The sequence below is a fragment of the Bidens hawaiensis genome, unplaced genomic scaffold (genome assembly GCF_021521415.1).
Source record: "Bidens hawaiensis isolate Kalapana, Puna unplaced genomic scaffold, B.hawaiensis_p1.1 tig00001412_1, whole genome shotgun sequence".
Classification (NCBI taxonomy): domain Eukaryota; kingdom Viridiplantae; phylum Streptophyta; class Magnoliopsida; order Asterales; family Asteraceae; genus Bidens; species Bidens hawaiensis.
The window spans coordinates 3,366,921-3,439,009 of NW_027491079.1; the positions used below are offsets into that span (position 1 = coordinate 3,366,921).

Here is a 72,089-nt window from a genome sequence, read left to right on the forward strand (position 1 = left end):
CTAATAAACGCTAGAAACGAAAATTAGAAAAACAAATACATGAATGGGTTGACGCTGAATGAATGAATTCAGGAGGAAAAGGCGAAGGCTAAAGATTTGCATCCTAAACTCCTAGCCGGAATGTTCTTCTTCTTTGCTCTTGGAGCCACCGGTGGTGTGACCTCTCTGCTTACTTCCGACAGGCCCATCCTAGTAAGGTAACCGTTATAGTGCCTGCATATAATGTTGTCGGTTTAAGATTCATTGCTGATGTTATATGTGTCCTTTGAAAACTTATGCAATACTTGTTCATACATTTGTTTCTTGTAGTCCTCATGCTGTGACGGGCTTGATCGGTCTAACACTTTTAGCCATACAAACTGCGTTACCAACATTATTCGAGGTAAGCCCGACTCCCATCCATATTTTCATCTATTTATTTACATCTTTTACAATATATTTGTTGGATCTGATAGAAATAATGTTAGCATCTCAACTTACAGTTACTAAAACTAGTTTTCTTTTTTTTTTTAATATTGGCATGACATAATTTTGATAATGACTTGTAGGGAAATCCGGGGCTAAGGAATGTTCATGGGATCTTAGGTAGCGGGATTATGACATTGTTTCTCGTGCACGCGGCCCTTGGTCTTCAGCTCGGTTTGAACTACTAATTGGATGATGTCAATTTTATCATTTCTTTTATTCATAAACAATAACCCATTTTTAAATTCACAGGTAAAGCCGTAAGTGTTTCTGATTTGTTTTTCTTAAGTTAGAATTGAAACTCTTAATAGATGTCACTCTATACAAATTTATAAACTTTTTAATATAATAATTTATCTATTATTAGGCCTTTATATGTGAAAGTCATTAAGTTAATTTATACAAGTTACAAATGTACAAGTTTATTTAACTTATATAATATCAATTTTCCTAAATGTTAATAATTTGTAAACAAATTACAAATGAAACCACTATATTTCCTATGATTGTATAATATTTAAATACATTTAATTATTTCAAATATGTAGTATTAAACGTTATTATATTTAATTATACAATATTAAAAAGTAAATAGCTTATTATAATACATAATTAATTTAATAATCATAATGTGGAAATGGAATAGGAAATAAGTGTTTTTATGAAGGATAGATGCAAGAAAGAATGGCTTTGTAGATGTTTATGAGAATCTACAGGATTACATCGTATTAAGCTCCATGTCTTCTTGTCATTCTCAAGCCCAAAAACAAACAAACAAGGCCAATGCGTTTGTAATACGACCAATAGGACTCAAAACTACGCGCAATGAACCAACCAGATTAACCTTGTGGATAATTTAATAATACTAGATTCATATAGTTGAAATAACTATGAACTTCGAGTTTTAAGTGGCATTCTTGAATTACTTTTGATAATTTTGTCTTTGGTCAATTTACCAAAAGCTATAGTCATCGTGATCCCCCAATGCAAATGCGAAAAATGTTTGAAGTGTTAATACAACCTGAAGAAACATTAAGTGACCTCGGCAGATTACGGATAATCTTAGGGTCAAGTAGATGTTTCCCACGAGGGTTAGGTCCGGCAAAGATGGTTATTCTTCTGATGACCTGCAAAACAGACACCGTGAGCTCGTCACTGAGAAGGGGGGGGGTACCTCCTTGTGACCACCCTCCGGCGTGAGAATCAGACTAGATTGCTCTGAATATAAATGTATATTAAGAGAAATAGCTAGAGCAGATAAGATATGTGATGGTATAAGATAGTATATGATAAGATAATGATACCGTTGCAAGATGTTGGAGTATTTATAGCCGAAGGTAGGTTTCCAAGCAGGTACAGCCAGCTGTATAATATTCCTTTTCTACCAACTGTAGGCTACGCACGTGTCATGCTGGTGGTTGGTGGGTAGGCAGCGGCTAATAGTGACATAGCCGGCTGTGTACTATTCCTTTTCCACCAACTGCAGGCTATGTACGTGCCACGATGAGGGTTGGTGAGTAGGCAGCGGCTGATAGTGACATTAAGTACTAGAGCGTGCTGCTCGTCGTACTGTTGTCAGTGAGCTGTCACCCTGTGATTGGTTCATGGGCTGCTTTGGTCAGATCTTGTCTATTTTGTCCATACCTTGGCAGGTATAGTACAAAAGATCCTCCAGAAGCGTACGGACTGGCTCATTTGGGCGGGAGTATTCCCGCCTTGCTCATTCCTTCTTCAGGTGACATTACTGAATTATTGAGAGTTAGTGCCTTGTGCGTGTAGCCTTGCTATTAGTGCGGGTAGCCTTCCCTGATGGCTTGTATCCGCAGCTGCGGGAACAGGCGGGGTACTTCACCATTGGGAGGCTTTTCCTGCGGAAACAGCTTGCGTACTGCGCGTAAGGTCTTCATCTCTCTGAGCATGGTGGGTCCTGCGGAACCAGTTGGTCTTTGCGCAGACGTCCCTCTTCAAGGTGAGTCTTGCGGGTCCAACTGGGCTCTGCTGGGACCTACCTCTTCAAGTCCCCCCAGTCCAATGTTCTTCTCATGAATTGTTAATAAGTGAGGTGAACTTTTGGACTTAAGCAAAGGGTTTTGAAAAGGGTTTTTAGTTTTAAGGTTTTCCGTGGGGATTCTTCCCGCGGTTTTCCTAATGTCACGTGCAGAAATTCCCGACTTTTCTGCTTGATCTTTGGGTATGATGCGGGTAGGTGTGTAACCTCCTCGCAAGTCAGGAGCGTTGAGTTTCACTTGTGTAGATTCTCCACGAGGTTTTGGTAGTTTTAGACATAGTGATCAATTATGTTAAACAACCAATTCCATCTTGGAGCTTCAAACAATCTAGTTCTCAACGTTCCCGCTATGCGGGGATGTTATTTCCCTTTCCACAAGCAAGGCCCAGAAGATCCTTCTTGGTTTTAATTCCCTGCAAGTGCTAAGTATGTGAAGGGTTTCGCCTTGACACTGTACCCGCACTCGTCTTATAGTTACTTGACTTCCAAGGTATTCTTGGCTTCAATTCCCTGCAGGTGCTAAGTATGTGAAGGGTTTCGCCTTGACACTGTACCCGCACTTGTCTTACGGTTTCTTGGTTACCAAGGTAAGTGGGTATATTCCCTCTTATTTTTGAATCTTTGAATCTTTTTGAATCTTTTTGATTTGCTTTATAAACGTTATATGACTTGCTCATGCATATTATAGTTTAATTTGGCACTTGTTTTGCCTCATAAACAATATATGATTCGCTCATGCATACTTTAGTTTAACTTAGCAATTTTCCAAGTGTTTTGAATCAGTTAACCTTTCGACGCGCGGTTGTCAATAGGTTAATGTTCAGTTTCTTCTATCATGATTGTGCGGGTAGGACCGTCACTTTCATTTAGTGGGATGACCAAACTTCACCTATAACTGACCTGCGTGAAGGTTTTCCTCATGTTTTCCTTAGAAATTTTTGCCATTTCTTGTGTTTATGCGGGTTTTGCCGCCGTCCACACGCAACGACTTACTTCCCCACTTATTTATGCGGTGAATACTGGCATATCAGTGTTTTGAATAAGTTAACCTTTCGACGGGCGGTTGTCAATAGGTTAGTGTTCAGTTTCCTCTATCATGATTGTGCGGGTAGGACCATCACTTTCATTTAGTGGGATGACCAATCTTCACCTATAACTGACCTGCGTGAAGGTTTTCCTCATCTTTTCCTTAGAAATTTTTGCCGTTTTGTGTTTATGCGGGTTTTGCCGCCTTCCACACGCAACGACTTACTTCCCCACTTATTTATGCGGTGAATACCGGCATATCAGTGTTTTGAATAAGTATAAAGGTAAGGCTATCAACACAATGTGATAAAGGAGAATCATTTCCATTAGAAGTGGCTCTAGGCCTTTTCTTTATAAGTTTGAAATTTATCTACATGTAACATTTGCGTAATTGAGCTCCATTCCATGTTCTTGGGATGGGGGTGCCATCGAGCCTTTCGAGCCGGTATACGCCCTTTCCCAAAACTTCTTTGATAATGTATGGCCCTTCCCAGACCGGGGCCAGCTTTCCTGGGCGTTCTTGGTTCGAAGCCTCGTTGTTACGCAGTATGTAGTCTGCGACATTGAAGTTGCAGAGTTTACCCGCGTGTTGTAGTACTTTTGCATTTGTCGCTTGTAGTTCTCTTCACACGCTGCGGCTAAGTCTCTGCGTTCTTCGGTTAGCATAAGGTCTAACCGTCTTTCCGCATCATTGTCTTCTGGCTGAATCAAGACCCTTGGTGAGGGTAAACCAATTTTGACCGGGACCATGGCTTCAGTGCCATAAGTGAGGCTGAACGGGGTTTTTCCCGTACTGGCCTTTTTCAACGTTCTGTTTGCCCAAAGGACGTGTGGAACTTCGTCCACCCAGCAGGATCTGTGTTCCAATAGTCTTTTCTTTATGCCGTCGACGATGCTCTTATTTGCTCTTTCCACCTCACCATTACCCTGCGGGTGCGCCACTGAGGTAAAGGTGTGGGTGATTTGAAGTTCTTCCAGCCACTTTTGTAGCTTCTTGTCAGCAAAGTTGGTGTCGTTATCGCTCACCAAATTCTGGGGAAGTCCAAAACGACAAATAATAAATTCCCAAATAAATTTTTTGATATGTTTTGCGGTTGTTTGGGCTAAGGGTTTAGCTTCTATCCACTTGGTGAAGTAGTCGATGGCTACCACCAAAAACTGAACGTTCCCTGCTGCTGTGGGAAATGGGCCTGTCACATCGATGGCCCACTTCTGAAATGGCCATGAAGAGGTGACTGGAACAAGTTCATTCTTCGGGCGATGCGTGTTGGGTGCGTAGAGTTGGCAAGACCTACACTTTCTGATGTATGCCAGCGCATCTGTATGCATCCCCGGCCAAAAGTATCCCGCGTTATTTAGCTTAGCTACAACAGCGCGTGGACCTGCGTGTACTCCACAGATGCCCTCGTGCACTTCCCTTAGGAGGTAGCCAGCATCTTGGTTGTCCACGCATCTTAGGAGTGGGCCAAGAAAATTACGCCTGTAAAGGATGTCATCGATGAGTTGATAGTTCAGTGCTTTACAACGTATTTTTCTTGCCTGTGTTTTTGAATCTGGTAGTATACCCGCCGCAAGGTAATTTATTATTGGTGTCATCCACGTTTCTGTGCCGGTTTGGATGACACAGATTTCCTTGTGCGGGACTGATGGTGCTCCAAGGAGTTCAATGCGGATGTCCTTTCCCAAGTGGGTGAAGGCTAATGATGCAAGCTTGCTTAACGCATCCGCAGATTTGTTTTCGCTACGCTTGACGTGTATGACCTTACAATCGTTAAAGTCGCGCATAAGGGTTTTTGCTTGTGCGAGGTACAGGGCCATTGTGTCGTTCACGGCCGTGTACGTCCCGTTTATTTGGTTGGCTACTAACATGGAATCCACGTGGGCTTCCAAGTTTTTCACTCCCATCTTACGCGCAATTCTCAGCCCGGCCAAGAATGCTTCATACTCCGCTTCGTTATTTGTACTTGGAAAATCCAGTTGAATAGCGTAAGTGTATTCTTGGCCTGCTGGGTTGGTTAGTTTCAACCCTGCGCCTGGGCCCTCGTTGCTGGCTGCTCCATCAGTGTAGAGTCGCCAGACATCATCGATGTCCTGTGCTGGAGAGGGTTGAGCCTCCTCCTGGCACTCTTTCTCCCACGAAGCGGGGACTTCTGCAATAAAGTCGGCCAAGACCTGGCCTTTTATGGCTGGCATCGGCTTGTACTTTATCGCGTATTCTCCCAATTCTATTGCCCATTTGGCTAGACGTCCTGACAATTCGGGTTTGCCTAGAACGTTTGCGAGTTTGAAGTTGGTGAGAATGGTGATTGGGTGACCTTGGAAATATCGTCTTAGCCTGCGTGAAGCCTGTACAAGTGCTAAGACTAATTTTTCCAGGGTAGAGTACCGGGTTTCTACGTCTGTTAGGACACGACTAACATAGTAGATTGGCATCTGGATGCCTTTTCGCTCTACTAGCAGGACGGCCCCGGTTGCTCTATCTGTGGCGGAAAGATATAGGATTAATTCCTCCCCCGCTTCTGGTGCTGTGAGCGTTGGGAGTTCGATCAAGCGTGACCGAATTTCCTGAAAAGCTGCTTCCGCTTCTGGTGTCCAGCGGAAGTGCGTTTTCTTTAAACAGTTTCTCAATGTTGACACGAATGGGAACGACCTATCCGCATGGTTTGCCAAAAAGCGGTTAAGTGCGACTAGGCGTCCATTCAGTGTCTGAGCTTGCTTGATGGTAGTAGGTGATTCCATTTTGATAATGGCTTCGACCTTTTCAGGGTTCGCTCTGAAGCCATCTTTAGTAACAATGACTCCTAAGAACTTCCCTTCTTCCATCCCAAAGGAACACTTGCTCGGGTTGAGCTTCATGTTTATCTTTCTGAGCGTGTTAAAAGTTTCTTCGATGTCTTTCAACATCGTTTCTGGGTCAGGGCTTTTGATGACCAAATCATCCATGTAGACTTCCAAGTTCCTCCCAATTTGGGCATGAAACTCTTTGTCCATCAGGCGTTGGTACGTGGACCCGGCATTCTTAAGTCCGAATGACATCATTTGATAACAAAATGTGCCATCGGGCGTCCGAAATGCGGTTTTGTCCTGATCGTCAACGGCCATGTGGATTTGATGGTACCCCTTATACGCATCAAGGAAGCATTTAAGGCGAAACGGTGCTGACGAATCTAACTTAAGATCAATTTCGGGTAACGGGTAACAATCTTTGGGGCATGCTTTGTTTAAGTCTTTGAAATCTATGCACATGTGTGACAACTGCCCAATCCGACCCGACCAAGGTACCCGTTTTCGAATCCGATTCTTTTTATGATTTAAAATTTGATTATTAATCTTTGTAATTTAACATTAAATAAATCATATATATATATATGTATATTTTTATATTACTTACTAATAATAATAATTTCTTTTCCGCCGTCCCGCCTCTCTTTTTCCCTCTTGTCGCCGTCCCGCCCCTTTTCTCTCTTGTCGCCGTCCCGCCCCCTTTGCTTAACCCTTAAGTCTGGAACCCCTTTTTCTCTTAACTCTTTGCTTGTCCTTTGGTTCTTCCCGCCTAAGGATGTCTGCACAGCTCCACGCGCCAGACTCCTTACAAGGAAGCCTGCGCGAAGACCAACTGTTCCTGCGATACGCGAGGCGAACTGTTCCCGCAGCGCGCTAAGAATGGTAGTTCTTCCCGCGGCGCACTAAGGATTATAGTTCTTCCCGCGGCGCGCTAAGAATTGTAGTTCTTCCCGCGACGCGCTAAGGATTGTAGTTCTTCCCGCGGCGCGCTAAGGATTGTAGTTCTTCCCGCGACGCGCTAAGGATTGTAGTTCTTCCCGCGGCGCGCTAAGGATTGTTCTCTGTCTGCCTTCACCCTCGCGCGCGCTCGAGTCTTCTCGCGCTAGACCTTAAGTCTTTTTTTCAGTTTAAGTCAGCCTGTATGCTTTTGAAATATCTTATCTTTTGTATGAGCACTGTAGGTCAGTTCCGACATCTGTCCGAAAAGCCACTTTCGGCGCAGCATGCGCACCAATCCTATTGGTTAACAGAAAAAGTGACTGACATAATCTTTTGAAATCTTCTTTTGCATGTCTTGAATAGTGCTTTATCTGACACCTCCCATGCTTTGATCTGTAACCTGTCAGCTTTTCCCCATCCCCTGCAGCTGCCGGCATATCTTTTGATATCTTTTGCTTTTGTTTTCTTGTGCTTTTTAATATCTTTTGCTTGATTTGATAAGATCTTTTCCCCTTTTCAAGGGATTGTGTTCCCTTGGGTTTTCCTATAAATTAAGCTAATTTCTTGTTTATTAACACTACACACACTACACTTAAACACTTCCCAAATCTCTCTCCCTTTGCTCTCTGCCGTAGTTCCTCAGCAGCGCCTCCAACTCCTCTCTTTGCCTCCGTCTTCTCTTCTGTTCTGCCCAGAATCTCGGTAAATATAAATATATATATTTTGTTTTAATTTGTTTAACTAACAAAAATCGATACTTACTGCATATATTCAAGACATAAAAACCAATCGTTAAACCAATAACCTCTTATTTATAGGTTAACTTGTGCTTGTTTAAAAATTGGATTCTTGCATTATCTTTCAACGCACCGTTTACAAGTGAGTAATCTCGTACTTAATCCCCTTTTATTTTTAACGTTTTGGGATGTTCATGTGTTCGTACAACTTGAGTCTTAAACTTGTTTATGAAATTTATGTGCGCAAAACCCCATGTGTTATGGACGTTTACTTGGCTGTTTATTTGTATGTGTGAATCATTAACCGCCTTGTTCGGCCTATTCCGAAGTTTTCATGGATCCATTAGATGAACACGGGAGACCTATCGTTTACGGTTTTCTTGTTTTGTTTACACATGCACGTATGATTATTTGTTTTTGTGCTCGATTGGGAGCACGGATTGAACTATGAGCTATGATCTATTTAGGCTTGATCACAATCTGATTACACCCTACGTTAAACCCCAGTTAAGCACATGTTGCGCGCAGTGTTTGTTATTATCTATGTATATCTATTAAACTTGATTTCTCACCGACACGCAAGTGTTGACGTTTTATTTTAACACATGTTCAGGTTTGCTGTAGCTGCTTTTGGGATCTCAAGGACACGTAGGATGTTTTCTTTTTCTTTGGACCTAGATTAAAATGTAACAAGACAAATTATGTTATTTGAATATTTTGAGTTATGATATGATTTATGTTACTTTACGATTTGTGTTCTGCGCGTGCGCAATGAAAATGTATTTATTAAATATTGACACCCAAATAGTGTCACGAGTAATGAAACAATACGTGGCGCCCCGATGTATAATCCGCCATCGGTCGGGGTGTTACAGATTGGTATCAGAGCTCCGTGACTTTAGGATAGGTGGTTAGACGTAACGACCTAGAATACCTAAGAGTCCCTTCTCGCGCATGAGAAATATCTCATGTTTGCGCGCTAATTGTTAATTACTCGATATTTATAAAATATGCTTGCGCATACGCAGCACATGATTTCGTGTTTTATCCGCGATCTTTCGATTTTTATTGTTAAATTTCAATTTATTTCTTTACTTACATATTCGTTTGTTGTTGGGATTTAGCATTGAAAAATCCGAAAAGTCATGGTGATACATGAATAGTTGATTTTCAATCCCCATTAACTTTATGTTTTAAATTGAAGATTTGAAAAGTCATGGTGATACATGAATTGTCAATCTCCAATACCCATTAACTTTATGTTTTAAATTGAAGATTTGAAAAGTCATGGTGATACATGAATTGTCAATCTCCAATATTCATTTACTCGATATTTTAAATTGAGAATTCGGAAAGTCATGGTGATGCATGAATTGTCGATTTTCAATTTGAATTCATTACCTGTATTAAGTTGCATTTAAATTCATATTTTACTTCAAAATTTGATAGCATTTAACTCCGCGAAACAAGCTTTACGACGATATACTTTGCGCTAAAACGATTTCCCATACCAAGATATTAACAAAAACTAAAACTTTTATAGAATGCCTCCGCTATCAGCTCGTTATCAGAGGAGAGAGGCCGCGCGCAGACGTAGGCAGCAACGTTCCCAGGAAATGGCCGCCGCAATAGCCCAAGCCTTAAACCAAAATAATACCAACCCCTCCGGATACAATATTAAATCCTTTAATGCGGGTAACCCTCCGAAATTCACAGGGCTTGAAGGAGCCACCGTAATGCTCCAATGGCTCGAGAAAATTGAGAACACCTTCCTCCATACCCAATGCCCTCCAGACCGACGAACCTTATACGCCTCAAGTGTCCTAGAATCAAGGGCGCTTACTTGGTGGAACGGAGCAGCTCACGCGCGTGGCGCAGAGGCTGCTTCTAGCATGCTCTGGGAGGAATTCAAGGAACTTTTGACTAGAGAATTATGCCCTCCCAACGAAATAAAGCGCCTTGAGGAGGAATTTTGGAACTTGAAGCAGTACAGTGGCGAAGCGCGCGAGTACGCTACGCGCTTCCACGAACTAAGTTTGCTTGTCCCGCACCTAGTTATCCCTTCCCGCCGAGCCATCGAGAAGTTTCTTGGGGGTCTTCCCATGGAAATTCAAGATTCTGTCTGGGCCAGGAACCCAGCAACCCTCTCTGACGCCATCGAGTTGGCCGCTGTGCTCAGCGACAACCATGTCAGGGCAGGAACCCTGTTCCTGCGGGGAGCCGAGAAGACCAAACTCACCAAGACTGTCCCAGAACCAACAGAAACCAAGCCAGAACCCTCAAACCGTAACAACCTCAAGCGTAAGCGCAGACCCAATCATCAAGCCTATGCGCTTACCAACCCGCTCGTTGTCCAGCAACCCGCCTACCAACCTCCAGTATACGCTCCTAACCCACTGTCAACCTACTCAACACCCCCTGTAGTCCATAACTATGCCTTAACCAATCCCGCACTCCCTGCCCCGTCAACTAAGAAACCTTACACAGGAAACCAACCCTTTTGCCCAACCTGTAGACTTCACCATCCAACTCAAGTCCCGTGTCGACAATGTAACCGATGTGGCCGTACTGGTCACACTGCTGAGAACTGTAGAGTCCTTCCCGCCAACCCAATCGCGCAAACACCACCAACTTACCCGCTAAACCCACAACCAACATACCCTAATCCACGACCCAGGTCGTGCTATAACTGCGGTGACCCCAGTCATTTCCGGAACGCGTGCCCGAGACTGCAAGTACAAATTACGCAAGCTAATCCGGTTAACCAAATTTCAAACCAAGTGACGCGCGGACGAGCTTTTAATATAACCGCGCACCAAGCGCAAGCGAATAATGACGTGGTTAATGGTATATTTTTACATAACGGACAATATGCATCTATACTTTTTGATACTGGCGCCGATAGAAGTTTTATTTCTCGCGCATTTGAACAAAAACTTGCGCGACCGCGAAAGAACTTAAACGAAAACTTTTCAGTTGAATTGGCTAATGGTGAAACTATTTTAATAAACTCCGTGATCAAAGATTGCACGCTTAACCTTAATGAACATGATTTTCTAATCGACCTCATTCCCATGCCTCTTGGAAGTTTTGATGTGATTATTGGAATGGACTGGCTCTCGCAAAATCGCGCCGAAGTAATCTGCGCCCAGAAGTTGATTCGCATTCCTCGGGAAAATGGTCAAGATCTTCATATCTACGGCGAGAAACCATCTAACGGTCTTAAACTTATGTAATGCACTGAAGCCCGAAGACTTTTACGAAAGAAATGTGTCGCGTTCTTAGCTCATGTGGTCAAATCCGATGAAGGAAAGAAGAAACTTTCTGAAATTCCCATCGTGCGTGACTTTCCTGAAGTCTTCCCCGATGATCTTTCTGGTTTACCTCCCGCTCGGGAAGTCGAGTTTCGTGTTGATCTTGTCCCTGGTGCATCCCCCGTAGCCAAATCTCCTTATCGACTTGCACCCGCTGAAATGCAAGAATTAGCAAGTCAACTTCAAGAGTTGACCGATAAAGGATTCATTCGCCCTAGCTCTTCGCCGTGGGGTGCTCCGGTGTTGTTCGTTAAAAAGAAAGACGGTTCGTTTCGCATGTGTATCGATTACCGCGAGCTGAACAAGCTCACCATTAAGAACCGGTACCCCTTACCGCGTATTGACGACCTCTTTGACCAACTCCAAGGTGCCTCTTGTTTCTCCAAAATCGATCTCCGTTCTGGCTATCACCAGTTGCGTATCCGCGAAGAGGATATTCCCAAGACTGCCTTTCGAACCCGCTACGGTCATTTTGAATTCTTGGTCATGCCCTTCGGTTTAACCAACGCACCCGCTGTTTTCATGGATCTAATGAACCGGGTGTGTAGGCCTTTCTTGGACCAATTCGTGATCGTGTTTATCGATGACGTTCTGGTATATTCCAAAACCAAGGCCGAGCATGAACAACATCTTCTGTTGGTGTTGCAAAAGCTTCGAACCGAACAACTCTATGCCAAACTCTCCAAGTGTGAGTTTTGGTCTGATGAAGTACAGTTTCTTGGTCATGTTGTAAACAAGATGGGTATTCATGTCGACCCATCCAAAATTGAAGCAATCAAGAACTGGATTTCACCGACCACTCCTACCGAAATCCGTTCCTTTTTGGGCTTAGATGGTTACTACCGGCGATTCATTTCGAACTTCTCAAAAATCGCCTTGCCTTTAACAGCATTAACGCACAAAGGCAAACCGTATATTTGGGGCTCGAAGCAAGAAGAAGCCTTTCAAGCGCTCAAGCAATTGTTGTGCGAAGCTCCTGTTCTAGCGTTACCTGAGGGTACTGACGACTTTGTCGTTTATTGTGATGCCTCCAACCAAGGTCTCGGTTGTGTACTTATGCAACGAGGCAAGGTTATCGCTTACGCGTCTAGGCAACTCAAAATTCATGAAAAGAATTATACGACTCACGACCTCGAACTTGGTGCAGTTGTATTTGCCTTAAAAATCTGGAGACACTACCTCTATGGGACTAAGTGCATCATTTACACAGACCATAAAAGCCTTCAGCACATTTTTGATCAAAAGGAACTTAACATGAGACAACGCCGATGGAACGAACTCATCAGCGATTACGATTGTGAGATCCGATATCACCCTGGAAAGGCTAATGTGGTAGCCGATGCGCTCAGCCGCAAACCCAGTCAACTCAACTGTATCTTGCCGCGCACGCAGCTTCATTTTGCGCCGATCCAAAACGATCTTGAATCGCGCATTCGCGACGCGCAGCGCGCATCGATCAGCAAAGGCAACCTATGCGCCGAATTAGCGTGTGGTGCAGAAGCGCATCTAGTCCCTAACCTGAATGGAATTCTCTGTTATCTCAATCGCATCTGGATCCCCAATGATGAGAATCTTCGCTCTGTCATACTGAGTGAAGCGCACAAAACTCGGTATTCCGTTCATCCTGGTGCTGACAAAATGTACAAAGATTTGCGCCTTTCTTATTGGTGGCCTGGTATGAAAAAGGATATTGCTGTGTTCGTAGCTAAATGCCTAACTTGTTCTAAGGTAAAAGCTGAACATCAACGCCCATCTGGTTTGCTCGAACAACCTGAAATTCCTACGTGGAAATGGGAAAGTATAGCAATGGACTTTATCACCAAGTTACCCTTGACCGCAAGCAAACATGATAGCATTTGGGTAATAGTGGATCGATTGACCAAGTCTGCCCACTTTCTGCCCATTCGTGAAACTTACCGTGTTGAACAACTTGCGCATCTATATGTCAAAGAAATTGTCTGCCGTCATGGTACTCCCTTGAGCATCATATCCGATCGCGATGGCCGTTTTATATCTCGCTTTTGGAAATCTCTCCAAACTGCGTTAGGAACTCGTTTGGACATGAGTACTGCATATCATCCTCAGACTGACGGACAGTCTGAGCGAACCATCCAAACCCTTGAGGATATGCTTCGATCTTGTGTTCTTGATTTTGGAGGTAATTGGGATTCACACCTACATCTGATCGAGTTCTCTTATAATAACAACTATCATTCCAGCATCGGTATGGCCCCATTTGAAGCACTTTACGGTCGAAAGTGCCGCTCACCGATTTGTTGGAGCGAAGTGGGTGAAGTTCAAATCACAGGACCCGAACTAGTTCAAGAGACAACCGATAAAATCGCCAAGATCCGTGATCATCTGCTGACTGCCAGAAGCCGACAGAAGAGTTACGCAGATCGCAGGCGGAAGCCTCTCGAATTTCTAGTTGGTGATCTTGTTCTCCTCAAAGTGTCGCCCTGGAAGGGTGTTGTCCGCTTTGGGAAGAAAGGTAAGCTTGCACCTCGTTATGTTGGTCCGTTCAAGATTCTTGCGAGGGTGGGAAAAGTTGCCTACAAACTGGACCTGCCGCCCGCGCTCAGCAATGTGCATCCAACTTTCCATGTATCCAATCTCAAGAAATGTTTAGCTGACGAGAACCTCCACATACCACTTGATGAAGTTCAAGTTGATGAGTCTATGCATTTCGTTGAGAAGCCTGTTGAGATTATGGATCGCGAGGTAAAGCAAACCAAGCGCAGTCGCATCCCTATTGTCAAAGTTCGTTGGCAGTCCAAGCGAGGAGCCGAGTTCACTTGGGAACGGGAAGATCAGATGAAGATCAAGTACCCGCACCTTTTCTCTGCGCAACCTACTTCGAGATAAATTTCGGGACGAAATTTCTTAAAGTAGGGGAGACTGTGACAACTGCCCAATCCGACCCGACCCAGGTACCCGTTTTCGAATCCGATTCTTTTTATGATTTAAAATTTGATTATTAATCTTTGTAATTTAACATTAAATAAATCATATATATATATGTATATTTTTATATTACTTACTAATAATAATAATTTTCTTTCCGCCGTCCCGCCTCCCTTTTTCCCTCTTGTCGCCGTCCCGCCCCTTTTCTCTCTTGTCGCCGTCCCGCCCCCTTTGCTTAACCCTTAAGTCTGGAACCCCTTTTTCTCTTAACTCTTTGCTTGTCCTTTGGTTCTTCCCGCCTAAGGATGTCTGCACAGCTCCACGCGCCAGACTCCTTACAAGGAAGCCTGCGCGAAGACCAACTGTTCCTGCGATACGCGAGGCGAACTGTTCCCGCAGCGCGCTAAGAATGGTAGTTCTTCCCGCGGCGCGCTAAGGATTATAGTTCTTCCCGCGGCGCGCTAAGAATTGTAGTTCTTCCCGCGACGCGCTAAGGATTGTAGTTCTTCCCGCGGCGCGCTAAGGATTGTAGTTCTTCCCGCGACGCGCTAAGGATTGTAGTTCTTCCCGCGGCGCGCTAAGGATTGTTCTCTGTCTGCCTTCACCCTCGCGCGCGCTCGAGTCTTCTCGCGCTAGACCTTAAGTCTTTTCTTCAGTTTAAGTCAGCCTGTATGCTTTTGAAATATCTTATCTTTTGTATGAGCACTGTAGGTCAGTTCCGACATCTGTCCGAAAAGCCACTTTCGGCGCAGCATGCGCACCAATCCTATTGGTTAACAGAAAAAGTGACTGACATAATCTTTTGAAATCTTCTTTTGCATGTCTTGAACAGTGCTTTATCTGACACCTCCCATGCTTTGATCTGTAACCTGTCAGCTTTTCCCCATCCCCTGCAGCTGCCGGCATATCTTTTGATATCTTTTGCTTTTGTTTTCTTGTGCTTTTTAATATCTTTTGCTTGATTTGATAAAATCTTTTCCCCTTTTCAAGGGATTGTGTTCCCTTGGGTTTTCCTATAAATTAAGCTAATTTCTTGTTTATTAACACTACACACACTACACTTAAACACTTCCCAAATCTCTCTCCCTTTGCTCTCTGCCGTAGTTCCTCAGCAGCGCCTCCAACTCCTCTCTTTGCCTCCGTCTTCTCTTCTGTTCTGCCCAGAATCTCGGTAAATATAAATATATATATTTTGTTTTAATTTGTTTAACTAACAAAAATCGATACTTACTGCATATATTCAAGACATAAAAACCAATCGTTAAACCAATAACCTCTTATTTATAGGTTAACTTGTGCTTGTTTAAAAATTGGATTCTTGCATTATCTTTCAACGCACCGTTTACAAGTGAGTAATCTCGTACTTAATCCCCTTTTATTTTTAACGTTTTGGGATGTTCATGTGTTCGTACAACTTGAGTCTTAAACTTGTTTATGAAATTTATGTGCGCAAAACCCCATGTGTTATGGACGTTTACTTGGCTGTTTATTTGTATGTGTGAATCATTAACCGCTTTGTTCGGCCTATTCCGAAGTTTTCATGGATCCATTAGATGAACACGGGAGACCTATCGTTTACGGTTTTCTTGTTTTGTTTACACATGCACGTATGATTATTTGTTTTTGTGCTCGATTGGGAGCACGGATTGAACTATGAGCTATGATCTATTTAGGCTTGATCACAATCTGATTACACCCTACGTTAAACCCCAGTTAAGCACATGTTGCACGCAGTGTTTGTTATTATCTATATATATCTATTAAACTTGATTTCTCACCGACACGCAAGTGTTGACGTTTTATTTTAACACATGTTCAGGTTTGCTGTAGCTGCTTTTGGGATCTCAAGGACACGTAGGATGTTTTCTTTTTCTTTGGACCTAGATTAAAATGTAACAAGACAAATTATGTTATTTGAATATTTTGAGTTATGATATGATTTATGTTACTTTACGATTTGTGTTCTGCGCGTGCGCAATGAAAATGTATTTATTAAATATTGACACCCAAATAGTGTCACGAGTAATAAAACAATACGTGGCGCCCCGATGTATAATCCGCCATCGGTCGGGGTGTTACAACATGCGCCATTGTTTGTTAGACTTCGGTACCATGACGGGATTTGCAACCCATGTTTGATATATGCTAACGCGTACGATGCCCGCATCAAGGAGTTCCTTGACTTGGGTTCTACACGCGTTAGCTTGTTCCGCCCCCATTACTCTGCGCTTTTGTATGACTGGCGTAAAAGCCGGGTCACACTTGAGCTTATGCTCTGCCTTACTTCGAGGTACACCAGTCATGTCAGCTGGTGTCCACGCGAAGATGTCAGCGTTTTTCTGTAGTAAGCGTTTGAGTAAGGTGCGCGTAGGATCAGTGACTGTTGGGCCAATGGTAACAGCCTGGTCAGGGTATTTGCCATTGAAGGCCCATTCTTCTGGTTCGGTGATTGTTGGTTTAGCCATCTTTGGTTTGGGTTTTGATGAGACAGATGCGATGCATACCTGGGGAATACCGGTGATCATCGCTACACCCTTAGTTGTTGGCCATCCCATCATGCCGTGGACTGAAGATACCACGGCATTGAATCTTGCCATCCCGTCTCTCCCGAAGAGAATGTCGTATGTGTGGTGTGGTTTCCTCATTACGACAAAGTCCACGTCTTCTGTGCGGGAGTATTTCCCGTCTGTGAGAATGACGGGGAAAGATAGGATGCCCAGGGGGGTGTTTGTGCTGCCGTCGAACCCTTCCATCGAGGCGTAGACCGTTTCCAGGCGTTCCTTGTCTTCGTCGTCTAGCTTGTCGAAGAACTGCCTGTACATAACCGTTGACGAGGCGCCGTTGTCAGCAAGAGTGCGGGAAGTGATGTAGTGCCCCAGCTGGCTTTTGATGACGATAGGGCCTTCTTTGCTGGGTCCTCCTGGTACTCGCGGGAAGCGCACCTCAGCTTCCTTCCACACGCATAGTTCTGTCGTTCGTCTTTTTCTTCCTCTGACGTTACTATGAACCATGTGGATGCTGATGTCAACGGGCTTTCGTCCGTTGCTTTTGTATCGGTTATCATTCTTCCCTCCATTCTTGATTGATGCCACAAGGTGTGTAAGTTTTCCATCATTGACGAATGTTTCAACAATATCCCTCAAGGATATACACTCCTCAGTGGTGTGACCCTTTATCCCGTGGAAGTCACAGGATTTGCTCTGATCTGCGTTATGTCGCTGCCGGACCATTGGAGCTTTTGGCCATGGGAGTTTTTCGGTGGCAAATATCTCCGTGACGCTTTTGGTGAGTGGCGTCCACCGGGGGTTTCGGCTTGATGGGTGCGTGTTATCCCTTCCGCCTACTAGAGGGAGAGAGCTGGATGAGTTGTCAAAGTTTACCCTTGACTGCCAAATACCTAGCTTCCTCTTTTTGTTTTGCCGGGCGGTCCGGACGTTGTTTTCTCTAGTCCTCTGCGTGTAGAGGTTTGTACTCTGGGGAAGATCCCTACCCAGTTGCTTCTCCGTTTCGGCAAAGCGCTTGGCCGCCGTCATGATGGCATCCCATATGGATGGCATGCCTTCTTTACCCGTCAACGTGCGGATAAGCTCTGGGTATTCGGCGCCCTGGATGAAAGCGGCGCGAACAAGATCTTCGCTTATGGTGCCCAGACTCAGCTTTTTCGAGTTGAAGCGAGTGATGAAGTCTAGTAAAGATTCATCTTCTTCTCTAACGCAGTTGAGGATCGTCCACTGCTCTTCAGTATATTTCCTCTGTTGGCTGAAGTGCTGGCTGAACTTGTGTTGGAAGTCCGCCCAATCACAGATGTGGTGGACCGGTAAACGATCAAACCACGCCCTGGCCGCCCCAACCAGTGTCATCCGGAACATATAACACCACGTGGGTTCCGTCCAGTTGCTGACGGTTTCCCCCGCTATGAATCTGTTCAAGTGATCATCTGGGTCGGATATACCATCATAAGTGCCGATGCTGGACATCTGTTTGGCACTCTTCGGGGCGATTGCTTCCGCAATGTCCCTTGCAAACTTGGACGTTCCCGCATTTGCAACAGTTGGTCTAAAGGTTTTAGAGAAGTCACGTGGGTTTCTCCCCGCGTTCCTTGGTTTGAAAGTTTCTCCAAAATTCCTTTTCGGTTGGAAGTCCGTTTCCTTGCGCTTCCCTTTCGCCCTATGACGAGGGTTTGCGTCACCGTCGGACTCCTCCCAATCATCGTCGTCCAAGTACTCGCACTCGTTGCTCATGTTGAGCTGTTGAGTGTTCCCGAACTCGTCATTGGCCTGTTGGAGTGAACGTAAACGTTCATCCAACTCAGCTTGGAATTCTTTCTGACGTGCTTCTGCCCACGCTTTAACTTGATCAAGTGTTTGGCGGGGGAGCCTCGTTTGTTGTTTCTCCAACTGGGTATCAATGAATCCCAGGGGAGAATTGTTTACTGCACTTGCCCTGGCTTGGGTAACCGGGGTAGTGTTCGTAAAATTTGTGTACTCGCCGGTGTTCCCAGTAGCTGGGGTTTTGGTTACCGGGGTTTCTTGGTCACTCGCTGGCCTTGGCACCGGAGTAACCTTAACCATCTTTTCCAGAGGTTTTGAAAAAACTGAGAATTAGTTCTACCTTTTATGCACGGATGACGCCAATGAAGAAACACTAAGTGACCCCGGCAGATTACGGATAATCTTAGGGTCAAGTAGATGTTTCCCACGAGGGTTAGGTCCGGCAAAGATGGTTATTCTTCTGATGACCTGCAAAACAGACACCGTGAGCTCGTCACTGAGAAGGGGGGGGGGGTACCTCCTTGTGACCACCCTCCGGCGTGAGAATCAGACTAGATTGCTCTGAATATAAATGTATATTAAGAGAAATAGCTAGAGCAGATAAGATATGTGATGGTATAAGATAGTATATGATACGATAATGATACCGTTCAAAGATGTTGGAGTATTTATGCCCGAAGGTAGGTTTCCAAGCAGGTACAGCCAGCTGTATAATATTCCTTTTCTACCAACTGTGGGCACGTGCCATGCTGGTGGTTGGTGGGTAGGCAGCGGCTGATAGTGACATGGCCGGCTGTGTACTATTCCTTTTCCACCAACTGCAAGCTATGTACGTGCCACGATGAGGGTTGGTGAGTAGGCAGCGGCTGATAGTGACATTAAGTACTAGAGCGTGCTGCTCGTCGTACTGTTGTTAGTGAGCTGTCACCCTGTGATTGGTTCATGGGCTGCTTTGGTCAGATCTTGTCTATTTTGTCCATACCTTGGCAGGTATAGTACAAAAGATCCTCCAGAAGCGTACGGATTGGCTCATTTGGGCGGGAGTATTCCCGCCTTGCTCATTCCTTCTTCAGGTGACATTACTGAATTATTGAGAGTTAGTGCCTTGTGCGTGTAGCCTTGCTATTAGTGAGGGTAGCCTTCCCTGATGGCTTGTATCCGCAGCTGCGGGAACAGGCGGGGTACTTCACCATTGGGAGGCTTTTCCTGCGGGAACAGCTTGCGTACTGCGCGTAAGGTCTTCATCTCTCTGAGCATGGTGGGTCCTGCGGAACCAGTTGGTCTTTGCGCAGACGTCCCTCTTCAAGGTGAGTCTTACGGGTCCAACTGGGCTCTGCTGAGACCTACCTCTTAACAACCCATATATTTGGATCCAGTTTCATTTAAACTCATTAATCATTTATATCTCAAAGTGTCCTTTGTTCATCTTTAAGCAATATCTAGAGGTCAAATCCACAAGTATTTTGGGTAGTTATTATTATTATTATTATTATTTACTTTAAACGTAAATACATACCACCTTATATAATATATTAACTTCATGAACTTCGTTATAGTAAAACTAGATTGAGTGAATTGTTTCTTGAAAATATATTTACCTATTCTAATAAAGTAAAATAAATGTGAAAACTTGTCAGTTTGTGGTTAAACCTTATAATATTTTTCCTCCAAACTAATAATTATATCATAGATCAATAATTATTCACTTTCCTTTAACAATCCATTTATATTATTTCTATAACATGATTAAATTATTCACTTTTCTTTGAACTCTATTTTATTATATATACTATACATTTTTAAAAAAATAAATATTTTTATAAATTATAAATATATACTTTAAATTTATCCATTTATTTTTTTTAGTTAATTTACCAAACTATATATATGTTAAAATGTACCATTCACTTTCATATATAATAAAATTTATCATAGTCAGTTTATCGGGTTTTTTTTTATCAATGATTGTTTCAGGTTTTTTGTGTGACTTAAATTTGATTGTTACGGATCAAAAGTTGGTAAATAATTGTGTGGTACAAGTTAACTATATCTGGCTAAAAATTTGTTACGGGTCAAAAAGGGGTACGTAATATGAGTATTTTTAAAAGTTTGAGAATGCAATTAGATTTATCATCAAATTTTTTATAGGTTCAAATTTTTGAATTGAAAATGTCAAAAATTGAAAGTTAGAATTTTAAACATGATTTAGGTTTCGAATATATTTTCAATTACATTTTTAGAAATAATGAAAAGATTTGGGATTTGACTAATTGACTATTTTTTCCCACAACTATTAAAATTTAAGAAATGACAGCGAATACTTTCGACATGCTACATCCAGGCCTATCAATTCTTCTAACTTTTATTAAATTTGAAACATTTGTGTCAGCATTGACTTTTCCTTCAATGGTGATTAAAATGTAGTGTGTGAAACATATCATACAAAATTATGCTCGAGTGAAGCAAAACATTCACAAAATTGAACAGGTTAACGTGTTATTTTCATGTGTTGTCATTATGGCAAAGTCAAGAAGCCATCTCAAAATTATAAAAAGTCATTTTCATTGTGTAGTTCAGAACTATTATTGTATGAAAAGTATTTTTTGAAATTATTTCATAACCAAAATTCTTTCAGTTATATATATATATGATACTAAGAATCAAATTTTCAATAGATGGACCGTTCTCCGGTATGTTTTTGCACTTGCGTTATTATTATTTTTTATTAAGTTCATTTTTTCATGTTTTTTTGAAAAAAATGATTTTCTGATATAAATAAAATCAATTTAACCTAGATGTAATCATTTTTCTATATACAGTATGTACTTATTTGCTTTATTTATAACTTTATTATTTGGATAATCTCGTGTGTTACACGGGCACTAAAACTAGTACTATATATAATATAATAAATAAATAAAGGTTTCTCAATACCACATGACATCATATAAGATAACTTCTTACAAAATTTTCTCACATCTCTCTCTTATTAAATACAATCCTCTTTCTTATTAATAGTTTATATTTAACTTTTTTTTCCTTTTACCCTATTATTTTTTCTTTTTAATAATTATTTTTTGATTTAAAAAATTTAATATCAACATAGAATATTATTTAGTTTTACATAAATATATTGTATTACTTTTATAAGTAACGATTTTTCACATTGTTTTGCAATAAAGATTAATAAAAACTAAGGTCAATCACTATAGATGATTGATTTGTTTTTTAGACAATCTATGTTTATCGCATGATAATTTATGTGTTTTATTATTTAAAGTTAAAAGCAAAAACAAAACAAAACTAATAATTTTGATATGGAGGTTAAAATTACAAATATTGATACAAAAAAATATTTAGAGAGAATTTTTCACAACTTTTTATTTCCATATTGTGTAATGCGTAACTTATTCTACTACATATTATATCTTTATATCTTTTAAACATATTTTTGTATTTCACATTGTGTTATTATTTATTATAATATGTGTTCTACACGGGTTTTAATGGCATATGCTATATTATACATGAGTGATTCTTACAAAATTTTTCTACCTCTCTCTCATATTAAATATATATTTCTTTTTCTTATTAATAGTTTCATATTTTATTCTTTTTTTCTATTAATTTGATATGTTATTTTCTCTTTTTAATAATTATTTCCCGATTTATAAAATTTAATACCAACATAAACAAATTATTTTGTTTTATATAAATATATTGTATTAGTTACCAATATTAAGCTTTTATAAGTAATGAATTTTCACGTTGATTTAGATAAAATAATTAATTTCAAATTTTAAATAAATAAATTTTCACTTAATGTTTGTTTTGCAATAAAGATTAATAAAATCAATGGCCAATCGCTTTAGAATGTTTGTTTTTTTAGACAACTTGTTTTAACATATGGTCAGCTATGTGTTACATTATTTAGAGTTGAAACTAAAAACAAAGTGAAACTATTAATTTAATATGAAGGATAAAGTTATAAATTAAATTACAAATATTGTATACAAAGAAATATTTATGAATTTTCAATTTTTTATTTTCATATTGTTGTGTATTGTGTAATTTATTCTACTATATATTATATTTTTATATATTGAACATATTTTTTATATTTCACATTGTGTTATTATTTAAATAAATTTATTTATTCTAACCCGTGTTCTACACGGGTACCTAACCTAGTATTAAAATATATAAGATTAGTTATATCATTAACCGTCCTTAAATGGCAGGGCCGGTCCTAGGGAGGGGCTGGATGGTCGACGGCCATAGGCTCAACATCCCGCTAGGCCTGAATTTAAAAAAAAAATTATATATTTTTTTATTAAAACAATATGTATATTTAGTGTTTAAACTCAATTACATAACCATTAGTTTGGTCTAGTGGCAAAAGGATATTACTCCCAACCTAAATTATAACAAAGTAAGCCTATATCAAAATTAAATTGTTTAAAACCCAATAAAATACTCATTTTACTTAAGGCCCTAAAAAGTTTTCGCTTTCGGCCCAAATTTTTTTTTTTGCTTTCTCGGAGCCGGCCCTAGTAAATGTTGACTTAGCATTTCTTTCTTTAAACGGTCATTTGGATTTATGACGATCTACTAACCCACCCGATCATCTTTATTTCATCCTCATGAAGAAATTTATAGTAGGTGAAAAAAGCCCAACCTGCACCCTTATATTTTTTTGTCACATATGCGAGTTGAACAAGACATTTGATACGGACCAGTCTGCTAATGTCCAAGTCCATACCAATCAAGAATCGGGCCGGAAATCCAAGAGAGTTAAACACGTTCCTAAATGTTTGCTTGATTAAGATGAAAAGAACATTTGCTTGCAAGTCAAGTAATTACTGAAGTTTATTTTATTTTATTTCACTTATTGTTTTCATATTCGTTAACATTTCCTGTTTTCATGCATTTATTTTCCTATATATTGTGATTGATAGTTTGAGAAACAATAGATTAGAGAATTGTCCCAACTCGGTTCTCTTCTTGTTTCGGAAACTAACCCACTCAACGAGTATCTATCGGCATCCCCTCTTTTAAATGAAGTCTTTGGTGCCATACATGACGAATTAACTAATTAAGTGTTTGATCAATTATGCAAGTGAATGAAACCAATCATTTAAGAAAATGATGAGATAAAGAAGATTATCCCAACAATGGTGCTATGTGCATTTTAGCCATGTTGTCAAAAGGGGATCCTCCACTTACATCAACGATGCTAAATTGGAAAATCCATTAACATGGAAAAGAAGCATACGTTCTATGATCGTATAGGATGCGATCTCGTTGTCATCGTTACAAGTTCATATAACTATTCAAACACAAGATAAATCTATAAGAGCATATCCAATAGACCAATAGTTCCTTATTGACACCGTTTGAAATTGAAAACAGAAGCAACAAACTCTTGGCCCCACTAGAGTGGTAGTGTTTGATAACAATAGTTTGTGGGCAAAGACTTGAAGAACTATTGAGAGTGGGCTCATCTAAATTCTAACTCACATTTGTCTTATTCCACGACACACACACATTTAAATCAATATCAATTAAATACAAAGAAAAGTACGTAATGCAGTAATGAGGTGATAGTTTGAAACAAGGACAGATATAAGACCATACGTAGTGGGCTTGTTGTGAGTCCAAAACGCGCCACACACCGCTCCGCCCCCTCGTTTTCTGGTCCATTCTGGCCGGGTTCGTTGTGCATGGTGGTGGGGCCAGACGCTTGTTGTGTCCACGTTTCCCCGCTAACACTACATACGGTCTAAGCACTGGATGAGAAATAAAAGTTTTGTGAGTTAGTTTGCAATTTGAGGTGACATTATACTTGTTTTAAGAAATCTTATATCTTATATACCTTGTTGAAAAACCATGTATACCAATTTTATATCAACCTATAGATTAAAATTCATGATTTGCTGCATAAAGAAGTCTTTTAAATATCTTATTTGATTTTTTTTTTCAAATATATTCATTCTTTTAAATATCTTATTTTTCAAATATATTCATTTTATGTATTACCGTTATCTTCGTTTTAAATATGTTTATTTTACGAATTTATTTTTTCTTTCGATAACATAACGAACCTATCGATACCGACGCGAATTCCACAAAGCACGAGGTATACCGATTTTTTGTTATAAATATGTTTTTTAATTAGTTACTATTTTGGCTTCAACGCTGGTACCGTAATAAACATAACCGATACTAATCAAATTCGTGTCGATTTTATCATAGGTTTACTTGTATGTTGATACCATTTTGAACATGTACATATTTAACTTTTAGATATAGTGCCGGTTTCGTAATAAACTTGAGTACTTAACCTATTCCAACCAAATTCGTTCCGCTGCATCGTCGCAACATGACGAGTTTTGTTACCTAGTTTAGATTATTCGCGTATAATTTTTCTTGGCATAAGTTAAATGAAATAAATGTTGGGCCCACTTGCATTATGATGATATACATGGAGACGACCATATAACTTTGATTTACATCTTGGACATGACTCCACATCTACATGGTCCACAACCATAACATCACTTACATCATGCATAATGGAATGGATGAAGAACAACAAATGATATCAACAAGTAACATGACATCTTTAATCACTCAAATAAAAATCCAATAGCTCGGACTCATTTCAAAGTCTTCCTTGAGTATAAACCGAACTGAAATTTTGAGCTTTGCTTGGATCGCTAGTCCCAATTTCAAGTATTAATCAAACTTGTTTGCCCTTTTCAATTCGGGTACGAATACTTCTTGAGTCACTACTGTAAAAGAGTAATGTTTCCTATAAAAATTTTCAATCGCATTTCTTGCGAATGTTATTCCTACACGTTTCCAACAAAATTTCTACGAGAAAAGAAAACCCTAAACAATGATTTTCTACGCATTTTCAACAAAAAATGGCATAGGAAGTCGATCAGTTTTGTAGTAGTGACTAGTGAGGGAGATACCCAAGTTCTCAACTTACAAAGAGAAGCTATCTCTTAGGTTTGTTGTTTGGGCAACGTGAGACACAAATATATAGGAACAAAAGAAAGGAAAGTTTTCTCATTTGGGCGGTGCGAGATGAGTAAATCACAAATGACACAAAAGGGGATATAAAGTGAGCAAAAAAGAAAGCAGAGTAGCCATGTCTCGAACCTGCGGCCTCCCATGTGGCGTGGAGAGTCTTACTAGATCTTGCATCACTACTTTCGTGTTTAAATCATGGATATACTAATTAATTTTTTATGTGTAAAACGAGAAGTTTTCCTTTTTTGAGTCCTCAACATTTTGGGCCTTTTACAGTTGCACACCGGCCTTGACGAATATGTATTTGAGAAAGTATTTGGCAAATATAATGCACAATATTTTTATGTGACAACATACATAATGATCATTTTTCTAATATAACGAGTGGGATTTGCTTAAAGTAGCAATCAAAGAATCTAAATGTATCAATACATCTCAAGGTAGTTTTGTAATGGATATTTGAATAGTCCCATCAAACTTTATGGATCAATATGTCATTATCCAAATTTGTACCCCACTTTCTCAACTTTATTACAAAGGCTAGTGCTTGGTTATGTCTCAACTCTCAACACAAGCATATCAATCAAAGTAGAAGATGTAAATGCCAAACTAGAGTAGAAAGTTGGGAGATTTGGATTTAAGCCTCACCATATCCATTTGTTTGGAGTCATTCCAAGTAGTTCCATTGCACATTCATAAAGTTCACAAACTTCCATATCAATGACCCCATCATCATCGTCATCATCATCTTGTTTCATCATTTGGGAATGGTAGTAGGTTCTTTTGTTTAGTTTCCAAAAGCATCATCATCTACATTTATGTCTTTGTATCTTTACATGATTATATGCATGTATGATACAAAAAAGTAATTCTAGTTAATGCTTAGTGTACAGCCATAGGTATCTCCCTGTTTTTACACACAAATATGGGAAACTATGTGTTACAAGAATTGTCGATGAACATTAGCATGACCTAAAATCTGACATGTTGTTCGTCGACAAGTCAATACGTACGTTGTCATGTGAATTTTAATGAAATTTGGTCAGTTTCAAGCATGATGATCACCTGATTAAATACTCTTAAGTAATAACGTAACATGTTGTCATGCTTTAGGATTGTTTTCTTATAGGTTATAGCAAAGTAGCAAACTAGAGGAGTAATAAGTACTTTTCATGTGGTGTATTGATAGGAAACTTGAGTTTCTTAATGTAGATCCAAGTTCAAACCGCACTTACAACACTTTAGAGGGAACATGGGTGGCTCAATGAAGGAAGACTTGAGATTTTTGTGATTTCCAGTTCGATCCTGAGAGCGTTCGGGTTTTACTACCAATGGGCCTTCGGGCGAGTGAGTTTTCCTCGGAACTGGAGATGACTTGGAGGCGCTTAAGAGCTCCATACGACTGGGTTGGACCAGCTGGCAATAACCTTTTACCATTAAGTCACCTTGTAATTCTTTGTTTGTTGGCCATTAAAAAAAATGAAAGAAAGAAAAGGAGTACTAAGACAATGAACAAATTTAGAGACAATGTTTCAGAATAATTCAGTTGGCTTATGGGCTCATCAACCAATGCTTATGACTCCTAAATAAATGTTGTACCAATGAAAACAAACCTAGAGACAAAGACATAAAGGTGGATAACTTGATATAAACTTTTGTGTTTTCAATAAATTTACATTAACATATTTAATAAATAAACTCTTTCTTTCATAGGTATATTATTCAGTAATTCTGTGTTATACGGAGAATCTAACAAGATTTATACATTACTAGCTAGCTTGAGAATTATACATTGTTAATACAAAGTTATCATATAGTACATTTTATAATAATTTAGAAATAAACAATTAGTTGATTAATTGACATTATCTGTTCTTAAGTTTCTTTAAGACTACACGAGTTTTCTAAAAAACGTAACATATAAACAAAAAAGCGATATATATAATATTAATAGAACGAATTTTGTTAAAAATTAAAGATAAGAAACCCCAAGTTAGTGAGAGTTTTTAAATTTTGTAAGATACCTTGACTTTTAAAAACTAATTTTAGATTTTTTTTTCTTAAAAGTATCTTTATTTTCGGTAGATTTTTTAATTAAAAGTTTAAATTAGAATTTATAGAATTAGCTAGGTATGTAGTTACTTACAATTATTAAAAAATTGTGAAGTGATAAAAAAATAAATATATATAAATATATTATTTATTGTGTTAATAACGGGTTTTATAACTTGTTTGATTAGTTAATAAAAATAATACCTAAATATTATGAAAATGTTTAGGAAAAAAAACATATTTTTAGATTACTTAGTTATAAAAAATTGAAAATATAATTTCTAGGATGGCTAGTAATTACTACCTACTATTATAATAAACAAAAACCTTTGTAGTGCCACATGACATCTAATTGTCCCAATTTATGCCAAGTGGCATCATTATTGTTCATTTTGAAAGTTATAACTATCTGATTAAAACAATTAATAAATATTCTAAACATTCCATATTAATGATATATTTATAATTTTTTAATAGTAAATAAAGTAAAAAAAAAAGAAATAAAAGAATGTATGTAGAACTTCTGAAACTCATTTTTGTGTGTGTAAATTTGTGTTGTATGTTTTTGGTTTGTTAGTGATCGGTTTAGAAAGTGCCACGATTCGTCTTTACTCTAAGCAATACGAAAATGATTCATGATTATTTTTTACTATTAATTCTATATATTAAACTTCTTTATTTGTATTGATAACTTTTGCTAAAGTGACATAATTTAATACCCACGGATAATAGATTGATCATGGTGTATATAAGTACTCTTTCTTTTAAATCTAATAATTATGTGCATTTTTTTGTCACATGTTAATGGATAGTGAGATTCATTATGCTTATTCATTGTCACAAACTTGCATTAAATATAGTTTCGGACCAAAGTGATATAGAAAACGACTTGTTTTGATTCCTAAAATAGAGTGGTGTCATGGTGTATTTTGTTTCCTTGATATGTTTATATCCATTTGTTTTCATGAAGCAAGACATTGTGTTGTCAGTTATTGACACAACACTCATTTTTTTTAATTTCAAATGTTGCAAGTTAAGGCCATAAAGTATACTTGACTATTGTAAATAATAGGAAAATGGTTGTAATTATGGGTATTGCAAAACGATTTTGTACAAAATCATTGTAAGAAGTAAAATTATGAACAGGGTGCTCAAAATACTAATTTGTTTATTTTAAGTTGGTTGTTTGTTATTATGATTTGCTTGTGTTCTATCTTTATATGAGAATCTCAAAATTGTTTGATATATGGGAGAAATGTTAGTTTGGTTTTCAGTGAGATACTTATTTGTTATAAATAAAACCTTTTCAACTGTTTTTTTTACTCTAATTTACTTAATGGATCACAACAAGTTCCACCTGAAACAGACCCACTTTTAGTATGACTTGGAACATTTCGGGCAAGTTCAACTTTATTCGACCTTTAAGTAAACGGGTCAAATTTGCTGCCTGTGTTCTCTTATAACTGGCAAAACGGACGGGTCGTGTCAATAAGCGCAACACATAAGAACCGGTTTGGTCGCTACAAGTTTGGGTCAAAACTGGCCATTTTAAGAAAAATATTACTTTTGGTTCAAAACATATGTTCTTTACTCTTTTTTGTTTTTACTTTTACACGCAAATATAAAACTCACTATAAATGTTTAGCAAAATTTGTCAAAATCATCTAAAATTAAAAGTTCAGTAAAACGACATGTTTTAAACAAAAAAAAATTGTAATAAATGCCAATAACTTTATTATTATTACACTTTCTTTGCTGATATTACCAAATATGCAGCTGCACTTGCTTCTAATTTTATAACCTAAGGTATGAGTTAGAAAAAAAGACATGAAATAAGCCACACAAGTTTATTATTTGTTGGCTATGGATGGTTAATAATTTAATATCATTAAACCCTCAATTTGAATCCTTTGGAAAATTACTAAATTTTTTTTACTGATAGAAACTCCTGCAGTTGTTAGTTCAGTAACAAGATATGCTAAAACTAACACAACAATATACTTAGAAGCAGTTTGTTTACATTTTTCAGCTCTTGTAATTTTTCAAGAGTTTCGATGTGTTTCTTGTATATGATTATTACAACTTGAAAAACCAAAATCATATAATAAAATAATGAATGAGATTTAATTTTTCAAACCCGTGTAATACACGGGTTTATAACCTAGTTACTAATATATATAAAAGAGAACTTTGGTGTCGCAAGTGACCGATTGGGCCACTTGGCGGTACCTTAGTGGTCACTTTAGTTTTTTTTATTGTTTATGTTTTTGTTTTTTGTTCCGGTAACATAACGAAAATAACGTAAATCGATCGAATGCCAATTTGGTTTTTTCTTTTTTGTTTTAGTTCCGGTATCGTAACAAACATGACGGTTGCCGACCGAATTCGCGTAGACTCACCATATTTTGTTTTAGTTCCAGGTCTGTAACGAACGTCACGAAACTACCAAATGCCAAATTTGTTTTTTTATTTAGTTCTAATTACCGTAACAAACGCGAAGGAGATCAACTGAATTGGCTTAGACTCGCCACCTCAACGCCCGAGATTGACAACGCTTACCAATGCTCGAGTTTTACCAACCATCGCCACCCCATTGGTCAACCTCAATTTTTTATACTTCTTTTGTTTTAGTTCCGATATATAAAGTACGTAATCGAAACCGAAGGAATTCGCATCGATTTACCGTTTCAACACCCGGGACCGACAACGCTTGGGTTTTACCAACGCTGGATTTTACCGATGTGCCCCGGCGCACCGGGTGGCAAACTAGTTAGTTTCTAATTCGGGTTTTTTATTTTCATGTGTTGTTAAATTGGAGTGTTAATTTACTAAGTTAGGAATTAGGTTATAAATTAAAATTATAGATTAAATTAATATTTACTACATTATATGTATTTAATAACTAAATAATAATAAATTTATAAAAATTTATGATGACGAATGTAGAGTGATAAGTGACAATACATATAGTTTTTTTTATTAGAAGTTAACAACAAATATAAATTTCAAACAATAAACTACGGGAAAGTTTAACATCTTCGAGATTAACCATCATTACATCCAATATAGAGAAATAACAATAATTTTTTTTCTATAACAAATCTATAAATGCTTACCAAGTTTTATTAAAAGACCACCAGTTTTCTTAAACTTTCGACAAAAAATTACACACAAATGCACAATAACAATAAATCTCTTTGCTCTTCTGCAGGGCTTTGGATGCTGAACCAATTTTTGTGGGCCCATCACAACATACCCTAAAGAATAAAAAAAGTGCCCTTAACTTAAACTTTAAGGGCTCCCCATGTGACCTTAAATGTGTTGGGTAAATAGTAAATAAAACAGTCAAAACTGATCATATCCAGCATTCTGGTGTCAAGGAATGGTCCCTTTTGTTGTCTCTGCAATAGTTATAGACCATGTACCGGCTTTGCACCCAATTCATGATCATGTACTGCCTCCTGCTAAGGCCACCTGATCGTCCTGGTGATGCAGTGACTGGGTGGCACCGTGGTGATGAATAGGCGGTGCAACCCGTTGCTTTAAAATTGATGAACCTTCCTACAAAGGGTTGGTATTTGTAGTCGGCTTTGTATCTACCATTTTCAGTTGCCCAAGAAGACGCGTCCCATATTGACCCGTATACCCACATTGGTCTTAGTGGAAATGTTGCATCACTTTTCCTCGGATACCTTCTTATCGGCACATCGTCCACAAAAAATCTAGAAAAACACAACAAGGGTTACACAACATTTTAAAGTCGTTACATAACTTTCCAACTAAAAAGGTGGCTTTTTTTCAATAATAAAACAAGATTCAATGATTAAAGAAAAACTGTTGAAACTAGCTAGGCTATTTATTAGAAAAAAAGTATATATTTATTAAATAGTTAAAATACCTAAAATGTACCCCGATTAAAAAAAGGAAAAATCTCTAAAATAGCCCATCTACAAAATAAAATTTCAAATTTGTCCCTTCAAATTCAAGATTTCAAATTTGTCCCATAGTTATCTCGTTGTCGTCGATATGTTAGGGAATACCGACGACGAGTTACTAAACGAACCAGAGAACGACACGTGGCCGGAATCTGGCCGGAATAGGTCGTATACGATGTGTTATCGAGGCCATTTCATCGCATACGATTTGTTATACATGTTCTTTGTTCACGACGTCAACGCCGGGCTACCATACTTGACGCCCGTGTTCACATCGCCGGCGACGGCTTACCGGATCTCATGGCCGGCGACTTGTTGACAAAACATAGGGTTGAAGATGCATTTCTTGTGCTAATGCAGGGTTGACGATGCGTTTCTGGTGCTAACATAGGGTCGACGATGCGTTTCCGGTGCTAACGTAGGGTCGACGATGCGTTACGCATAACGCGTCGTGCGTTACATGTTTTTTATTAACGCGTCGTGCCTTTTCCTCTTCCCCGCCAACATGTCGACGATGACGAGATAACTATGGGACAAAACTGGAAACTTGAATTTGGAGGGACAAATTTGAAATCTTGTTTTCTAGATGGACCATTTTAAGAATTTTTTCTTAATAAAACTTACATTATATCATGTGGGCTCCACAAGATTGCATAGTGATGAAAATTTTCAGTGGGGTCAAACCATAAATGAAACTTCATTTCTCTCCCAATAATCTTGCCATCACCACTTCCTCTTATGTACACATTTGTTTGCAATGTGTATGGCTTCCCAAATGTTGTTCCAAGGAATTCTATGTCAACTTCATCATGGAACCCTGGATGTGCTTCATTGTTTGAAAGCTACATTCAAAATATTTTTATTAATTAACTGAAATAGTTAATGCCATTTGAAACTTGTAGCAAATATTGTAGACAAAGTAGTAAATATAGAATTTGAATTTATATTAAAATATGTTCTTTTGGCTATAAACTTATATATATCTATACAATTAAATAAATAAAGCTTTCCTCTAGCCACGTGTCATTCATTTAGCCCACCCTCACTCATCCATTCCCGCCTATGTCCACAATCCATTTAGAAACCATTAACCCGGCCCGATTCTAATTGTTACCACCAGATCTTTCAAACAAACCCTAATTCATCCTTCATGTCCTCCTCACTGGTGTAATCAGGCTGTAGAATGCCTTCATCTCCGTTCGTCTCCTCTCCTGTGTTGCAGCCGCACCCACACCCGCCACCGCCATCGCCAACCCCGTTTTCTCACCGGATTCCACTTCTCCGGTGTTGCAGCACCCGCCACCGCCACCGCACCAGCCACCGCACCAGCCACCGCCACCGCCGGTATGCTATAGTTTTTGCTTTCTAATTTGATTCGTTGTTCTTTAACTATTAATATAAACCTTAAATCGATTTGATTATGTATTTAGGCATTAATCGATTCCACTTCTCCGGTGTTGCAGCAGCATGTTCGGACCGCCAGTATGCTATAGTTTTTGCTTTCTGATTTGATTCGTTGTTCTTTAACTATTAATATAAACCCTAAATCGATTTGATTATGTATTTAGGCATTAATCGATTTCACTTCTCCGGTGTTGCAGCAGCATGTTCAGACCGCCGGTATGTTATAGTTGTTGCTTTCTCATTTGATTCGGTCTTCGTTAATTATTTATATAAACACTAAATTGATTTCATTATGTATTTAGGCATTAATCAATTCCACTTCTCCGGTGTTGCAGCAGCATGTTCGGAGCGCCGGTATGTTATAGTTGCTTTCTCATTTGATTTGGTGTACGTTAATTATTTATAGAAACACTTGTAACATCCGAAAAATTTTAATGATGAATAAAGGAAGTTATGTTTAGTGATTTCGCGTAATTAATTAATATCGGGTAAGGAGCGGGTCTTGGACTTGGATTAATTGAGATGGAATTTCAGGGATATAAATACCCCCAAAACCCCAAAATACCTTCATTTCCATCATTTTCCTAAAAACACTCCATAACATACACACCACCTACAACCGCCGGCGGCAGCCGAGGAGAGGGAGAGCGAGGTCCGAGAAAGAGAGAGCGGTTGGTTGTGATTAAGCAAGTAAACGAGATCCAAACAAGCCCAAAAAGGTATGGTTCTTGATCTTTGAAGTTTAATGATCCAAGCTTTTTAGTGTATAAACGACCGAAAATGGCCGGGTAGCGTAGTGGGTGATATTGAACCATAGCAAGGGTGTTAAAATCGCTCGAAATGCCGATCAGAAGCTAAAACAGCGGCTGTCTGGGCAACTTCGCCTTCATCTGGGCAACTTCGCCTTCAAAGCAACGAACTTCGCCTGCAAGCTAAGTTCGCCTGATGAACTTCGCCTGAGGCCAAGTTCGCCTGATGGCAACTTCGCTGTAAAGCTAAGTTCGCCTAGCTGGTAACTTCGCCTAAAGCTAAGTTCGCCTAAGGTTAACTTCGCCTAAAGTCAACTTCGATTAGAAAATAAATTAAAAATCTAATGAAAAATGTGTTAAGACAGTTAATGGAAATAAAATTTTTCCAAGCTGACCTGGCAGCTCGACCCCAGCCAGGGGCTCTGCCCCTTGGACCCTGCTAGGGGCTGCCGCCCCTAGACCCCGCTGCCAGGGGCGCTGCCCCCGGACCCTCGTTCGTTGTGGGTCATATAAAGATAGAAATACATTATAAGTAGTGATAGTTAAATTGATATGTATACTTGTTATACAGTCAGCCGTGCACAACTGAAGAAAGGGATTACGATCAACGGAGAACGTAACCGTGTTCAGGTGAGTTTCTAGCCCCATTCCTTGTTATGTTTTCGGGGCTGTGTGCATACTTGATGTGTTGTTAATACATTTATCCTAAGTGATAAGTGTATGCCCTATGTGATATATGTGATATGTATGAATGATTGCTTGATGGTACGTGAACGATCTTCGGATATTGCACGTACCGTCAGGTTGTAATGTTAAGTATAAGGTAAATATGATATGTATGCTCATGCGTATAAATGTGATAAAGTTAATAAAAGAAGGAAATAATGATGTATGGTTGTATGGTTACGAAAAGGGTACCGAGCCCTAATAATACTCGAGGTATGATGTATGGTTGTATGGTAACGAAGAGGGAATCGAACCCTTCTAATATTCGAAAACTAGGGACCAGACCCTTATAATATCTGTGATGATAGGGACCAGACCCTTATAATATCTGTGATGTTAGGGAATTGAACCCTTCTAATATTCAAAAACTAGGGACCAGACCCTTATAATATCTGTGATGATAGGGACCAGACCCTTATAATATCTGTGATGTTAGGGAATCGAACCCTTCTAATATTCGAAAACTAGGGACCAGACCCTTATAATATCTGTGATGTTAGGGACCAGACCCTTATAATATCTGTGATGGTAGGGAATCGAACCCTTCTAATATTCGAAAACTAGGGACCAGACCCTTATAATATCTGTGAGGTTATAGGGCGAAAGGCTCTTTAAGAAGTATGATTATGTATGTAAGGAAAGTATGAAGGTAAGAATGAACGTATGATTATGTATGTAAATAAAGTATGAAAGTAAAAATGAAGTAAAAGCACTTAGGTGTATATGAAAGAAAGTTAAGAGATTAAGTATGGAATGTAAGAATGTATTGTATGATTATGTGATTAACTAGAACTCACTCAGCGTAGCTGACTTTTAGTATGCACGCAGGTGAGTAGGATGAGACAGCTGGCTTGAGCGGGGACACATGGCAGAAGAATAAGAGCCTGGCATCTGAAGACTTACGATGTTTTAATTTTAATGTTTTAATGTGAAAGACAAAGGACGTTTTGAGACAAGTTATGAAATATTCTAATGTTTTATGAAAGTTTTATATTCCGCGTAAATGTTTTAATTAACTCTGATATTTAGAACTGTGTTTATGAGTAAATCCAACACGAAAGTAGGGTTACCGGTAACGGGGCCTTACAACACTAAATCGACTTCATCATGTACTTAGGCATTAATTGATTAATAAGCGTCATCTTCGGTGTTCGTTAGTTATTTATATAATTAAGTTAGATCAAGTTATATTACTCTGTCATCAACTCGATTACATTCGCTGTTCGTTAAATTTATTTTATATAAACACTAAACTGATTTCATTATGTATTTAGGCATTAATCGATTCCACTTCTCCGGTGTTGCAGCAGCATGTTCGGACCGCCGGTATGCTATAGTTTTTGCTTTCTGATTTGATTCGTTGTTCTTTAACTATTAATATAAACCCTAAATCGATTTGATTATGTATTTAGGCATTAATCGATTCCACTTCTCCGGTGTTGCAGCAGCATGTTCAGACCGCCGGTATGTTATAGTTGTTGCTTTCTCATTAGATTCGGTCTTCGTTAACTATTAATATAAACTCTAAATCGATTTGATTATGTATTTAGGCATTCATCGATTCCACTTCTCCGGTGTTGCAGCAGCATGTTCGGACCGCTGGTATGTTATAGTTGTTTTCTCATTTGATTTGGTGTTCGTTAATTATTTATATAAACACTAAATCGACTTCATTATGTACTTAGGCATTAATTGATTAATAAGAGTCATCTTCGGTGTTCGTTAGTTATTTATATAATTAAGTTAGATCAAGTTATATTACTCTGTCATCAACTCGATTACGTTCGCTGTTCGTTAAATTTATTTTATATAAACACTAAACTGATTTCATTATGTATTTAGGCATTAATCGATTCCACTTCTCCGGTGTTGCAGCAGCATGTTCGGACCGCCGGTATGTTATAGTTGCTTTCTCATTTGATTTGGTGTTCGTTAATTATTTATACAAACACTAAATCGACTTCATTATGTACTTAGGCATTAATTGATTAATAAGCGTCATCTTCGGTGTTTGTTAGTTATTTATATAATTAAGTTAGATCAAGTTATATTACTCTGTCATCAACTCGATTACATTCGCTGTTCGTTAAATTTATTTTATATAAACACTAAACTGATTTCATTATGTATTTAGGCATTAATCGATTCCACTTCTCCGGTGTTGCAGCAGCATGTTCGGACCGCCGGTATGTTATAGTTGCTTTCTCATTTGATTTGGTGTTCGTTAATTATTTATACAAACACTAAATCGATTTCATTATGTACTTAGGCATTAATTGATTAATAAACATCATTTTCTGTGTTCGTTAGTTACTTATATAATTAAGTTAGATCAAGTTATTTTATATATTACTCTGTTGCAGCACCCGCCACCGCCACTGCACCAGCCACCGCCACCGCCGGTATGCTATAGTTTTTGCTTTCTGATTTGATTTGTTGTTCTTTAACTATTAATATAAACCCTAAATCGATTTGATTATGTATTTAGGCATTAATTGATTCCACTTCTCCGGTGTTGCAGCAGCATGTTCGGACCGCCGGTATGTTATAGTTGCTTTCTCATTTGATTTGGTGTTTGTTAATTATTTATATAAACACTAAATCGACTTCATTATGTACTTAGGCATTAATTGATTAATAAGCGTCATCTTCGGTGTTCGTTACTTATTTATATAATTAAGTTAGATCAAGTTATATTACTCTGTCATCAACTCGATTACATTCGCTATTCGTTAAATTTATTTTATATAAACACTAAACTGATTTCATTATGTATTTAGGCATTAATCGATTCCACTTCTCCGGTGTTGCAGCAGCATGTTCGGACCTCCGGTATGTTATAGTTGCTTTCTCATTTGATTTGGTGTTCGTTAATTATTTATACAAACACTAAATCGATTTCATTATGTACTTAGGCATTAATTGATTAATAAGCGTCATCTTCGGTGTTCGTTACTTATTTATATAATTAAGTTAGATCAAGTTATTTTATATGTTACTCTGTTGCAGCACCCGCCACCGCCACCGCCACCGCACCAGCCACCGCCACCGCCAGTATGCTATAGTTTTTGCTTTCTGATTTGATTCGTTGTTCTTTAACTATTAATATAAACCCTAAATCGATTTGATTATGTATTTAGGCATTAATCGATTCCACTTCTCCGGTGTTGCAGCAGCATGTTCGGACCGCCGGTATGTTATAGTTGTTGCTTTCTCATTTGATTCGGTCTTCGTTAATTATTTATATAAACACTAAATTGATTTCATTATGTATTTAGGCATTAATCGATTCCACTTCTCCGGTGTTGCAGCAGCATGTTCGGACCGCCGGTATGTTAAAGTTGCTTTCTCATTTGATTTGATGTTCGTTAATTATTTATATAAACACTAAATCGACTTCATTATCTACTTAGGCATTAATTGATTAATAAGCGTCATCTTCGGTGTTCGTTAGTTATTTATATAATTAAGTTAGATCAAGTTATATTACTCTGTCATCAACTTGAATACATTCGTTGTTCGTTAAATTTATTTTATATATACAATTTGTTAACTTGATTGATTTATGCTCAATCAAATTATTATGTTAAGTCTGGACTTTTAAAAAGAGAATCTTTTTTTGTAACATGAGATACGAAAAATTTATAAAAAAAAATAGACATTCAAATAAATTATAATACACATTTTTTTTCGTAAAGACATTAAATTATATTAATCATGACGAAAATTGAATACTTATGCAGGTTAAAATTCGGACTAATATACGCTCATCAATAATTCTTTATTAGGTAAATTTATATTAAATATATAATTTTTTAGGTTGACTGATTTATGCTCAATCCATTATCTATGTTAACTTTTGACTTATATAAATATATATTTACCCCAATTTATAATTGCTTTAATTAAGGTTAAAATTTACTAACGTAAATCATGGGCACTGATTAATTTATAACTTTTAAATTTAATGTATTTTTGTTAACATAAAAGGAATAACTATATAAAATCATGTGACAGAATAATTTTGATACCTTACGTAAGCCTATATGAAAACGTTTAACTAACTAATTTCAACTTTAAATCTATACTATTTAATAAATAAGACTTTCGTTTGCCATGTGTCCACTCATCAGCCCTCCTCACCCTCAAAATCCCGCCTTCCACCCCACTTATTTTTACAATCAGCGCTCATCCCTTACCCGGCCCAATTTTGACATTATAAGTTTATAACCGATTATCATCTACACCTGCCAGCTTTAGATTTTCAGTCTTAAACTGTCCTTTCCATCGATGCCCTAATCCTTGAATCTCTCGCATCTATTTATTTATTATCGATCATTTTCAATTTTCTCGCTCCCACATCGTAATTCCATAATCGATCTTTCTATCTGCGATCTGTCCTTCAACAACTTTAATACATGGTTCAACAATTTCAGTTGTGTTGTTCTACATCTTTATTCATGTTAGGGTTTATTTGCTTTATGTTTCAAGTGTTGATTTGTTAGATATTGTTTTCTTTTCGTAATCTTCTGCAATCTTTTTATCGAAATCAAAATCTTATAAATTTGTTTGTTAATTACAAATGTATTTAGTTTTTCTTTGGCCCTGTTCATCGACCATTATTTAGGATAAAGTTAGTTGTAGATATTTAATAGGTAGAAACATTGATGTATATATGTAATGAACTAACACGGTTGAAAATAATGAATATTTTTTGTGATTTTAGAATTCCAATATGCTGTTGCGAACGGCCTCTCCCATTTTGCTTGCCATTGAACTTATATTGGGTTTAGTTTTTACTGTTTTAATTGTTTATTTTATTAATTTAAATGAAAGCAGTCAAAATTACTTTTTGTGATGCTTGATGACAGTATTATTGAGATTGGTCAATTACTCGTCGTGTGAACATTTGAGTCCATGTTTTAGTTAATATTTTTGGACACATAACTTAATGATTGAAGATTAAAGTATGCGCTATAAAGTGTAAAGTTTCTTCTGATCGAGACCAAACTTTTATACCTCACTCAGTTTGTTATGTTACTTATGTTGGTTGTAAACATTCTTAATATTGATTCATACTTCTTTTATTTGACTGGCTATTTATGCTGGAACTGGTAAATAATGGGTCAGAACTTAAATCATGAAATGGCATGGCTACTATCCTTACATGTTGGTTGAAAGCTCGGGGTAAGGCATTATCCCCTGATGCTGAGATGGATACTATTGTCATGCAACCATTGTTTCAGGATGGTTCAGTGAGCATCAAAACCCGTATAGTCATTGTCTTTTTTACTTCTTTTCATACTGTTGTTATGTTAATATCTTCATGGTGATTAGGAATGTTAACTCTCTTCGCAACATGTGAATTTATAATGGCTTTTGATTTTATATTGATCTTCATTACATTTCTTTTGCAGACAAAGATAACAAAAGAATGTACTTCAATAACCTTGTGTGGCGAGATATTCATACTTTTGATCAAAATATAGATAATACCATTATATTAGATAATTGATCAAAATCTAGAGAATTCCATGATCTTATTTTTGAAAAAACATACACATGAATTGTTATTAATAATCAAATTCATTACCAAATTTGTTTCCTAGAATTAGGGATGGGCAAATAGTACTGGGTATTTTCGTACCGATACATAAAGTTTTTAAGAAAACAGGATCTAATAATTCGGGTTCGGTACCAATCAGTATCGGTGTTGGAGTTTACTGAATTTTTGCCTACGATATCGGTACCAAACCAAGAATTTTCGGTACCCGTACCGATACCAAGTTTTTAGGAAATTCAGGATCCGGTCCGGAATGATACTGAGCTCATCCCCACCTAAAATCATTGCAATTTGCAGTCAGTTGCGTGTTATACTAAAATCATTGCAATTAGCGTTATTACCCTACTTAATTAAAATCATTCTCAAATTCATTTTTATGACTTTCTATATAATTAATATCATATATAAATAGTACAGTTTACACACCAATTATAGATCTCTAACTTTAGCAGGTTGACTCTAATTTCTGTTTGAACTTTAAATGTCAAGTTATCTTATTTACGGAGTATATGTTAACTGCAAATTTCGTAACGTTTTATACAAATATTTTAGTCCTTGGAAAAACCATTTTCAAAAATAACAAAACTTGTCAAATTATTTAAAGCGTCAAAAGTTTTTGCCTTGTGTGTTATTCAATTAATTGATTTTTCAAATTCAAATAATGTAATCACCATCTAAATAACTGTATCTGATTTAGCAAGTTGACTCTTTTAATTTCTGCTCGAACGTTATATTTCAGCTTACTTATATGGCATAGTAATATACAAATTATGAAAATTATATAACTGCAAACTTTCTGTTACAAACTTATTTGTACAAATTTTGTGTCTAAATTACATGTAATCGTTCAATTACATTACAAACTTATTTATGTTTTACAAATTCCGTGACATTTTATACAAATTATGGAAATTTCGGAGAAGACAAATTCCATTTTCAGTTGTCTTACAATGACAATTAATAAATGTCAAGGTCAATTACTATAAAAAAATGGGTTGTATTAAAAACATCAGGTTTTCAGTCTTGGACAACTACATGTGACATTATCAAGACTCAAAAGCATAAAGAGAGTAAAATTATTAATATTACACATGGTAAAGTTACAAATAGGATTCTAATGTTAGAAATTTATAATTTATATTTAATGTTTGTAAATATAAATGTAACTTGATTTATTATGATTTAATGTTATTCATCGTTTTTTATGTTTAAAAAAAACCTTTTGACATGATTAGTTTGCATAATTTATAGTGTACATTTTATTGTGCAACAAGCCTATCAATTATTCTTTTCTTATAGCATGACCATTTAATATGATCAAATAAGTTCTCTGATAAATCAATAATAGTTATTATAAAGTATTTATATCATAGTGTATCTAATGTTATATGGTAACAAAGGAAATATCTCATGAAATAGTAACAAACTTTCAAAAGTGTTTCAATTAGGTAACTCATATATATTTTTTTCAAATCGGGTCACAAAATCTTCAAATCGAGTCTTACTGATTTTTGTGTGTCAAGAAAGAAATAAAGGATAAGATGTGGGGGTTGGTATTTGCAATATATGTAGTTAAATTTTAAAAAATTTAAAAATGTTAATATATTAAAATTCAAAAATATAAAATAAAATCTACGTCGTCACTCAACGTCAACATAAAAAAAAGATAAAAAGATTTCTTATGTGGAACATAAAAGAAAAACGCTAAAAATACATGTTAAAACATTTAATTTAATAAAATATGAAAATTTAATGACTTAATTGTAACAATTTTTAAAGTTGAGTAACCTTAATTGAAACACTTTTAAAACTTGATTACTATTCTATGAAATTGCCCCGGTAACAAATGCAATTATTTAATCAACATAGTTTTCTTCTTAGGAGTAGTAAATTCCTTACTATTATTATATGTACATATTATATAAACATAGGACATCTATGATCTATTATATGATATTTGTCGATTTATGATCAATATAGAAGTCAAAAAGATATTTCAAATGTTTTGAACTTACAAAATTAAATTTGTTAAAGCCGTGTTGTACACGGGTATTTAACCTAGTTTATAAATATATATAATTTTATTTATTTGAAATGGAGGGATTACTTATTCCGTCTCAATGAATGAAGCAAATTAAAGTTTTCAATCCAAATAAAAATCGATCATAAACCGGTTTTGACTTTTATTGACCAAACGAATTGAACCAATATCAACCCCAACCAGTTTAGGGTTTGTGCACCGATATTCTACACTAATCTTATCCTTTTATTTTTAGAAAGATTCATGCACATTGTTCAAAGGGATATCATTTGTTTTTCACAAAATTACAAACACCTAATGACAAAATTCAAGAACATGTTCTTCACTTTATCTAACCATGCAATCATACCAGGATATAATACTTAAAATGATACTTAATATTTAAATTCTTTTAATCATTTATTGCTATTTTTAATACTCATTACAATAAAATATCAATATATATGTAATTTTATTTGTTGTAATTCTTACTTTGATAGGGTGATAAAGCGTTAAGTGTGTAAAATAGGAGGTTAAGGATTTAATCCCTCTAAAGTGTGACATTTAACTGTTAAAAATATATAATTTTATTTATTTGATGCTTCTAAAACGGGATTCCTGATTTTAAAATATAGGAAAGAATATTTCTTTTGGAAGAATTCATGAAAAGGTAAAAAAGTTAATGATGTGACATGAATATTGTCGATAAGCGAGCAAATTATTGGTGGAAGTGTCATTGTGTATTCCAAGTATTGTACTATGAGTTTCAATGCGTGTACTGATATTATAATAATCATTGATATGTTTAGTGCTCACATAGAATGCTGTTATCACTCCCGCTGTATAACCCTTTTGAAGTTTGATGGATGCTCCAAAGTAGCCGGATCTAAATGGTTTTACCGACTTGAACCCGCTTCCTGTCATCAAGAAATTATTCAAGATTTAGTTACGGACTTGATATACAGAGTAAGTTTTAGAGTCATGCTCAACTATATTTTAATGGTCAGCTTTTTTAATGATTTAGCACAAACTTGTCAAATAATCATAACAAAATTAACCCATTAATATATTTCTTGTACTTTATATTTTAAACCATTTTTTCTTAATATATTGAGGAAATAGTACTAGAAGAACTCACGTGACTCGTCATCGTCCTGTTAACCAACAAGATCATATGATCATGTAAATGGTAGCTAACATTCTACATTTCAATGGTTAAAATTAAAAATTTTCATTTTTCACAAATCACTATGTAACAATTAATCATTTTATCAGAAAAACTCCACTAGTACTGTTTACCAATGGGACCAGATAAAACGCAGTTTTCATTATAAATGCAGCCTTTAGGTGATAAAACTAGAAACCGGTAGAAGTTGGACAAGAGGGTGTTTGGGATTTCTTATTTTACCTCCTTATAACTTATTTAAGACATAAGTTATAAGTCATAAAGTTGTAACTTATACATTTATACACTCATAAAATCAAACTTTTCCAAACATCTTATAACTTATAACTTATGGGTTATAAGTAACATTTGTTTCTAAAGTAACATTTGTTTCTAATAAAACATTAAATCTAAAGTAAAATTATTTGAAAAAGGGTGAAGAGTGTGTGACCTGATGTACGGTCGAGCCATATGTCAACAGCATTGCTGTTGATGCTCTGGTGGCTAGGACCCCATAGGTTTCTAAACCCTTGGTTAAATGTCATGGACCTGAACTTTGAGCTTGGGTAGAACCCAGGTGAAGGTGGCCATGAGCCAGCATTGGTGACTGATGATCCAGTGAGGATGAAAACAAGTGAAAAGAAGGTAATAAACCCCATTAAAAGTCTAAAGAAGCAGACAGAAATGGGGAGAGGCTGATGAGAAAGAGTGATGTGTAGGTGTATAAATGGGGTGAGGTGAGGTGAGGTGAGGTGAGGTGAGGTGAGGTGTGAGTGGGGTGGGGTGGGGTAGGGGTCATGGGGGTAGTGTGATGAAGGATTGAAGGGTGTTACAAACTTACAATATCAATATTCAATACTCATTTAACAATTAACATAATCTTAGGAGTTTGTGTTAGGACATTCATTCTTATGACAGGGTAACAATCATAATCCTATCCTAAAATACATTATTTGAATTTAAATATATAAAAATAATTAATAGGTAACTTTTGATTGATTGATTATTTAAGAAAGGTAGAAAGAAATAAGGCGTGTGTTGAAGCATGCTTGTGTGGATCTTACTGGAGTGTCCCTCTTGTCTGGCTTAGGGACATCGAATTTGTTGCTAGGCAGGCCGTGTTAAAGGCAGAAGCAGGAAAAATCACTAAGCACGAGAAGTCATGTTTTGAGAATCAACACGCCTTTATTTCTTTTGCTTTCGATACATTTGGGTCTCTTGCCCCTGATGCTGCTATGTTTTTTAAAAGAGTTCAACGCGTCGTGCGCAGTAACTCAACGATGCCGAAGAACGATAACTTTGTTTTCAGTATGATCGGTTTTGTTATTCAAAAGAGGGGTAGCGACGCAGTTTGTTGCCCGTTACCTGTCTCTCTATTGTAATTGGATCCTTTTTTATCTAATTTTATGCCCCATAAAATTATAATTATTATACAATATATTTAACTTTTCATTTAATGAGCTTTTGGGTTTTTATGAAAAAGTTAGGGTTAATTCATTCAAAAGTCCAATCTTTACATGTATATAATTAACAGCCACGGATCTAGTCTTTTAGATGTTAAACAATTAATTTGGACATAAAAAGTTAGGACTTTGGGTTTAAATGGGTCTGGTTGATGTTGTTATTCAATTAGTGAAACTTGGTGTGCATTTGGCGACACTTCGGCCACCTCCATACGGCGACACTCGTCAAGGAATGAAACTAATTTCAGGAAAGCCTAGGGGTGAGCAATTCGCGGTTCCGAACCGTTAGAACCGGGGAACCGGAACCGAACCGTTAGATCCGAACCGTATTATTGTATTTCGGGTCCGGTTCCGGTTCTTAAATTTGGCTGAAAACGATTCCCGGTTCGGTTCCGGTTAGAACCGTCGGTTCCGGTTATAGAACCGCTAGAACCGGATTAGGTTTAAACTTTGAAGATTGTATTTAAAATCCTATTTATTTAGTAGGCTTTCATACTTCCATGTACGAACGACCATTCAAATTCTCACTTTCCCGGTTACATTAAATCTCTTACAACTTCATAAACAATAATCATCTTCCACGGCCCTAAATCTATTTTAAAAAAATAATTGTTTTCTGAAATATTTTGAGTTATTCTAATCTATTTTCAATCTCATTCATTAAAATATAATATGTTGATATAATAATGCTTTATTTTGTGGGCTGTCGCTTGTTTCTTACACCTTCTAATATTTCATATTTAGAATTTTAATTGAAAACCGGTTCTGGCAAGAACCGTTTACACAAGAACCGTTTAACTCGGTTCTGAACAGAACCGGAACCGTTAAAATATGGTTCGGTTCCGGTTCTTATATTTAGCATTTAACGGTTCCGGTTCCGGTTCCGGTTAGGTTCCCGTGGTTCTTAACCGTTGCACAGCCCTAGGAAAGCCAATGACTGGTGACACTCATGAGTGGCAACACTATGAATGGCGACACTTAAAAGGCCTAATGCAAGTTAAGCGACAATGCTAGAAATAGTTGTCTAGCCGACAATGTTAACCGTGACAGTACCGAAGACATTGTCTGGCAACAGTATCATAATGAGATGAGTTCACGTGTTAACTTTATGCAGATCATGTAATGATTGTCCTCGTCTAGATGACTTAGCACGAAGTAGCTAATAGTAGTCAGGTGAGACGTTTCCAGACCCCGTTTTGCTAAAAGTTAGAACAAAAACAATAATACACACACACATAACGACAACTCGGAAATCAAAAGGTTAATGATCCAGAAAGTTGGTACTATGGAAAGGGACGAAGTAGTGATCAAAATTGTGGCAAGGGAAGAGGTTTTTGGTAGTGGAGAAAGAGGACATGGAAGAGGAAACATAGTCAGAAGTGAGTTTAGGTGCTGTGAATGTCGTGAACTCGATCACTTTGCATACACGTGCACCAAGTGGGAGGACAATGATGAATAAGCAAACCTCATTTGAGATGATCTCGATCCATGTTTGTATTGAAGAATGAATTGGTCGGTTCAAGATTAAGAGGGAATATTGAAAGTTAATTCTGTAAGGGTGATTGAGATAGTTGAAGTGTTCAAAGTAAAAGTGTCGAACAAAATTTTATTCATATAGCCTGTTCTTCATTTATTTTCTGTTTTGTGATTGAATAAGAAGAATATGGGCCAACAAATTATTCTTTGCAAACTTGTACAAATATTGTTATTAGTGTGGGGTCGATTGTTATAATTATTTAGAACATCTTTACGTGAGGATTGTGACAATTCAAATATTATAAGATTCGTACGATTGCATTTATTATTGTTATAATTATTGGACATATAAATGTTTTCTAACCAAGAATCGTAGTACTTACAAATATGCTCGTTCAGATGCACCGATTCAAAACCCGAACGAACTTGGTCAATATCTAAGTGGACTGGAAATCGGAAGCGAGGCAAAATATGAACCAAGAACCGGACAGCTACTACCGTCGTATCGAGTCATCCTAGTTTCTATCGATCAGTTTTTGTTATAAGCCAACACTTGATATTTCTAGCCTAATCATACTTCTTGTGATGGAGGTGAGAATGAATGTGAACAAATATGGCTTAACCTAAGTTTGGCCCGATTTGAACTCAGACTAGACATATTAGAAGACCTTAGTTATAAAAAAAATCAGGACTAAATATCAACTATTCATCGCGTGATTGGACAGGTTTCAGTACAATCCCAATTTAAGTTGTCAGTTTAGTCAATTTAGACCCAATCGATAAATTTTTGCTCTGGCGAAATGGGTTAGACTAAAATTGGCCGATCACAAAAGCAACATATAACATGAAGCAGTTAACGTTAGGCTCTAATAGTTATTTAATATGTTCATAAAGAATACACAAAATAAAGGCTATAACTATCTGAAAAAAAAAATGTTTATGTTATAACTTAATATATAATCAAAATTGATATTTAATAAATGGTTTTAGAATTAATAAATATGTTAGAAAAAAAATAAAATCAAAATAAAGTATGCGTATATAAAATTTCAGTTGGGTAAAGATTTAGATTTAAAAATGTAAAATAAGAACAAATTATATAACATAAGGAATAATTATCAAGAATATGAAATAGCTTAATAATAATTATAACCTAACAATTAAAACTATAATTGGTATATTGAAATAAAAATAAAAAGAACTTTGAAAAGGTCTTGATGAATGTTTGCTAGGTTTTAATTTATAGTTCATATTTTTTTTAATGAATTGTAACAACAATTTAAAAGAAGAAACTAAAACAAATGCCGTGGTATCTAGATTATGATTTAAGACAGATAAAGCATCAACCAACTCCCCAAGATTAATGTGAAATATTGGTTACTATTCCAACCTAACAACGAAAATAATAATAATAATAATAATAATAATAATAATAATAATAATAATAATAATAATAATAAAGGTTACTTGCTGTGGGCTTGCAGATCCTAGTGTTTTTCTAATAACAAGAAGATAAAATAGTTTTTAACCCTCGTCATGCTCATCGTACATAAAAGTGTATTGATAATATGTTTACCCTCAATGGGAAGTATAATAGTTTTAGGTGCTGTTTGTTTTTTAAGAGGTAAATCGTCTCCAGTCTGCGGACTACATCTGCAAGCATCTGTAGCAGAAGAGGTGGACCAAACCTCTGCAATCTGCAAGAAATAGACTGTTTGTTTTTAACGTCTGCAAACTGATAAAATAAAACAGAGTGTTTTTAAACAAACCGAATCGAACAAACTAATAGTAATCATCAAAATGCATGGTAACTCATCAAAATGTCATTTTTATTATATAAATATAATTCTTAATAATAATAATAATAATACTGAATTGGGATTAAAAGTTAAAACCTGAACAGGGGACATGGTCGGGTCCGAGTTCGAATCTCCAATCAATCGTTCATGTGAGGCATGAAATCATTGTTCCAGATCAACTCATCGGAGGTTAAAGGGTCTTCCTTTTCACCGCCCCAGTACTTACGGAGCTTGATGGTGGTGGGTGGTCTGCCGTAGTCTCCCGGAGCAACACCGGTGCCCGGTACTTACGGAGCTTGGTGGTGGGTGGTCCGCTGTAGTCTCCCGGAGCAACGCCGGTGGACCATTTCCGGGGCTTCTTGTTGGGCAAGATTATCTTGGTCGGTAAAGTGGCTGAATTGGAGTCTTGTTGATTGATGGGTGTTGCTGTGCAGGTTAGTGAAAGATACCTACAACTGATTGCAGCCATTGTTATTGTTAATTGATTGGAAGTGCTTTGAAATATGCTTGAACAATGATGAAAAAAATAAGAAAAAGAGGAGAAGAGGTGAGAAGTGGGTTGAACAATGCTTCTAGGAGAAGAGGACGTGCATACGTTTTTTAATGAAACGTCTTCGGAAAAACAAACACACTGCAGAGCCCAACGTCTGCGCGTCCTCTTCTCAGTGCAGACAAAAGAGGTACAGAAGTGCTTTTGAGGAAAAACAAACAACACCTTAAAGTATGATGTGTTGAAAAGGAAATGAATATTTATGAAAGATGATGGGTAGATGAGAATCAATTAAATGTGTCTCCTTGACTCGCTTGGTGTGGGTGTGGGTGTGGGTGTGGGTGTGGGTGTGGGTGTGGGTGTGGGGACATATTTGTGTACAATGACACAATGTAAAAGTTCTTAAGAGTTAAAGTCCACCTCAAGGAAAGAAATGTGCAATATTGGTTTGTCTAGCCTTCAAAGCAACAAAGATTTTGATTGCACACAATATTGTGTTTCTCCTTTTAGCAAGTTTCGTATGTGCATATCAATGATATATATATATATATATATATATATATATATATATATAAATGAATCCATTGGAAATTGTAATATTATATATATGTATATATGTGTGTGTGTTTGTGTGTGTGTAGGGGAACATGAGAACCTAAGAAATAATACAAATTTATGAAAAAAATGAAAAATGTAAGAAACAATATCAACTATAATATCAATCTATATAAATAATGATTTATAATGACAACGAAAAAAACCTAAAAATTACAAAAAACAATCAAAATCAAGGACAAAATAATAACAGCAGATACCAACAAATATTTATAACAGCAAAATGAAAAATCTAATAATAACAACAAAATATAAATCAACAAATACTTATAACGTCTCATAATCGAAAATCAACAAATATGGACAAAAAATAACAGCAAACACCTACAAAAATAAACCTAATAATAATAGCAAATTGGTTCTTCCTGTTTTCATGTTAAGAATAAAATGCATTTGATCCTGCTTATATATATATATATATATATATATATATATATATATATATATATATATATATAGGTGGGTTAAAATAAAAAGAGCTAGTTTTCTAGGAAGAGTAAGAATAGATCATAGCCATTGGATCATGCTAGTCAATGGTTGTGATTTGAATTTACCAAAAACCGACATAGTTTCCTATAATTACTCTTTCACCTTTATAACCGACATAGTTTTCTAGAATTATTCTTTCACCATAGGTTATAATATCACATGTCAAAAATCTATTGGCTCTTACCATTCTTAGAAAACTCCTTATTCTTATTTGAACATTTTTCTATATATATATATATGTAAAAATATGATACTATGTTTAGTAATATATACTATATTATGTATGATGCGTAACACAATGGCATTTTGAATTTTAGGTAATGTAAGTATGTAACTATTAATTATATTATACAAAAATTAATGTACGTGATTAATAGTTAAAAAAACAAATTTGTTTTTAGGCAAAATCACCCACGGACTTTTGTGGCTATTTAAAAAAAACTTACAATTTGTCTTCTAATCTTTATTTATATATTTCTTTTAATTATTTTTAAACCAGCTTCTTCAACTATTTTTTAACGATCATAACTTTTAAAAAATAACTTACATCATAGAAATGAGCATTTTATTTTCTTTACTTTAAGTGTGGTGTTTTAACACATTTATTTCAGTTAAAAAGAAATTAACATATTAATTATATGATTACAAATGTCTATATTTTTCGTCACACGACACTTTTCTAGTTTTTTTTAGCAGATTTACATTTTATCATTTCATATTTATATAATAAAACACATTTCATTAAATGGGATGATATGTTTAACAAATGCTTTGAATCTACGCAAATTCTTTATGATTGGACATTAATGTTCATGGGAAATCAATAATACATGATGTACTATAAGGTAATTTATTTTATTTGTCGGCATCTACATCCTTATGAGTATTCAACAAAATCGGCTTTCGTCTTAGGGGGAGAGGCAAAGCCAAATCGTGTATATGCCTATATGGTACCCTAAATATAAACACCGTCACTGTCACCTTTGTGCTCAAAGCAGGTACCTCATTTAGGAGACCGACTGCTACCCGATGAAATTAGGAGGGAGATGACATGTGTGTGCGGTGGTTGGTCGTTGAGTGAAGTGTTGTCTATTGTTTAAAAGGTTTTAAGAATGTTATATGAAGTAAATGATATTCGTTATGAGATGGGTGGAGAAGGGGTAATAAATTAAAATTAATTAAAAATGAAAATATATTTGTTACCAAAAGAGATTTTAATTAAATGTTTTGGCTTCACCTTTGTAATTGTATTGCATTAAAGTCTTGGGTACATTTATAATTGAATTTCTTTTTATGAAAGTATCATTGTCGTTAAGAGGAGTTAATCTTGGAGATCATGTTTCTATGCTTTGTGGTTTGTTCCCGGAATCTACGGTTCACCTCATGGTAGGTAGTGAAATGGATATGGTCTATCATTCATAATTGGGTTAAATTACTCGCTTTGTCGTAGTTCAATTTGGTTAAGGAAATACTGGAATATCCAAGTAAAACATAAGAAAAATAAGGTGGAGAAAGAGAGAGAACTTAAGCAATCTCGTTAGTAATATGTTGGTTCTTTGGAGAGCATAGAATGATAGGATTTTTAAAAACAAACTGATATCAGTGGACAAATTGGTGAAGGATATAAAGACTACTTATTCATATGGGTGAATAATCGGAACCGCATATTGAATTTTGATTAGGAGGCTTGGTGCATGTTTGACTTTGTTAAAATTTCCTTTGTAAATTGTATGACTTGATTTTTTTTATTTTTTATTTTTTGGTTCTTTTTACCCTTTGTGCATTTTGGACTTTTGCGTCTTGCAATCGTCCCAGTTTTTTCAATTAATTGTATCTACCTATCATTAGAATGACATAAATTTTGCAACAATTGATTATAGTTGCAGTTAAACACCGACATAAATTTTTAACTAAAGATGGAAATAAGCAATATCATATTGAATATTCTAGATGGAGACATGTTATGACATTAGTAAGATATTATTTACCGTTTCAAGCTCTCTCAAATTGACCAACTATTTTATGAAAACCTAATATTATTTTATTCACGAGGCTAATCCACTAAACTATTAGGGTGAAGGATCAATTTCGAGAATTGTTAACTATTTTATGAAAACCTAATATTATTTTATTCACGAGGCTAATCCACTAAACTATTAGGGTGAAGGATCAATTTCGAGAATTGTTAAAATTCTTTAGGCTGAAGACAATAAAAAATTTGAGTTTTAAGTAAATTTATTATTATTATTTATTATTTTTAACAATTAACTTTCTAAATGGATTTATTGGGTTATGATTAGGGTTTTGCAAAAAGTTATTTTTTTATAAGGTAGACTTAAATGAATTGGGTAATTGGGCTTTAACATTAAGAATACATATTTTTTTTCTAAAAAAAACACACAAATTATTTGAAAAAATTCGGATCTGCTGAGGTGATCCGGCTGGAACCGTTGCCCGCCCCTTTCTCAAAGGCGGCACTAGGTGAGGGACGTATGAATTAATATCAAATATTTGCTAAAAGAATGTTCAACATAGAAGTTATAAGTATATTTGACTCTTAGGTGTTGTTTGTTTTTTCAGACTTCAGAGATAAAATGTCTACAGTCTGCAGATACAGTCTTCAGTTTGCCGAACCACATTTACAGACATATGTAGCTAAAAATGTAGACCAAACCTCTGTAGTTTGTAAGAAGTGACTGGTTGTTTTTTTAACATCTGCAAACTGCTAATCAAAAAGAGGGTGCGCAAACTTTTTTTAACATATTATAGACCTAAACGTATGCGCGTAGTTTGCACGGTGCAAACAAAATAGATGTGCCTATGACAAATTAATCAAGATTTACAATTTGTAAATACAAGTCACATTATTCTTATATCTTGAAATTAAAAACAAAATGTGACGAACTGCAATGTAGATGTGCCTAGAAACACTATGGCTGGATGGCTGATTATATTTTTATAATAAATTCATGTATTTCAAAAAGTTTGATGTGAGATGTGATAATTATTTTATTTTTGTCATTTTCCAAATAACTCTTATAATAATAGCTGATGTGTGATAAAAGGATTGGAGATGAAATTGATTAATCGCATATCATGAATATCATATTTTGGCATTGCATTTATCACAGTTTACCTTGTGTTTTCTTGCAGAAAGAAGATGGTTGTTATGACGGTGTTGGACAAATTGTACTAAGGGCAAATTGTACTAAACATTATATTTTGTAAGGAGTATTAATTTAAAATGTAAAATTTACAAAAAATCATGTATGATGGTTTCCAACTCGAGTGAAGAATCATCGACGATTTCAGTAACGTCCAACTTGTTTATGTGAAAAATCATCGGACGCTTCCAACATGAATATATTTGGTAACGAAATGTCGAAATGTTAAACATGTAAAAATATTTTGAACTTTTTTAGTGTATGAAATGCGAATTTCAGTTCTATTTTTATGACCAATCAAACGTTTATAAAAAGGATTAATTTTAATTCCTATTATAAAAGTAATTTAATCCTATTCCTTTACACGTTTACTCTTACTTATTGATTAATTTTTTGAATTTTTTTAATTTCTTCCACAATTATTGAGTCCTTTTGCTTTCTACGTTCTTACATAATAGTTACATGCTTTGTGCTATTTAAATTTCTATAAAAAAAATACTATAATTTCATATTTTATTTAAATAGTTGCTTATCATAATCATCTTATATTTCTTTTGCTTATCATGAAGTTCAATAGCAAAATTAGTTTGGTTCTCAACGACATAGATAACACATCACATGTATATGAACATAACTTAAGAAATTTAAAAAATTTCAGTAAAAAACTTTTATAGTAACATTATCTGGTTACATTTAGTTGTTCAACATTTAACTGTTCATAAAAAAAAGTTCATTTATGGTTAAATTATAAAAATACCCATTAATTCCTTTTATGAAATCATTCTTTTGTAATAACTTTTAATTGAGTTCTCTTCATTCAATTTGATTATAGTAATAAACATGTGACAAATAAAATCATTATTTTTTAATAACGCCCTTTCTTTTTATCAAATCATTGTTTTTTAAATGATCGTTATTGCCATCGTTAAAACTTTTAACTGATTTTTCTTCGTTGCATATGATTATGGTAAACACGTGATATATAAAAACAATGCTAAGACATGCATTGAGTTTAAAACACGTGATATATAAAAACAATGCTAAGACATGCATTGAGTTTAAAAATGATTGATCGAATAAATAAATTATATGTAGATATTATCACTTTACAATAACTTAACATACAAGTACGATATAACTAAAACTTATAATACACAAGCAAAAGACGTACAAGATTCTTTGAAACTATACATGATTCTTTGAAATTATTACCCAATTCTTTATAATTTCATATATAAAGAACAAACCGAAATAGAAACTGACTATTCAGTTTTGAACCGAAAAAATAAATTGAAATCGACAAAAAAAAAAAAAAAACTAATTAGAATCCGACGATTCAGTTTTGAACTTTAGCAAAAACGAAATACTGGTTTTGGTTCGGTTTTGTGTTTTTTTAAAAACCAAACTAACTATACAACCGAAAAAACTGTAATAAGTAATAACCTAACCAAACCAAACCAAACAGTAGCCATTAAAAATTACCAACCAGTGACTATTTGTGTTGTCTCACCATATGGTTAATAACTAATATGTTTGGTTCATGCATATGGTTAATAACTAATATCATTGGTACTTTTAGTTTTGATTTTGAATGTATCCTTTATTAGCTCTTATTATTTTGGGTTTAAGAATGTTAATATTTAATTCATTAAATTTTTTTAATATCTGGCCCAATTTCAATATTTTGGGTCATTTTTTTGCCCAAAAATAATTTTGCCTGATTAGCAAAAACGAAAAAACCAAATCCAAAACAAAATCAAACCAAAAACTAAAATCAAGGCCAGCCAGGAGTGGTGCCTGCGGACCGTCGGCCTTGCACATAATTTGGGTCCAAATTTTGGTATATATATATTTTATATATATACTTAAAAATATAAAACTTATAAAATTTGATTTGATCTTTACCATCTTTTAATTATTAGGCCCAAAACTTTTTTTATTCATAATCCATTTAATAGTTTAACTATTGGACCCAAACAAAAAACTAAATAAATAAAATAAAAATCAAATGAAAAATAAAAGAAATAACGATCGATTGAAACTCTTCATTGGCTTCTTCTTTCTTTGCGAATGCTAAACAAAACCTGAACAATGACCAACCCAGCCGACCACCATTGTTGGTTCGTCATTGACCACCAGGCTCCTCGCGGCTGACCAAGCCAACCACAAAGGACCAAAGTATGTTTTTTTCCCAATGTTATGAGAGCTTCACGAATCATTGGTTAATAGGTAGCTATTACGGTGTTTGATTTTATTAATATATTTTTTTTTGTTTACTGTTATAGCATTAAGTGTCGTTTAAAAAAGTTAGGTTATATAATTCGTTACTCGTTAGGGTTATGGGTCTTTTTATTTCGGCTCAGCCAGGGGCGAAGTTTAGAAGGGACCGGGGGTGGCCCCGGTCACTGCCGTTTTCTCCGTTAATAGGGTAAATTTCACGATTTTTCCCGAAAATTTTATAGATATTAAGCGCGGTCACTGCCAATTTATTTTTCCAAAAAGCTACCGGTCACCACCATTTTTTTTTTTAAATATAATACCCTATCGTTTGATTTTTTTATAAAACCTCACGGTTTTTATAAACAAAAGTTATAAAAATTATAAAAAACTTAGTTTTTAATAACACTCAAATTTGGAGGGAGGGGCTGGTTGTAAATTTTTACATAGCAAAACTTTAAAAAAAAACAAACGAGAATTCTTTCAAAACAATCGCTCTACCTGCTGCTTCCCTTCTACCCTGCCTTTTGCCTTCTGAGTTCTGAGTTCGCCACCGCCCACCGCCCCATCGCCGTCCGTCGATCATCCACCACCGCCGCTCATCCCCGCTCATCCACCACCGCAAGGTAATAGTCTATTTCCTCTACCTTTGTGTTGTTAAATCAATGATTATAAAATTAGGATTTGTAATTATGAATTGGGGATTTGTGGATATTAGTCAATTAAACTTATAATTGGTATTGTATGGTGAAATTTTACTCTAACTTTCTCTATTGATTCTTCTTAATTAGGTAAATCATGAAAAAACAAGATACAATTTTTTCTTTAAAAAAAAAGGGATGATAAACAAACGAGTAAATCTTCTTCTAAGGTACTCACCCTCCTCTCGGCTCTATATTATTATCATATTATGGATATTTTAGGTCTTGTTTTTTTTTAATTGTAAGAACAATCGTTTTGAATGAATGAAAAAATAATTAGATATATAAATGTCATATTGTACCCGACCCGACCCGAACCACCAACACGGCCCGAACCACCGACACGAACCGAACCACCAACACAGCCCGAACCACCGACACGAACCGAATCGCCGACCCGAAAATTTTTGGGTCCATGACTTCGGTCACCGCCATGGCGAAGCCTAAGCTTCGCCACTGGGCTCAGCCGAGTTATTTAAATCCTCAAAGACAACCCTGACCGAAATCAAACAGTTTTGGAAAATTAAAAAACTGAAAACTTGATCTTCGGTTTTGTTTTAGACAAAACCACACTGAACCACATCGTGTCAGTTGCTAATAAGCATTTACATATATGTTTTTTAAGCCAATTATAGTATTTAAAACAAAAGATTAAACAAATGATATGAATTAAAATAAAGAGATATATAAATGGATTTAGTTTTCTCGTTTAGGGTATCCAAGCGTATGTGTGTTTGGTGAAAGAGGTGTCGGCCGTCGACATCGAACGACAACACAATAAATATATCACCACCCATGCACTTGTACCTTAATGCTGTTTTGGTTATACATGTCTCCTATAAATTCCAAAAACAATTAAATATACATGTACATTTTACACACAATAAAACAAGTGAGATAATCGTTACATAGCTATGATGCTACTTAATATGATCTGTTTAATATTTATTGATAAATTCGTGTTCTTCTTCATTAATTTCCAAAAACTGTTTTTACTTTATAAAGTTGTTTACGTGATAAAGAAAATGTGCGACAGACAGCCCATTCTTCAATAAATCAACAGTTTGAGGGTAGAAACATAACTAACTTGAAGTCTCGGGGCAAGGATTAATAGCATAAGTCTATATTTAGCACGTATTTGATTTGATTCACCACAATATTGTAATAGTTGTATTTGATAGAGTTTCCATACTCACTGTCATGCATTGTAAATATATAATATCCCATGAATGAGAAGGAAGGATCTTTTTGGTGATTATCTTACAAGGATCATGTTGCATATGACATGAAGATCACTCTTTGTAAAAATTTGTATACGTTGGTAAAAAACTGGATTTGCAATACAAATGCTCATGTAATGGAGATATAAGTATATAACCCAAAGAACCTTTGTTTTAGTTTAGGCATGGGTCATGTAGTTTGCTTCCGTGCTTGATCTTGCACGATGTGTTGTTTCTTGAAAGTAGCTCCTCTTTTACTTTGATGTTAATCTACAAATACCTTTTAATCCTTCTTTAAATTATTTTTCATGTATGTTTGGTGTGTTAAATTGTTAGCTATTCATATAGAACAACATTATTATAAAAATGATCTAAACCTTTTGGGGCGACTTTAAACCTATTTGACTCATTTGACCCTGTCAAAAATGATAAATCAAGACTCTGTAATTTAAAATAAAAAAAACTAGCAATGTTACCCGCGTGTTGCGACGGTATTATTTTGTGTCGTTACGAATAACATTTTTATCGATATTTAGGTATTACATTCAACTCAAGTAGCATGATGTATAAATACATAAGAACAAATTAAGAAACTATAAACAAAGTAAGAAGAAATGTAAATTAACACATTTTCTATGATCAAACAAATTATGCTGAAACTAATCAAATTATACACCGATTTGCGACATCGGTTATATCAAAAAAAACAAACAAATAAAAACCTTTGAATTTATAAAAAATGATTCAACTAATAATTAATTTATGTTAAATTTGCTGTAATTACGTAATAAATTAAACAGACTAACAAATATTAAATTCCATTAAAAGATGGGATGAATGGCACATTATATTATTATAGTCAGGAAAACAGAAAAGCATTCAAACATAAGATCATGCGATGGTACATACACAAACATAAACAAAATCACTTCCAATTATTATCCAATGCACTAATAAAATCTATTAGCCTTGACGCTACATCACGTAGCATAAAAGCTCCTAACTTTTTTATGATAAACTTGGTCTTTAATTATTTCTCCACTTCGATGAAGGCGCTAAAAAGGCTCCGTCATCTTCAGCCATACACAAACCGGAAGAAATTCAGCCAATTATCACCGCCTTCCACCGTCGTATTCACCGGAAACGATGCATGAAACGGACGCACATGATTTGTCCCAGAACACCGTTTACGCCCCCATGTCTAAACATACAATGTTAATAGTGAATTTGGTAGGGACGTTGAAGGTTATATATACGGTATGAAACGGTGAGGGTAATTGTGGTGACGGTTGGATTTAGAAGTTGCGACGGTAGTATTTTAAAGAATATATTATTATGCTATGGACCCTAAATAATAATTTGAGTAAATGTATATAAAATTATGTTAATGGACTTTAAATTTAAATCTCATAAGTTAAAACTTAAAAGTGGTATTTGAGAAATGCATCAATTCTAAATATAGTATAGATAATATGCATTACCCCATCAACAAGATAACGAAGATTATAATTGTTATTGTGAAGAATTACAAGATGAAAGTCAACAACACTCTCAAAACACACAAGAAATATACCAATTTGATAAACAACAAACTACACAAAAATGTGTAGAAGACAAAATAATATATGAGCATAATACTATGTTAAGCCAATCTAAACTAGAGGTGTACAAAACCGGTTTTTTTTTACGAACCGAACTGGTTTGGTTTTTGCATCTTCTAAACCAGTTTGGGTCAAACCGGTTTAAGCATAGAAGTAGCCAAAATGATCCAGACCGGTTCGGGTCGCTTTTAAACCGGTTTGATTAAAAATACCCAAACCTCCATACGAACTGGCGGTTCGTCTCAGTTTGAGAACCGGTTTGGTAGAAACCGGTTTGAGAAACAAACCCGTTCGGTTCGGTTTTGGTTAACCGATTCCGAACCGTTTTTACACCTCTAATCTAACCCCCCCCCCCCCCCCCCCCCCCCCCCCCCCACCCCCTTTATGAGATGAGATGCAAACACGCAAACAGTTCCATCCCATAAGTCTTAAGCCCACGAACATGGTACAAGCCCATATCCTCTTTCTTACATTCAATCACATTAATAATGGGATACAAATTGAAAAACTAAAGAATATTTGATATTTTCAATAGACACATTTTCCTTTTTAGCTTGTGTGTTATGGGATAAGTAGCAAGAGCTAGTCATCACGTCACCGTCACATTAACAGTGGAGTTTTAATTTAACAAGCGCGTTATAAGTTAATTTGGTTTAACTAATATTTAAAATAAAAAGTAAATAAATGTGTGTGTTTAGATATGATCGATGAGTTTAAAGCAGACCCCACCCACTAAGAGAGGAGTTACTGGAATGGCGTTGGAAGGCAAAAATGGGTTGGGCACCATCATGGTAATTAGCGTGTTCTGGGATAACGAAAGGGGAAGCTTTTGTATTGTGGCTCGGGTGGCTCTGGCCACCTTCATTTTTTTTGCTTCGTAACGTAAATTTATGCATTTTTCGTATAAAAATTTTTATACGCAGTGTAAATTTACCCGTTTTCGTCCGAATAATTTGAACCCGGCCACCCCAGCTAATTAAATTTTATACAGTATTGAGTGCGACGACCATGTCGTTTTCGTCCAAACTTCATCATTGAATAACGACGCCATTTGATGCTAAATGGACCTTTAGTGCCTTCTTTTTTTCTCTCCACAATGGAGAGCCTTAGCTAAAGATTTCAATTAGACAGGTTAGAGATAAACAACAACCCAAAGTATAAGTAAATGTGTCAAAACACCAACTTCTACATAACATGGCAGTTTAATTATTCAAAGTGTAAAGTCATATATTAACATAAATTCCTCCTTCAAAAGATTCAAGCAGAGGATCATGTCTTGGCATACTTATGATCTAAGTGACACAGAGCAATTCTTTTAGTATATGAATTATTTTGGGAACCAAATTAAACCTGATGAAAATGTTGTTAAAGTAGGTTCACAAGGTCGAATATTCCCTGAGTAATCGCTACAAAGCGTGGAGCCGATACGACTTTCTTTAATTATGTCTAGTTACTAAGAATCGATCAAAGGTGGTCAACATCAGTCATAATCAGATCTAGTCGATTAATTTGGGTTGATTTTGACTTAAAAAAAATAAAACCTAATTCGTATTTCTATAATGCCAAAGAACCAATATATATTTTTTTTAATTAATAAACAGAATTTTTTTTTGAATAATTTAGTATTTAGAGCCATATTTCTCTTATTTATATTGATATTCATATATTTTTTGTTAAATATTAGTAAACTTATGATATTTGACATATATAATATCCAAAAAATGTAATTTTCTTGACATTTACTATATCTGAGTATCTCGAGTACTTTGGGTACACCCAACCCCCTAGTCGGGCAGCCTAGGTCCGCCTAGCGACTTTAGCAACCTTATGCACCTTAGAAGATTGGGTATTTATAATCTTTACGTAATCACTTTTTTAAGAGCATTTGGAACTACCACAATACCCGAGTGAGTCTTTCTAAGACAGGATGTCAATGTCTATACTGATGTTGACGTTACATGTTTGACTCACTCAGAAACACCATATGAGACTTAATACATAAACAACTATATTGAATTCTTTAGTAATATAAAGGTTACAATGAATAAGTGAATTACGCTATAGGAATTATACATCCCAACAACCAAAAACGAACACAAAGAATCATAAACACAACACTAAACCAAACAAACAAAACCTTCTTATAACTCCATCACTTTAATAACCCGCTAATTCGAACATTTCGATTTCAAAACCTTCAGTGTCTCCCACGTAAAATCCGGATAATCCCGACCAAATTGCCCGTAAGCAGCCATTTTCTGGTACCTATAATTCTCGCCCCATTTAACGCCAAGGTTAATAGCTATCATACCCGGCCTAAAATCAAAATTCTCATTAATCAGAGAAAGGATATCCTTATTCAGAATAGTTCCCGTCTTATACGTGTCAACAAACACGGACAATGGTTCAGCCACACCTATAGCATAAGAAACCTGAACTATGCACCTACGTGCGAGCCCAGACGCCACGACACTCTTAGCCGCCTGCCTAACAATATAAGCCCCACTTCTATCGACTTTAGTCGGATCTTTACCCGAGAATGCACCCCCACCGTCAGCACCCCAACCACCATACGTGTCAATAATAATCTTCCTACCCGTCAGACCCGCGTCCCCATGGGGCCCACCGGTCACAAACCGACCAGACGGGTTCAAATAGAAGATTGTGTTTTCATCAAGATATTGAGATGGGATCATGGGCTTAATAACGTATTCTTTAAGATCGGCCGCTATTTGTTCATTAGTCACGGTTTCATTGTGTTGGGTCGAGATGAGAACCGTGTGGACTCGTGTGGGGACCATGGCACCGTTATCGTTATAATACTCAACAGTCGCCATTGGGTCTGAGCCACGGGAAGGTCTTGTTTTTCTAACCTCGGTTAGCTTAGCACCTAGATGCCCTGCTTGCGGTGCGCGCATATAATGTATATATGTGTGAACCCTCGGGTGGGCAAAAGTGAAATTGCACTAATTTTGACGTTATTTTACTAATCTCGTGAAAATAACGTTAAAAAGTGGAGGAAGGTTAATCAGGCATCATGTGGTGGCGTTGATAGCCAAAAGACAATGATACATGCACCAATCGACCGGTGTGCCGATGGTTGAGTGTTATGTGCCTTATGTCCAAGGCTTGATGCAAAACTACTATCGAGCCAGGGGTCTCACCGGAAGCAGCCTCTCTATTCCTACGGGATAGAGGTAAGGCTGTCTACATCTTACCCTCCTCAGACCCTACCATAGCTTTGCTATTGGTGGGATATACTGAGTACGATGATGATGATGATGATGATGGTTAGCTTAGCACCTAGCTTGGTGGCCAGGATATGGGTTAAGGGCATAAGCTCAGGGATTTCGTGTAACATTCGTCAATTTTTGAACCCGAAAACCCAACCCGTTTAGAAGCCAAAGTTATTTTATACCATTTCAACTAAAATACTTTACTATATTATGTAGCTTTTGAAAGATCAATTTATTTCAGTTATGTAGCTATAGAGTGCATTCTGAAATTTATCAAAGTTAAATTTTATATATATAACTATATTATTATAAAAAAAACAAAAAATAATAAATAATAATATAATAAAACATCATGGACGGCATGCCCATGAATGTTTTTTTTATTTTATTTTTGATATTTATGTTTTATTATTATTATTTCATTATTTTGATTATTATTATTTTCTTTTTATTCAAATTTTTTATCTAAGATTTCCTTTAAACTTTCTTATCAAGTTAGGGTTTTAATTCTAACTCAACTATAAATACCCATTCTTTTTCTTATTATTTCCTTGCTTTTTAATCTCTATTTCTCTCGCTAAAGCATTTCTCCAAGTAAGTTTTAATATATGTTCATCATATTTTCTTTGAAGTTTTTATTTTGTTTAATTTATTTTGATCCAAGAACCATAAAAATTTTGATGATACATGATCAAACATATTTTATTCATCATACCACAAGTGGTTCACAATTTTTCTTCATCAAAATCCATTCCAAAACATCAACAACATTCTTATTTTCAATGTTTCAGATTTGACAACAAGAATGGTCTTCAAAGATTGATCCATATCTCGGTCATAACAAACAGTAATGATGCCAGGCCAAATTCTATCATTAACTTTATTGAGTTACGGTTCTAATGACTATTTATTTATGTTTTTATTTTTTTGTATGGCTTCACAATCGTTATTTCAAAATTAGTGCGCAGATCTATACCCTCTGTGAAGATCGACTATTTTAGCCTATCTCGGTTCCAAATGGGCAAACTTTCAAGAAAATTTGTTCCTTACATGATAATTTAGTTGACTGTAGATTTTTATAAATTTTGAGAATTTATTGATATTTTTAAACATTTATGCAATCAGTGATAGAGATATGTCTAAAACTGATTTCATTTTCCTTGTTTCTTTTTCAAATTCTAGTTATGTTATTTTAATAAATATCTTTTTCTTTAACCTTTATTTATCAAACACATGCTAAAGAAGCTCTATTTAATTGTATTTATGGATTACTCATTAGGACTCACTAAGCTTAATCAAGATCTTAATCTTTCAACTCACCAAATTCAAGGTGAGTAATTCACACCTCTCTTTTTCATCTTTTACTTTTTGAGGGTGACATGCATACCATACACATCAAAGTTATTTATTTATTTACATATATACCTCATGAACCACAATTCGATATTATGTGTTTATAGAATTATTGCTCATCGATGACACGCTATATGCTTATGTGTTTAATTTTTATTGTTTGGCGGTTGAGCCAGCTCATCCTCATCGAGTATGCATACTTTACGCTAGTAAGCTGGCTTTGTACTACATCGAAAGGGTCCACATTTATTTTATTTGGTAATTGTTGTATATCATCAATGTTGTGATTGTTTATATTCGCATACGAATTGTTTGTTTTACAATATAATAATACATCTAAACTTGTGTATTACTCCAACTTAATGTTAATCAAACTCTATTTTTACGCATGTTACATGTTTGCTAGTTGAAGAATTGGATGTTTGAGAAGACACTTAGTTTGCTCTATGTTATTAAATATAAAGCAAAAACTGGGTTGTTTTTGTTTGTATTGTGATGTACTTCGATTTATGTGATAAGTTAATTAGTTTTTGTTATTATTAATAACAGTGTCTTGTGAGCTACTGTGTAATCAGTTACGCCCCGGCATATTCCGCCGTAGGTTGGGGTGTGACATCTCGTCGGTTACATAACCGAACATGTGACCTTGCCCACCTGCCCCGATCTACTCAGGTTTTTTTGGTCAGGTGACCATGAACGCCCTGGGCAATATCGTGGCTCTCTTGCTCGATATAGACCAGGACGTTGCAGGTGTCGACATCCGGGCCGACATCTGTAGATGTGAACCCGATGTTTTTGTAGGAGTCACAGACTACTTTTTCATAGTCTACAACTGCTTTAGTGGTGATGTCACCGCACACCATGACCATGTTGGTCTTGGTGCAGGTTTCATAGGTGACTTTGCTTTCGGGGTCTTGTTCTAGACATGCGTCAAGGATGGCGTCTGAAACTTGGTCGTAGAGTTTGTCTGGGTGTCCCTCGTTTACTGATTCGGATGTGAATAGAAAGGTCTCCATCTCTTAACCGGACTGCATAAAACAAAACCAAAATGTGGATTTCAATCAATTTTGTAAGAATCTATTTGACTATGAAAGTGAAAATGATCTTAATTGATAGGAATATAGCTAAGGGCATTAAAATTCGGATACCCGAAGTTTTAGTATCCAAAAATTTCGGATAGTGCATTTCAATATCTGAAGTTTCGGATTCAGTTATCCAAACGGAAATCCAAATTTAAAAAATACATTTGTTATTTGATAATTGTTTAAATATTCAAAAATTTAAAAATACATATATTTCGGACATTCGGAAATTATCCGAAACACCTAAACTATTTGATTTTTCCAGAAAAATTTACCCGAAATATCTAAAAAGTATCCAAAATATGCTCAATTTCTGATCAATACTTTTTATTTAATGATTAAAAGAAATATATTTGAATAATTTAGATATCCGAAATACCGGAAACTTTCTAAAAAAGTTTATTAGAATCTGAAAATTCGGATTTCAGATATTTTATATCCGAATTTTCGGATATTTCGGGCTCAGAATTTCGAATAATTCGAATTTGTATTTTTTTTTCAAACCCCTAAGACCGTGCGTGGTAGGCGCCTTCCTCCTCCAAAACGCCCCCATAGAGTCTGGGCACACCAGCCCTTGGGGCGCTTTAGGCTGGTTTTGGGTTGGATGCGTTTCCTACAAAGCTATAGGAAATAATTGGGTATCTGTAGATTTGGTGCAGAAAAAGAGAGATGATGAGTAGGTTTATTGGTTTTTTCAAAAAACCATTTTGAAAAACTAAAATTTGAGGCTTTTAAAAAACTGTTTTTTAACCTTTTTAAAAAGCTAAAATAAGAAATATTTTTGTGATTGCCAAATACATTTTAATTTATTACCAATAAGCCAATAAATATTTTTTAAATTCAATCCCAAACATGCTCTTAAAAGTTAGATAACATTTTTGTTTTTCTGTTTAGTATGAGAATTAAAATCAACCATCTTTTCTTCCAAAGACAAATATTATTAACAGACCCAAGCAAAAGCATGGTCAAACACCAACACAACAACTTAGAAGGCAATCGGCAACACATACAACTTAGAACATAACTAAAGAAAAGAAATATTTAAACCAATCTTTCCAACTAGTAAACGTGATCTGATTAACTTTTGAACCAAAGGAACCCGAGGAGGTCGATGTCTTTAAAAATTTTTTCCACCTTGGCCTCCTTGTTTGAGAAGATGGCCCCGTTCCTAGTCTTTCATGTACACCAGCACGCTATTAAAATCAACCAAATATTTTATTTAAAGTTTAAAAGTTTATTGTAACATGACAATAGCTTCAAATTTTCAATACCGGTTGTCCACATTTAGTTCAATAACTACGATTTTAAGAGAGATGGCATATAGGCGCCACTCTCATATATCACCATAAGAGATACTGAAACGCAAGAGTTCATGCTAAAAGACTCATACATCACCAACACATTTTGAACACAATGGTCGATATATGATAGAACTCCACAGTTAAAGCATGCATGGATAAAAGCAATAAACAATACTAAGGTAAGCGACTTAAAAAGCGTTTTGACTCTGGTAACCAAAAACTAATTCTTGAACTCCTTATTAACCGAATGGACAATATTGGTCGGTACATTTTAACTAGAAAAAACTTAAATAATAATCATTGCTTCGAAAACCAAACTTCACCCTAAAAAGACAGTTATCAAACACACAAATATGACTTTAAAAAGTCAAAATCTTTACACCATACTCAGAAAAACCTTAACCCTTTGACCAAACCCAACCCAACCCAACAACAATGATCCCGAGCCTGAAAACATAAACCAACGCCACCATACAATATACTAAACAACCTTGTACTGATGGCATCAAGGAGAAACCTGCTGCTGAGTTAACCCAGCAAGAACTGTGGCTAGTCGCTGCACAGCTGCTGGGTTGCTGCAAATTTGATCAATTAATTCATCCGGTGTTAGTGGGCCCGCCTGCAAGACAAACCCATAGTTTTGATTAATGCCCACAACAATACAATACTAAAGATAAGTTTCTAACGGGTCAAAAGTTTATGTACCTTTTGTTCAAGATAAGCACATTTAGCTTCGAGTGACCGCACTCTCTGCAGCAAAAATATTTATTTTTTAACCGGGAAAACAAAATATTGAAGTTTTAAAGTGAATAACTAACTACCTTTTGTAACTCTTCATCAGCAACACAAAGCCGAGACGCATAAAGAACTCTAACATCCTTCAATGTGCATATGTTGTTGCATTGAGGGCACTGATAATTCATAGAATTTAGTATGATTATTAATTTATTATAATCATTTTTTTTTCTGGTAAATTTATAAATGACAGTGGGCAAACCTTTCCAGAACTCAGGCTTTGTTGAAGCCATTTTTTTATACAAGACAGTCCATAAATATGCCCACAAGGAAGACAACTGCAGTCATCACACAGAAAGAAACAGTCAAAACCGAAAAGTGAAGTGAAATTAACTGAAGATAGAGTCATCTTTCATTTCAAATTCGAAAGATACAATATGTCGGTTCAAGCTTAAAAGATAGAACTTTTCCTATGTCTAATTTTCCGAAAAAATAACGTAAGGAGCATCAAGAATTTCATAGTTGCATAACTTTGATGTTGAGCTAATGTGGATAGGACTACAAATCTAGGAGGATAATTTTATGTTAATCATTCGACGCCAGCTTATCATTTTTTAACTGAAAAGATTAATGCCACAAAAGATCTAGCTTTGACAGTACCTAATTCTGGAAAGAAACACCATAATATACAGAACCGCAATACGATTAGAGAAGTAAATTAAGACAACTTTTGTGAAATGGAGTTCTTTCAAGCTTAATAGAATCGGTGATCAAACTAAACACAGCAAATCAGACTGTAATAAAACATTTAGATCATAATAATAACAAAATTAAACAACAGAGCTTGAATTGAAGAAGAGGTGACTCAGGTGAGCAGAAACAGAAACAAATATTGAGAATAAACCTCAACAAAGAATATTAAGATTTGTGCAGTTTCTCAGCTTTTTTGAAGATAATCATATGCATAATGCATTGGAGTGAAACGTTGGCATCACGTCCTCACCTATCAGCGGTCTTGAACAACATCTCGTGAACATCTACGGTTCCTTTTGACACAATCTCGAGCGTCTCAAGCACCATGACTAAAATGCTGTTTCTACAATAAGCAATTCGCCCATTTTCAACATTAACCACCATGGATCACACTTGGTTTCAAAAAGCGCGAGGCACACAAAGATGACAGAGTGTTGAGCCGAGGTACAAAGTGCAAAAGCACATTGATTTTCGTACACGATGCGCACATATTTTTAAAAACCTAGAAAGTATTATAGACCACATATAATGCACAAAACACATTTATATACATTAACCATCTAAAACACCAACACGTAGATATATCATAAAAATACCACCATAAGTAGTATAAAACAAAAACAAAACAAGTTACCGAGTAGTCGAGTGCCACATTACTACAAAGTGTTTCCAAAAGACCATTACTATAGTAGTCAAGTGTTTCCGAAAGTAAATTACTACACTAGAACTACAAATCCTCTTCACTAGAAATTGCACTAATTTAGCTTTAAAGTGGCAGAAGGTTATGTGCCTTATTAAGGCTTGATGCAAAACTACTATCGAGCCGGAAGCAGCCTCTCTATTCCTACGGGTAGAGGTAAGCTTGTCTACATCTTACCCTCCTCAGACTCTATGCTTTGCTATTGGTGGGATTTACTGATGATGATGATATCTGTGTCATCAATACCGAGTACCTTAATTTCCATCCCTATAGTCATTCACACCAATGTCCTCTTCTGACCCGTCGTTCTTATTTAATGGCCCAACCTAACCCGTTATTTTATTTACTTATTTTCTATTTGCCCATCTAGACCCTTACAAAATAACACTTACCCCAAAGAACCTGAACACTAATATTTAGTGCCGAAAAAAAATCCCAAGCACAAGTGTGTAGGCAAAAATTGCCAGGTCTAATAACAACACAGTATCTACGCCTAATAAAACCTAAGAAACACCCTTGATGGAACACTTCATTGTAATTCAAGAGAATCTAAGGGCATAACGAAAAAGTAACAAAAGATTAGTTGCATCGCATGACATATGAATATCAAGAACAATACATCAAAGTTATATTAAACAAATCAAGTTGAGATGCTCAAACATGATGAATGCTTCTTTCTAAACCAATGCTGCTGATTATCAAGATTCAAGAATATTAATTAAAGTTAGCAACGCCTATGCTCATTTAGATGTTTTAAAACCATAACATAATCATCCATAAAATCACCTATATCTTTGCAGGGGAGAATGTATGAAACTAGATATTTAGCCTCTACAATCAAACCTATAAGCCTATAATTCCCGGTGGCATATGATAAGACTACTAACCAGCACCATGTTAATCAATCACTAAACTTACGAAAACGGATAAAGAACATATCACTAACAATACATTAGCATCATCATAAATCATACCAAATTTGATGCTCTCCACCGCTCGTCCACGCTTCAAAGCAAATCGGGCAAAACGACCCATGAAACTCCCCTCCACACTTCTTCTCCCCATTCCCAAACTTCCCTTCACACAATTCCGAACCACCACTCGAATCCTCCTCCACATCATCATTAACCACCCCTCCCCCCAACGCAACTCCAACCGACCTCGACGCCATATTCACCGCCGGAAACAACTCCTCCAATTCCTCCTCCTCCTCATCCTCATAATCCTCCTCCTCCTCATCCTCATAATCTTCATCCTCATCCTCATAATCCTCATCTTCATAATCATCATCATCGTCTTCTATTAGATTCGGCCCATTCGACCCGTTCAATCCATTCGGTATCAACCGCACAACTGGAAACAACTCTTCCTCTTCTTCCTCTTCATACTCTTGATCATCTTCATCATCAATTTCATCATCAAATTCATCATTCTCAGCGTCTAATTCTCCATTCCGAAACACACCCAAATGCACAGGCACAAAATTACGACTATCCCCAACTGGGTTTTCATCGTCATCATCATCTGGTTCGGATTCGTCATCTGGGTCTTGTTCTAATTCTCTTTGATGCTGGATTTGGATGAAGCGGTAGCGGTAATCCTCCATGGTTCGTGCGATGAAGATCTCTAAAGCGGAATAGAGGAAGAAGAAGAACAAGAGAGGGATGAAATCGAGGTTGATTACTGCACCGACCATCAAATCAATCAAATTCAGGGTTGAATCAACAAGATCTCATTGATTCATTTCATTACCCTAACGACTCCAACTTCAACATTCATTCTTATGTCATAAACTTTATTTATTATTACTTCAAATTTTCCTTTTTATTGGTACGTTTTGTACATTATAGGAAATGTAATTATTTTATTTTCATTTCATTATTACATGTTTGTCTTTAGATTTTTGGTATTCTTGTTCTATGTAGTGAGTGTGTTTTTATAGTACGGAGAGTAGTTTAGTGTGTTATGAGTGGAGTAAAAAGAAATAAAGTGGTTTTTTTGTAAATTTAAAAAGTTACTATTTATTTCATATAATTTTTTAATGTTTGTGGTTGTGAGCAATGTTTTAAAAACGGAATTTAACTCGTACCGGATTTTGCTAAAAAATGGTACAACGGGTTGAACCAGGTTGTATCGAGAGATTCAACCGGGTTAATAGTTTACCTTGTAATATCATATAAACGTAACTTCAACTAAAAAAATAATCCAAAATTTTATGATTCCATAATAAAATAGAATCCAAAATTTAATCCATAATAAAAAAATAATAAAAAAACTTTCGATTTAAAAAATAATCCAAAGGTTTACTCGTTTCAATGCTAATTGCTATGTTAAGGATAACTTTTAAAAAATATGGCCGCAAAATATCAAAAATCGCTTGGGCTTAGAACCGGTTTGTCAGTTTATACCGGTATTTTAGAAAAAACCGCCGGTTTGATGTTCTAGCAAACCGCCCAAAAATACCGGAAACAAAATACCGGTCTAATATGCGAAATCCGGTATTACCGGTTCAACCGGCCGGTATGAACCTGTTTTTAAAACACTGGTTGTGAGTGAATGAGAGAGAAAAAGTAATGATAAAAGTATGAAAAAATATTTAATTGAAAATGAGATAGAAAAAGTCGTATTTTTTTAGTGCCATTTTGGATTTCAAGATAGAGAAAGTGATATGAATACTCTTAAACCATTCTTTATTTCAATCTTTATAATTAAAATAAAAACGATATTTTTTCTCTCTCATTTTCAAATAAAATTAAAAAGTTATGAAACATTGTTTTCAAAATTTACTCACGAGCAGTAACATTTTCTCGCTAATATACTCACAACCACCTCCAAAAAATGAAGAATCGCACTCACGTACATAATTTGAAGGATGGATTATGAGAGTTGTAAACGGTATTATTCACGTGCTATAATGAGTCATATACATGTTTTTATGTCATAACTTGATTGCAAAATCCGGTGATAACGGAATCGTATTTGAGTATTGTAGTTTCTGGTGATAATTACAATAATGATGAAAACCATACCTGACATCATTGGATATAGGCTTCTTTCTCCCAAAAAAAATGATGTGAAATAGCCATTATTGACATTACTTGATTGTTAATTCAATGATCATGTCATCGTCTTTTGGCATAAAAAACTTCATCTTATCTTTAGTACTTAGTCGTTAATCAATTTTACAGGGAAGATAAGCGTAGTTACGATAGTCACAATCTTTCACTCTGCTCTTAACCAAGCATGCTACTGACTATCGACTTTGTTATTCATAATTTTGGGGTCAACTTGCTCATAATGTAAATTTATTTAGGGTTTTGTGTAAATTTTCTAATTTTGATTTTAGGTTTATCTAAATTATGTGTATATGTCTTCTAAATGGGAATTTATGATCCTTGCCTTTGCACCCTCATTATAGATCTTTTGGTCACATCAAGACATCTAAATTTTGCAGAATAAAAATGTTCTTGCATATTGTTACAATTGGTGTGCTCTAGGTTGAAACCAAATCAAACTCGAAACCGAAATTATTAGAAAATCAAAACTGAAGACTTGACCGATATTGGGTGGGTTACTCTCGGTCTTCTTAGATTGGATCGTTCTCAGGTTGGGCAGACCCAAATATAAATTCCCTACGCAAACATGTTTCATATTTTGGTTTTACCTACAATGAATCTAATCTGAATTTACCCCTAAATTTAATAGATAACCGAATCAAATATGCTTAAGTCCCAGGTCAGATAACATGGTTACTTGTTTCGACCCAATTCTTCCTTAACCTTAATTACAAAGTAATCAAACAAACCCAATTTCATGTCTATTGATCCTTGTATGTTTGATGTTTATGCTATGATATGGAACCTCGTACTGTGTATCAGGATCTCAATAACCTTATGAAACATCCTCTGCCCCTAGCTTTGCTGCATCTGTCGCTATCTCTACCTGTTGCCTCTAGTTGCCATAAAAATGATATAGCAGATGGAATGTAGATATTTTGATGTGTGTGAATGTATATATTTTTTTACTAAAGATTTTTCATGAAATTAGGTTTTAAATTTAAGAACAATTTCTACCTTAGGTTAAACACACACAATGGGCATGCGTACTGTTGCCACAATGAGATAGCTAACAATAAGAGTATGGCGGTCTAAGAGCATATCCCTAACAAAGCTTCTCTATCTGCTAAGAATCAAAGAAAGCACGACCAGTTAGTCTTTCCGTAGGAGGGTTCTCCTATGATCAACCTCCGGTATGAGAATTAGTTATGTGATATGATGATAAGATCGTAGGAGTAAGTGTAAAGAGAGAATTGAGAGAAACAGTATGAATGAGAATCAATATACCTTTGTCTAAAATATTCCTTTTATAGGCAATCGGAAGCTTCTCTGGGGGGAGCTTAAGCTTCTTAACGGGAAGGAGTCAGCTCTTCTTTCAGTTTGCACAGACTGGGTGCATGCCATTTTCGTGCAACCTTCGTCCAGCTTTTGTTTGTCCTGTAGTTGCTTTTTACGTTATGGCAGGCATCAGCCTTTTGGCAGTCATAACTTTTTCTACCATTTACTGTATCAAGAGCTTCTTGGTCAACTTAGGA

General features: G+C 35.9%; 3 protein-coding genes and 1 pseudogene across 3 annotated transcripts in view; 1 reads left to right on the forward strand and 3 right to left on the reverse strand.

Annotated features, from left to right (window-relative positions):
- LOC143575342 (uncharacterized) overlaps positions 1-653 on the forward strand; it is a 4,997-nt gene extending 4,344 nt beyond the window's left edge. The window contains exons 4-6 of the mRNA XM_077059751.1: positions 73-197; positions 310-382; positions 549-653. Of these exons, the coding sequence (XP_076915866.1) occupies positions 73-197; positions 310-382; positions 549-653 (303 nt within the window). The remainder of the gene's footprint in view (positions 1-72; positions 198-309; positions 383-548) is intronic.
- A 30,004-nt stretch (positions 654-30,657) lies between these two features.
- Positions 30,658-43,784, reverse strand: LOC143574590 (putative xyloglucan endotransglucosylase/hydrolase protein 32). Its single transcript, XM_077059179.1, has 4 exons — positions 43,555-43,784; positions 42,755-42,855; positions 32,101-32,318; positions 30,658-31,263 (listed from the first exon to the last, which is right to left on the reverse strand). The coding sequence occupies exons 1-4, from the start codon at positions 43,760-43,762 to the stop codon at positions 30,897-30,899; spliced, it is 894 nt and encodes a 297-aa protein (XP_076915294.1). The 5' UTR covers positions 43,763-43,784; the 3' UTR covers positions 30,658-30,896.
- A 6,985-nt stretch (positions 43,785-50,769) lies between these two features.
- Positions 50,770-64,095, reverse strand: LOC143575352 (S-adenosylmethionine synthase 3-like; annotated as a pseudogene).
- Positions 64,096-65,623: 1,528 nt separating this feature from the next.
- Positions 65,624-69,104, reverse strand: LOC143575361 (uncharacterized). Its single transcript, XM_077059764.1, has 6 exons — positions 68,963-69,104; positions 68,473-68,878; positions 66,308-66,383; positions 66,132-66,221; positions 66,016-66,060; positions 65,624-65,929 (listed from the first exon to the last, which is right to left on the reverse strand). The coding sequence occupies exons 1-6, from the start codon at positions 69,102-69,104 to the stop codon at positions 65,816-65,818; spliced, it is 873 nt and encodes a 290-aa protein (XP_076915879.1). The 3' UTR covers positions 65,624-65,815.
- Between the last annotated feature and the right edge of the window lie 2,985 nt (positions 69,105-72,089).

What these genes read in the sequence shown, in the direction of transcription:
- LOC143574590 (XM_077059179.1), bottom strand. Translation starts at nt 43,762, where the DNA reads ATGGGGTTTATTACCTTCTTTTCACTTGTTTTCATCCTCACTGGATCA. An exon ending in ATGGCTCGACCGTACATCAG is followed by an intron (nt 42,856 to 43,554) that starts GTCACACACTCT and finishes TCTTGATGACAG; the next exon opens with GAAGCGGGTTCAAGTCGGTA. An exon ending in GAGTGATAACAGCATTCTAT is followed by an intron (nt 32,319 to 42,754) that starts GTGAGCACTAAA and finishes TTTTGAATGTAG; the next exon opens with CTTTCAAACAATGAAGCACA.
- LOC143575361 (XM_077059764.1), bottom strand. Translation starts at nt 69,104, where the DNA reads ATGGAGGATTACCGCTACCGCTTCATCCAAATCCAGCATCAAAGAGAA. An exon ending in AAAGCCTGAGTTCTGGAAAG is followed by an intron (nt 66,222 to 66,307) that starts GTTTGCCCACTG and finishes ATGAATTATCAG; the next exon opens with TGCCCTCAATGCAACAACAT. An exon ending in GTGCTTATCTTGAACAAAAG is followed by an intron (nt 65,930 to 66,015) that starts GTACATAAACTT and finishes TTTGTCTTGCAG; the next exon opens with GCGGGCCCACTAACACCGGA.